The sequence below is a fragment of the Gouania willdenowi genome, chromosome 16 (genome assembly GCF_900634775.1).
Source record: "Gouania willdenowi chromosome 16, fGouWil2.1, whole genome shotgun sequence".
NCBI lineage: Eukaryota > Metazoa > Chordata > Actinopteri > Blenniiformes > Gobiesocidae > Gouania > Gouania willdenowi.
The window spans coordinates 578,132-640,639 of record NC_041059.1 but is presented as its reverse complement, the minus strand read 5'-3'; the positions used below and the strand labels follow the sequence as shown (position 1 = coordinate 640,639).

The window sequence follows — 62,508 nt, the reverse complement described above, 5'->3', positions numbered from 1 at the left end:
AAAAAAACATTTTTAAAAAATCTTGTTTACTGTTATATAATAAACTAAATATTTTACATACCAGAAAAATGTTGATGATTTTAATGAATATGAGATTAAAAAAAATATGGTAAAAATCACTGAACTTGCTGAATTTACAAAAGGCAAAAAATAAACTAAAAAGAAATTCTCTAATTGGGAAAAAAACACAAATAACAAAAGAATTAAAAAATAAATGTGGATTTTAAGAAGGAAAGGGGAAAAAATGAACTAATACAACAATAAAAGAAAATGGTAAAATCCCAAAAATGTTCACTTTACTCTCATAATTTAAGCCTAATCAGCACATTTCTCCAAAATGCTGAATTTTTTATCTAAATAAGAAAACTTTTTTTTTTTCAACGAGTTATTTTCTCTTAATAAAAGAAGTAAACACGAGGATTACACCAAAGATTTGTGGAAATGTAGAAGACATATAGAATAAATTTAAATATTATCAACATAATAAATAATAAATATTCTCACCATTTTACAGTCGTAACGTTTTACGTTAAACTCAACTTTGTCTCTGTATATTAGACATTTTCAAAAAAAATGGCAATTCTTTTCCACACATTAAATAAATAAATAAATAAATAAATAAATAAATGTTGAGACAATAGGGAAAAATGATCTTGTAATGAACATCCCACAGTATCAACTTCAGTCATTGTGAAAGATGAAAAAACCAGAGATGGAAAATTATGTCTGATTACACAATTAGTCACAACGTCCTCCACTTCCTGTTCACCCACTCATTCACCTCACAGTGCCATCCATCCATCAGAGATCTATTTATGACTAATATGTACAGATCTATATTTATCAGACTTTATTTACTAGACTATATTTATTAGACTGTATTTATTAGACTGTGTGTGTGTGTGTGTGTGTGTGTGTGTGTGTGTGTGTGTGTGTGTGTGTGTGTGTGTGTGTGTGTGTGTGTGTGTGTGTGTGTGTGTGTGTGTGTAAACTTCCTGTTTACACACAAACAAAGGGAGTTCAGGGATCGTCCTATGCTGGACCTACAGGCCCTGAACAAGTGCCTCATTAAATACACTTTCACACATTCCTCTCCACTGCTGGTCTGGTGCTAGCGATTGGTTCACGTCTGTCGACCTCAAAGACGTGTATTTCTACGTTCCAATATTTCCTCCTCACAGAAAGTACCTACAGTTTGCTTTATGGGGGGGTCTCAGGGGTTCAGCCTCTCTTTGAGCCCGAGGGTGTTTGTGCACTGCACGGATGCTGCGATTGCTCTGCTGAGGAAGCAGGACATTGGCCTGGCTATGTACGTACTTATGGTTTAACTGATCATCTTACAGAGTTACTAAAGGATTCGTTCACTCAGAATGTACTTATTCAAGAATGTGTCCATACCAGCCTGTGATTGGCTGATCTGGTTAGATGATCTGGTTCGATCTGTGAAGCTAAGCAGGTCTGGTCCTGGTCAGTAGATGATGGAGACCACTGAGAGTTCCAGGGTGGGGGACAGTCACCTCAGTGGTATCTGTCATTGTGTCCTTGGGCAAGGCACTTCACCCACATTGTCTAGTATGAATGTGTGAGTGAGCGTTGGTGGTGGGAGGGGCCTATGGTTCACTATGGCAGCCTCGCTTCCGTCAGTCTGCCCCAGGGCAGCTGTGGCTACAACAGTAGCTTACCCCCACTAAGTGTGGAGTGAAAGAATAATGTCTTCATTCTGTAAAATGACTTTGATTGTCTATGTTAAAGTGCTATATAAAATGGATGCATTATTATTATTATTATTATTATTATTATTATTATTATTATTATTATTATTATTATTATTAATAAGAAATTAACCGCTTTAATTTTGCCCCGGTAAGTTGAGGAAGTGTTCAGCCCCTCCCTCTGCAGCATCTAACTGTAGCGGGGGAGGGGCAGCTGCCTCGACTCTACAGACATTTAAAGGTGCAGTCTGCAACTCTTATAACAGTAAGTTTTTGTCATATTTACTAAAGCTGTCACCATGTAAGGACAGTTTTACATCAAACGAGTATTTTGTGTGAAAAAAACAGACTCACTGAGCCCCGCCCCCTGCTGCTCCTGCAGCCTTTGGCAGATTACCAGAATGCACCGCGTCCGAGCAAAAAGAACCAATCAGAGCCAGGATTGTGTTTGATGGACTGTCTGACAGCTGTTGCTCACAGGCCCCGCCTCTTTCCCGGAACTAGAGCGTCATCTTTTTTACAGTGTATGGTCTGGAGGAGTAGAAGATGGAATTGGTGACTTTTCTGTTGAAAGGTAATTACTGCTGCTACATTATGTTTGATTTGTAATTGTTACACTAGAACTCTGTAGTACATGTGTTCATGTGCGCACAGCAGCCTCCATTTGGCTGCTGTAAGTGACACTTTGTTGTTGCTGCTGTTGCTGAGGTGTGTGCACATAGAGAGAGAGAAGCACTGCAGTAATATGTTCTTAACAGAGCATGTTATTTTACTGTGATGTTGCTGTTGGGCTAACGTTAGCTTGTTAGCTCTTCTGAGGGAGGGACTTTAGAAAGTTTGGAGGCAGGGCAAGACAGTAGCAGGGAGAGAGGGGGAGAAAGGGATCTAAAAGTTGCGGACTGCACCTTTAAAGATGGGGGAGTTGTCGCTTGAAAAGTTCATATTTTTCTCCTTTGAGCGACGAGGTCGCCGTAGGAACTAGTTACCAAAAAAAAGTGCAAGTTGGGTCGTTTGAAACATTGATTTTGAATCTAGTCGCTTCAGTAGCGTTTGATGTGAACACGCCCTAGTTCAGTGTCTTGCCCAAGGACACTTCGACACAGCGACAGCCTGGGATCAAACCCCCAACCTTTCAATCAGAAGACGACTCTGTCTACCTGCTGATCCGCGGTCACACAACACAACACACACATTAAAAAACACTTTCTATCCGTTCTGCTCAGCAGCCTCTGCTATAGAGCACTGATAGTGAACGTACAGTATATAATACACAGACATAGTTGGTGAGGTTGGGGAATTGTAGTTTGACTAGTTTGGTAAAGTTTCAGCACTAAGCTTTAAAAGCATCAGGCTAAGCCTCGTCCACCAGGGATTAATTAGTGTCAGTACTAGAGGACTGCAGCGCTGAGTCGCTGTCTCAGCAACATTAGGACCTGACACCTCATGGTTAGCGTTAGTGTTAATGCTGCTGACCACACAATCTCTAACACACCACACGCCGTTCCTCCGTTTGTGATTAGATGTTTATGGAGAGATGAAATGTGTTTCACCCACTGTGGTTAGTATCAACTCTGAACCACAGTTTCTGTGAGAGGAGGACGATGATCTGACCTGTTTGTGAAGAGGAAGCGACTCATGCACCAAAACTGTGGCTTCCTGTTCTGCAAAATAAACGTCACCTCAGAGTCAGTGATGTCGTCCATAAGAAGTGTTTCTGTTTCTGTTGGAAGAGCTCCATGAAGGATGATTTAGAAAACAATCCATAGAATCAGGAAATAAACCTAAAAGAACTACTGAAAGGAATCCAACAACGGGTCCAAAACCTGCAAAACAAACCAACCAGTCACCAAACAACGAACAAGCAACTATGGCCAAATAAATCAATCAGATCAATTAACTATTGAACACTGACAAACTATAAAAACCATCAATGAAACAACAAATCAACTAAATCAGCAAAGTAACCACAAAAATATCCAATCAGTGAATGAACCAAACGCACCAACCAACCAAAAAAACCAAGAAATCAATGCACTACACAACCAACTAATACACCGTCCAACCAACCATCCAACCCACCAACCAACACACAAACCAATCAATGCACCAACCAACCAACCAACCAACCAACCAACCAACCGACCAACCAACCAACCAACCAACCAACCAACCAACCAACCAACCAACCGACCAACCAACCAACCAACCAACCGACCAACCGACCGACCGACCGACCAACCGACCAACCAACCAACCGACCAACCGACCAACCAACCGACCGACCAACCGACCGACCGACCGACCAACCAACCGACCGACCAACCGACCAACCAACCAACCAACCAACCGACCAACCAACCGACCAACCATCCAACCCACCAACCAACACACAAACCAATCAATGCACCAACCAACCAACCAACCAACCAACCAACCAACCAACCAACCAACCGACCAACCAACCAACCGACCAACCGACCGACCGACCGACCAACCGACCGACCGACCAACCGACCAACCAACCAACCAACCAACCAACTGACCAACCAACCAACCAACCATCCAACCCACCAACCAACACACAAACCAATCAATGCACCAACCAACCAACCGACCAACCATCCAACCCACCAACCAACACACAAACCAATCAATGCACCAACCAACCAACCAACCAACCAACCAACCAACCAACCAACCAACCAACCAACCAACCAACCAACCGACCAACCGACCGACCGACCGACCAACCAACCGACCGACCAACCGACCAACCAACCGTCTAAACCAACAAAATCAAAAAAACCAATGCACTAACCAACCAACCAACAAACCAACCATTGAATAAACGAACCACATAGAATACGTTAACAACCAACCAGTAGAGCAACTAAACAGAATGATCTAACCAGTGAATAAATCAATCAGCTGATCAATCAGACTCACAACCAACCATCACACCATTCAACCGACTAAATAAACAACAATCCAAAAGAACAACCATCAAAAAAGAAAAGATTCAATGTCCTTCAGTCGCTTTCAAAATAAAAGCATTTAATCTTGTGTTTCTCATTCTTTATTTTAATCACACGTGTGTCATTTTTTGTCCACATAAAGCAAAGCATTGATCACATGTACAGAACTTTACCAGACAGGGTTTCCTGGTTAAATAATATGCAGATGATGGCGCCACCGTGTGGTCAAATAGTGAATCTACAGATACCAGAACTGATCTATATTATAACATACCGGGTTTGTTTGTTGTTGTTTTAAATAATTCTGGAAATATTTTAAATCAACAACGCCTTAGGTTGGACACATTGGTCCTTCCTGTTACGTCCATAAATAACCACATCCATCCAAACCAAGGGTTCTCAACCTTGGTGTCATGACCCCATTTGGGTTTGCAAGACACTGTGAGGGGGTCTCAATATGCCTTCAAGAAATTTAGAAAAAAAAAAAAAAAAAAAAAAAAAAAATATATATATATATATATATATATATATATATATATATATATTTAACAATTACAGTTCATGTGTGTTTTCATGTCATTTTCTGTTAGTTTTTTTTTTCAATTGGTATGTTTTTTAAATCCTTTTTGTATTTTGTGCATATTTTCACGTCATTTTGGGTGTTCTCATAGTTATTTTGTAAATTTTTTATGTCCTTTTTCATATTTTTATCTAATTTTGGAAATTTTTGGTCATCTTTTGTATTTCGTGAGTTTTTGTGTCATTTCCTATTTTTCTTGTTATTCTGTATTTTTTCTTGTACATTTGGATTGTTCTGGAGTTTTGTGCACTTCTCTATACGTTCCTGTAATTCCGTGTTATTACTTGTCATTTCCTGTTTTTTGTGGTTGATTTTTTTTTGTATGTATTTTTCTAATCGTTTTGTGTATTTATTTTGGGGGCCACTATCTGTGCTGAAGATGAATGAGAAGCTGATACATTAGTGAATCTTTGTGTCTGTGTGAGTGTGAACGAACACACACACTGTGACCCTCAAAGGAAACAAGTGCTCAGACGTGTGAGCCTCAGGCATTTTTCCTCCAAACTTTCATCATTCGGGAATTTCAACATCACAACAAGGGCGTCAACCACAAACCACCAAGGAATGTACACACACACACACACACACACACACACACACACACACACACACACACACACACACACACACACACACACACACACACACACACACACACACACAAAGAACTACTGTGAACAGTGTTTTCATCACTTCTAACTGATACTCGTTATGTGACATCATGATGTTTCATTATTTCATCTCATACACGCTCTTATTTTGTAGCATAACCTTCACCACAAGCACTAATTAATGATAAACAAAATATTTCACATTGTTTATAAATACACACGTCCATCAATAAAATGGTGAAACACCAGGACAATATAATAAATATAGTCAAACACATATTTAGAGGCCGTCGTGGTGCATTTATAGTCAGTAAAATGATGGTTTATTGTTCTATGAATCTGTAATAACCACATTTATTTATTCATCTGAATAATATCCACTGTTATCCAGGAACATTTATTATTATTATTATAGTCATCTTAAAGATGGAAATCCTGTTTTAATCACTAATAAAATGGTTCAAAATGACCAAAAATGGTGGATAAAAACAGACAGAAAAAGTTATTTTTTTTTAACAAAAAAAGGGTTCAAAGTGTCAATATTGGAATAAATAGTTTAAACTGAGAACCCCTGCTTTAAAGGAATTATCATTAAATCGTTCCTGTTTTAGGTCTTTTGTTACTAATCTAGATAATTATATCCTGGATTAAACTCCGTTAGCGAGACTGTCCTACAAAGGTCGATAACAAAATACTAATTTAAGTGTTTTTAGCCTCAGTACGTGAGCGTTCACATGAAAGGGGTGGAGCTTGCGGCGTCTGACCAATGAATGGAGAACCTGACAGAGTGAGCGTCTTTACAGGAGGAACAGTTTATGATCTTAAATAAATATAATGAATATAAATCTATGATGACAGCGTAGAGCAACAGTGTTAGTGCAGCACACCAGGAGGCGGAGCTGGCAATAAATCAATGACTCTGTTAATGCGTAAAAGTGTGAGATTATTTGTGATATTAATCCATTGGATGATAAACGGACAGTTCAACTTTGTTACCTTTATTATCTCTTGCACATACACTTTGAACTGATATATTTATACATTTATATATTTATATATTTATATATTGATACATTTATACATTTATATATTTATATATGTATACATTTATATATTTATATATTGATACATTTATATATTTATATATTTATATATTTATATATTTATATATTTATACATTTATACATTTATATATTTATATATGTATACATTTATATATTTATATATTGATACATTTATATATTTATACATTTATATATTTATATATGTATACATTTATACATTTATATATTTATACATTTATACATTTATATATGTATACATTTATATATTTATACATTTATATATTTATATATTTATATATGTATACATTTATACATTTATACATTTATATATTTATATATGTATACATTTATACATTTATATATTTATATATGTATACATTGATACATTTATATATTTATATATGTATACATTGATACATTTATATATTTATATATGTATACATTTATACATTTATATATTTATATATGTATACATTTATATATTTATATATTTATATATGTATACATTGATATATTTATATATTTATATATGTATACTGCATCCTTCTCTGTCCTGGTTTGTATCCTTTATATTCTTTTATTCTCGATGCTAATCCAAATGTTTTTGTTGTGACTAAAATGCTGTGTCATCTGGTTCTGAGCGTCTCTGATGTTATGTTGAATGACAATAAAATAATCTAATTATTTACAGAACACATGTTTTTCTGTTCTAGTAAACCTATTGATCACACACACACTGGGATGAGAGCACATTGATTATTAATTTATTAATTATTGATTTCACCCGTCGTATCCGCATACGGACACAGACTTCATCAGCTGACTGTAGATCAGTCCATCAAGTATAAATCTATATCTTTCCTCAATGATGTCATCAGTAAAGGAAAGGATTGATTAATTCATTAATAACCTTCTTCATAAACTCAGCTGTCCGATCTGAACCAACCAGGATCTTCTAACAATGGGCAGGTCGTTTTCTAAGGGATCTGATTGGTCAGAAGGCGGAGCTTCAGGACTCGCTAAAGTCCTAGCCAGAATAAAACCTGCTCCCAACCAGGTTAGCCATTCAGCCTAAGTTACCATGGTGATTCAGCCTAAGTTACCATGGTGATTTAGCCTGAGTTACCATGGTGATTTAGCTCCGTAAGACTTTAGCAAACTTCGTATAGTCCAGCACACACTGATTAAATCCTGGAAGTTAGCGCGATAAGATCTAATCTAGATTAGTAACATAGGGCCTTAAAGTTTAAAGTAATCTTCCACTATAGTTACATTTTTTAGTCTTTATCTTTGACTGTTTTTCATGAATAATTCAAAGTTTCCCTGTTTCATATTTCATTGTTTTCTTCAGCGTTCACTTGGAGAAGCTGCTTTTCTCATCCATCCTGAAAGTCATTTCATGTGGTTTTTACTAAACAACTGAATGTATTTAAGGATTAATAATGAACTAAAGATATAAGAATGTCTGTCTGTGGATTCACAGAATAACCACAGTTACTGCTGAGCCAGCAGGAATTCCAGTGTCGGTGGGAATTCCCGCTGGGATTTTAGAGGTTGGATGTGTGTGTGTGTGTGTGTGTGTGTTTTTTACTCTTTGTCTGAACCACTGCAGCTTCACACAGGTGTAAAAGAGTTTTAATCCCTAAAAGTAGACATTAGGGCCACACACAGCCATGAAATGCACAAAAAGAAGCAAAACACACACAAAATGACAGAAGGATACACTAAGAAATAAAAAAAAATAAAAAAAAGAAATGACAAGAATACACAACCAAACATGACACAAAAAATAAAGTACAACAAAAACACACAAAATAACTTGAATTATACAAAATGACAAGAAAAATACACAAAATAAACAAAAACACACAAAATGAAAGATACATCACGTGATCAAAAACTTACACAGAACTACAAAACATTTAAAATAACAAGAATACATAACAAAACACAACACAAAATAATAAAATAAACACACAAAAAGACTCCAAAAACATAAACAAAACATAAAGCCCATAAAAAGCGAGACAAAAATATACAAAATGACAACAAAATACGTAAAGTCAAGACAAAAAACTCAAACAATAAGTGACAAAAAAACTACACATATTAATGCAAAAACATTCAAAATGAGTACAAAACGACACAAAATTAGAGTAAAATACACAAAATGACAATAATACATAAAACACACACACAAAAATAAAAGACAACAAAAACACAAAATATGTCCAAAACTCAAACAGAACACACAAAATATATAAAAACACACAGTTGAAAAGTATACAAAATAACAAAAACACAGAAAATTAAAGAAAGATTAAAAGAAAAGAAAAAAATCTAAATGAAAACACAAAAATAAAGGACAAATACAGAAACACAACTGAACTGTTCTAATGTTCTGCTAATGTTCTGGTTTTTCTCTGGAAAATGTGAATAAATAATAAATGTAACGGCTATTCCCTTTGTGTCCACTAGAGGTCGGACTGTTTTAACGCAAGCCCAGTTTATTAAATATAACATTTATTTTAAGTGAAGTCAATAAAGACTGTCTTTATTTTTCATAAAAAACATGTGTTTTTTAAAAGTAATAAATAAAGGTTAAATGACATTTTTAAAAAAAATCTAATTAATTACAGACTTCGTAATCATTAATCTCAAATTCAATTAACAATGTTTGACACGAGAAAATAATGTTTTTCCAGTTTAAATGTATGTTGGTTTATGACTGACACATTGACAACAATAAATGATCTTAAACAACTAAATAGTGTTTATTATTTTCATCACTGACTGCTAAAATAATGTGTAATATGAATAAAGATTATGATTGCATTGTTCACAAAACACTAACTTATAATTAACTATATTCATGCTTTTCTGGATTTTTAGTAAACTTTCTAAAACAAATGTATTTTTGTATTAAAATTTAAAAAAAATTGATCCACAAACTTTTTCCCTAATAATTTTCACACAACTGGGTTTTAGTGTTTTTACTTAAACATAAATTAATGCTGACAAAGCACAGCAACGACTTCTCCTCTGGTTCTCCTGTTTTTTGTGTTGTTCTCTGTGCATCAGTATAATGGGTTCACCAGGAACTCATGTAATGAGAAAGGTTCCACGCTAATCGTAATTAATGTGATAAAATTCCAGCCCTAATTTCAAATTTAATTTTTTTACTTTATTATGAGCCTCAATACACAAAATAACACATCAAACAACAAAAGATACACACACAAAATCAACAGAAACACACAAAATAACAAACAATACACATAATGACAGAAAAATACATAAAACTACCGAAAAAGATAAAAACACAAAATGACTCTAGAAATACACAAAAAGACAACAAAAATACACAAACTCACAACATAGTTTTTGTTATTTTTCTGTAATTAATTCATCACAATTAGAGCGATAAAATCCCAGCTGTATTTTAAATATTTATTTTATACAATTATGAAACTCAATACACAAAATGACAATAACAAAAAAATACACATAAAAATGAACAAAAAACAAACAAAAAAAAATCAATAAAAACACACAAAATAAAAAATAATACACATGACAGGAAAATACATAAAACTAAGAAAAATATGATAAAAACACACAAAATAACTCTAGAAACACAGGAAGACAACAAAAATACACAAAATGAAAACATATTTTTGTGTTATTTTTTTTTAATTAATAATCACAATTGAAGTGATAAAATCCCAGCCCTGATTTTAATATTTATTTATTCATACACTCATGAGACTCAATACTTTAAGGCCCTGTTACTAATGTTATTAATCTAGATTAGCTCTTATCGCGTTAACTTCCAGAGTTTAATCAGTGTGTGCTGGACTACGAAGGTGGCTAACGTCTTACGGAGCTAAATCACCATGGTAACTTAGGCTGAACGACTAGCCTGGTGGGGGCCAGGTTTTGCTCTGGCTGGGATCTTAGCGTGTGATAAAGTCCCGCCTTCTGACCAATCAGATCTCTTAGAAAACGAGCTGTCCAATAAAAGGTGATGTGTGAACACGTCATTGACGCTGACAGGAGAGAGAATATTTAAACATCAATGCATCCTTTATTTACTGATGACATCATTTAGGAAACATATAAATTTATATCTGATAGACTGATCTACAGTCAGCTGATGAAGTCTGTCTCCGTATGAGAGGATGGCTGAAGTCATTAATAATTCATTCATTAATTAATTCCTATGCTATAGTGAGGCTGACATCATCAGGAACATACTACAGTAAACAATGTGATACATAGAACTACCTGAATAGAAACACGGGGACACAATGACAGATACCACTGCAGTGACTGTCCCCCACTGTGACCCCTGGAATTCTCAGTGGTCTCCATCATCTACTGACCAGGACCAGACCTGCTTAGCTTCACAGATCTAACCAGATCATATGACAGGTTGCTATGGACACTAACACTGTTGCTCTACGCTGTCATCATAGATTTATATTCATTATATTTATTTAAGATTAAGGTTCTCCATTGATTGGTCAAACGCTGCAAGCTCCACCCTTTTTATGTGAACGCACACACGTACTGAGGCTGAAAACACTTGTTTTAAAATAGCATGTTGTTATCAACCTTTGTATGACAGCTTCTCTCTGACAGGGAATGTTTGGTTAGTTGAATCCTGCTAACAGAGATTAATCCAGGATATACTGTAATTATCTAGATTCATAAATTAGAGCCTAAATGGCAACAAAAACACACCAAACAACAAAAAGATACACAATGACCGAAAAATACATAAAACTATCAATAAAGAATAAAACGCCCAAAAGAGAACAAAAATACACAAAATGAAAGCGTTGAATGTAACCAATAAAGTAACTTGTAATGTAACTTTAGAATCAAGTAATCCGTAAAGTGACAAAGTAACCTTTTAAATAAGTAATCAGATTACTTTTCCAAACAAACACCAATAATGACGGACACACCCACTAACCTAAATCAGAAGGTTTATTCTCTTTGGGCTGATACAGAAAACATCTGTAAAACAATGTTTAAAACGAGGAGCAGCTTAAAGTTCTCAGACTGAAGCTGAACTTTAACAAAGTCATAAAACGTCCACGTGGCTCCGACTCAGAACCAGAGACGTGAATAATATTCTTATTTTAACTCTTAAATACCCACAAAAACCAGGAGCCCAGATTGAGAGGAACATCTAAAGATCACAGCGTGTGTTTGACGGCCGTCAGCGGCTGATGTTTGTTCTGCTGCAGCTCGTGGATCAACTGGTCACGTTGCTCAGCGTCCAATAGGATCTGCTGCAGGAAGGACAGGAAACAGGTTCAAAGTTTACCTTTCAGTAGAAAAGTCACAGCCATGTCATTTCAACTTATTTACAAGTTACACAAAAAAATACACAAAAAGATTTAAAGAAACAAACAAAATTAACGGAAAAAAACACTAAAAGACAATAAAAATAACTCAAAAATATATCAAATGTGCAACTTTCGGTTAATTTTGTGCATTTCTGTTCACAAGATGACTAGAAATACACAAAAATAAGAGAAATGTATGAATAAAATATACAAAATGAATTAGATAAAAAATATGTATATTTTCACCTTTGCCTGTACAGCACTATATACAGTATGTATAAAGGACGTGTCCTTATTGTTCTTCCATGTTCATCTTACAATATCTCAGGAACTCCATCACATAGGAAACATAAATATGGTATAGAAACACCTTCTTATGCAATGTTTTTATATTTGTTAATGTTAATAATGAAAAACCAATAAATAAAACAAAGAATTACTTCAGAAAAACATTTACCGGTTTATAACATTAATTATGGACAAATTTCTCATGTTCTACATTTCCTACAATTTATATTTTTTATGTTATTAGTGAAAAATAATAAATGATTATCAGACTCAGAACTAAGCTACAATAACTTCATATAAAAGATTAAAAATATTCACCAGTGGTGAAATAATCCAACGTTTGGGTCCAAAATAAAAATAAAGAATTCACATAAAAACAGTTTAATATCACAATAAATAGTAACATTAATACTATAAAATAAAACAGATCAGATTATTTATTACATTCTCACATGTAGTTATGAACCAATGAAAATAGTAAATAAAGTATATGTTCATATTTCCAGTGTGTGAGTCTAGAACCAATGTATATCTGTGACTAATCATTAGTGATGTGAACAGTCTATGTTCATAGCTCTAAGCTGATCACATTACAGGGAGCTGAGACATATGCTAAGTAGTTTACTGAACATGTTCCAGACCCAAACACACACTGACTTAGTGACTATTTAGAGGAGCTGACATGTCCACCAGATATATAGGATGTATAGCAGATCTATTTCTGTAGGAGGAGCTTATTACCATATTTACCTTTATATGTGATGGAGGTACAGACATATTGGAAGAACAATAAGGACACACCCCCTCACTATATTATACATATCTATAAAGTATTGATCAGATCAAACTAAACATTTACAGTGTGAACATTGAATAATTAAGGAACAATTGGTAAAAATGTCATAATTTCGTGATAACAAAGTGCGTGTGATAATTGTGAAATGACTGTCTATCCTAGAGTTTGCAGGTTCTCCCTGTGATAAAACAAAGAATCCCATATTTACCTCTATGAGTTTGTCTCTGTTCCTCAAGCTCTCCCTCAGACGTCCCTCCTCCCTCCTCCGCTCCTCCCTTTCCTCCTGCAGCTCCCTGTGAGCCTCCTTCTTCTGCTTCTCCTTCTCCATCAGCTGCTGTCGGACCTCCTGGAGCTGCTGGTTCAGAGCACAGACCGTACGGCTGTGGCTCTGCTGCTGAGTCTGAGGGAGAAAGAAAACCCATCAGAGGATTTTACAGGCTCCTCACTGTGGGCGGAGACAATTCACCCTGTTACTGCTCCTCACTATGGGCGGAGTCAAACTATCATGTTTAATAGAGTCAACATCAGCTCATTTACTCTCAGCTCGTTATTTAACTGCTTTTATTTGGACCCTGTGTCATATTTAAAATAGTAAACATGAGAATAGGTAGCTAGTTTTACAAAGTCCAAAATAATTATTTCAGAATTTATTCTTTAACATTTAACATATTTATTACTTTTGTTGAACTTTTTCACATTTTTTTTCATAAAAATACCATAAATTACAGTAAAAAAATGATTTAATTTAGCAAAATATTTTGACTAATTTATTGCACCTTTAAGTTACTTCTTGTGTCCAAAGGTGTTCCACAGGGGTCGGTCCTCAGACCATTATTGTTCACTATTTATAACTATAATCAAGATGAAAGTAAGTAAATTTAATTTATATAGCACTTTTCAAAAACAAATGGTCACAAATTACTTCACAAAAATGAGACACATTAAAGTACAAAGTATATGAGAAAATACAATCAATATAAATATCCACTGTATATACACACTACAGCTTCTCTTATTTATCTGTTTTAAAAACATTTATTATTTTGACACTGTAACTTGTTTTATGTACTGTTTAATAATCTCAATGTGGTTAGATTATTTTGCATGATTATTGTTATTTGTGTTTAGTACTACATTCAATTAGGTTGTACCATGTCCTGGTCTCATACCTGTAGTAAATACATGACAGCCTTACGACATAGTCGATCTACATACTACTCCTCACTAATTGAAGAAAATAAAAATAATCCGAGGTACCTTTTCAGCACTGTAGCCAGGCTAACACAAAGTCAGAGCTCTATTGAGCCCATGATTCCTCTAGCCCTCAGCTGTGAGGACTTTATAACATTTTTTAACGATAAAATTCACAAGATTAGAGATAAAATTAGCCACTCCCTGCCTTCACCTGGGCCTGCTGTACCATTAAATGTAAATAGGCCTAACCTAAACTGTTTCACACATATAGGACTTCAGGAACTTAACTCTATTATTTCATCCTCCAAACCATCGACCTGCCTTTCAGATCCGATCCCAACTAAGCTGTTTAAAGAAGTTGTTCCCCTGGTCTGCCCATCTTTGTTGGAGACAATAAATATATCCCTATCAATAGGCTACGTGCCACAGTCCTTTAAAGTAGCTGTAATCAAACCCCTTCTCAAAAAACCTACTCTTGATTCCAGCACTTTAGCAAACTACAGGCCTATATCTAATCTTCCTTTTATTTCAAAGATTCTTGAGAAAGTTGTGGCGGCTCAGCTCTGTGACTTCCTTCAAAACAACAGCCTGTTCGAGGACTTCCAGTCAGGTTTTAGAGCTCAACACAGCACAGAGACTGCTTTAGTTAAAGTAACTAATGATCTACTCTGGGCTTCAGATGAAGGACGACTCTCAGTGCTGGTTTTATTAGATCTTAGTGCAGCTTTTGACACTATAGATCACTATATTCTACTAGAGAGATTAGAGAAATTACTTGGAATCACAGGGACTGCCCTAAACTGGTTTAAGTCCTACCTATCTGATAGGTACCAGTTTGTACACGTGAATAATAAGTCTTCTGTGTACACTAAAGTAAGCTACGGGGTTCCTCAGGGCTCTGTGCTAGGTCCAATCCTCTTCTGTATCTATATGCTCCCCCTTGGTAATGTTATGAGAAAATACTCTGTTAACTTCCACTGCTATGCTGATGATACCCAACTGTATGTATCAATGAAGTCAGGTGAGACAAATCAGCTATCTAAACTTGAGGCCTGTCTAAAGGACATTAGGGCCTGGATGGACCAAAATTTTCTTCTTCTCAACTCAGACAAGACTGAGGTCATTGTACTGGGCCCGCGACACCTTAGAGAAACCTTTGCTAGCCTAACTGCCCTAGATGGCATTACTCTGGCACAAAGCACAACTGTTAGAAACCTTGGGGTTCTATTTGATCAGGATTTATCCTTCAACTCTCACATAAAACAAACTTCAAGAACTGCCTTCTTTCATCTCCGTAACATTGCTAAAATCAGATCTATCCTGTCTCAGGGCGACGCCGAAAAACTAGTCCATGCTTTTGTTACCTCTAGACTGGATTATTGTAATTCTCTTTTAGCAGGCTGCCCGAGCAAGTCGCTTAAGACACTTCAGCTGGTTCAAAATGCTGCAGCACGTGTACTGACTAAAACTAGGAGAAGAGATCACATTACTCCTGTATTAGCCTCTCTGCATTGGCTTCCCATAAAATATAGAATAGAATTCAAGATTCTTCTTCTCACTTATAAAGCCCTAAATGGACAGGCACCAGTCTATCTCAAGGAGCTTGTAGTGCCATACAATCCCCCCAGAACACTACGCTCTCAAAATGCTGGACTACTCGTTGTTCCATTTGTCTCTAAAAGTAGTATAGGAGGAAGAGCTTTCAGTTATCAGGCCCCACTTCTCTGGAACCATCTACCAACCACGGTTCGGGGGGCAGACACCCTCTCTACCTTTAAGGTTAGGCTCAAAACATTCCTCTTTGATAAAGCTTTTAGTTAGGAACCAGCTCATAGCTCATAGTTAAGATGCAATAGGCATAGACTGCCGGGGGGGGGGTCTGGCATGCTCGGTTGGAGAGAGGTTGGAGAGGGCGTTAAGAGAGAGGTCATTTAGGTTAGAGAGGGACCGGAGAGGGTCCCATTCCTCTTTCAAACACTCCCTCTATGTCTGCTTCTTCCCTTGTGTGTTTGCTCCTGTTCTCCTTCTGGCTTTTGTCTTGCAGGTCCGTGGGATCCTCAGTGTGGAGTTACAGAGTCTCAACAACTCTGTCTCCACCCTTTCCTCTGCACACACCCAACACAGCATAACGTGGATGGCTGTTCATCATAGGAATGGGATCCACACAAGGTTCCTGCTGCTTAACAGAAGGTTTTCCTTGCCGCCATGATGAATTCATGTTGGGTGTGGGATACATATGTATGTGTATATACGTATATATGCATATGTGTGTATCCATAAAATGAAGAGTCCGTCCTTAAGACTGCTCTACTGTAAAGTGTCTTGAGATACCATTGGTTATGATTTGGCGCTATACAAATAAAGATTGATTGATTGATTGATTGATAGTGTTGTGATCAAGACCACACTATCTGAGACCAAGTCTAGTCCGAGACCAGAATGCATCGAGACCAAGACCATAAACTTTTTTTTTTCAATTTAAAAAAATATATAAATAAATAAAATTATGACAAGGTTCCACAGTTAAATACCATTCTCTCTTTAATTTTAGTTTATTTTAAAGACATTTGACGGACAAAGAAGGTGCCTCCAAGAAATTAACTAAAATATTAAAACTACTGATAAATTCACAATTATTCTACATATTTGAAAACAAGCCTTTTGAACAGGTGCTTTTTGTGTGTTTTAATATGTAACAGGTTTTTTGTGTGTTTTAATATTGTAACTGGTACTGTCATTGTTGTTATTGACTTGTACATGTATTGTCATGCTTGTATTTTATTGCCTTTTTACATCTTGGCCAGGGGACGACAGATGAAAAATAACCTTCTGGCTAATTCTGGCTTTTTTTAACCATGTTTGTTCGTAGGTTATATGAAATTGCACTGTCCCCTTTCAAATAAACCAATACAACAACAACAACAAGATTTTTATGTCAGCTGAATGTACAGCAAGTGTTTAAAAGTATTTCTGCCAAGAAATAACGATTGTGATTCTGATTCTTTCAGTTGTTCAGGTCAACAGGTCACAGATTTCACAAGATCATTTTTTAGTTTTAATAAAAATGGCCTGTGTAAAGGCTTTTTCATTCACTTAGTTGATATAGTTTAATTTGGTTGCTGTAATATAACTAGGATATTCAATAACAAAGGTTTCCAAATGTAACTGTAAAAGTGAAACTTTCTGAAATAAAACTACAAACAAGTTGTCATCAGTGTAAAAAACATAGAGCTACAGGTAGATGTGAAACTAAATAAAACAAACCCTGGAACAGTCATGTGACAAATCAATCAATAGTTCTTGTTGAGAATTATTATTATTATTCTGGATACAGTGGAAACAGAAACTATAAAAATAATTATATTGTGAATCTGTTTATATTGTAGGGAACATATTATATACATACGTAGGGTAGTGGTGGCCTAGTAATCAGAGGATTCCCGGTTCTGCTGCCAACTGTTCCCCAGGGATGGTTAGTGAATTTCTCCATTGTGAGATCAATAAAGTATATAAAATTTAAAAAAAATAAATAAATTAAATGTAACTGGAGTCTAAAGACACAAAAAAACATCACTTCTTCACAGGCTAAGGAAGGTTGTGGTCATTATAACAGGGTGGATTAAATAATGAATAAAGGATTGTTTTATCCTGTTCTTCTCCTTGTTATTATCACATTATAAAAAAGTTTAAAAATAGCAGGAATTAGTGCTGGTCTCTAACGGTCTTGAAGGAAAATCTCGAGTCCGAGACGAGACCGAGTCAAAATGCTTCAGAGTCCGAGACGAGACCGAGACCTTTAAAATTTGGTCTGAAGACAAAGACCGGTCTGGACTACTACATCACTACATACCTGTACCATGTCCTGGTATTCCTGCAGCTCTGCAGTAAGTTTGGTGACCTCCAGACACAAGAGGGCGCTCTCTGCCTCTCGATCCTTCTGCCAGGCTGTGGCTTCAGCCCCGCCCACTGCCGACTGCTGACCAATGGCAGAGCTAGAGACCACCTGCAATAAATAAATAGCAATAAATACCATATTTTGTGTGAATCAAGCCACATCCCCATTATTCAACAACAACAATAGTTATAATGTGTGGTTCATCTAGGTGCAAAGTAGTAAAATTGTCTTTAAAAAAATGCTGTAATCAGAATCAAACTTTAACTAGAAAAATGTGCATTGCCAGGACAATACAAGTGGTAATGTGAAAAAGGATTGCCAACTCCTTTGGCTGCATGTATTTATTGTCAATGAACACAAGTTTGTACACAGAACCAAAAGCGTAGATATTTGTAGGCAGTACAGATAACTCACAGACAACTACCAGCATTACTTTCACTTATTTAGCTGTCACTGACTAATTAACAAACATTAATTTAGAGTCAAATTTTGAGACATTGTAGAGGACAAGATTCAAACCAGGTTCCACTTGATGAGCTAAAGCTGCCAACAGAAGTCTGAGGGTAAAAGTTCTACTTATGGGAGGAATTAATGCTCAGTGTGTGCCGTCTGCACCATCTCCAGTGGCTCACTGTATGGACGGGCCGGGCTCACACCAGACAAGCCTCCTACATGGACTGGTGTGCCGTTACGTTGATTGGACGCTCTGACCTTTCCCTCATTTTTCCATGAACATCTGGGACCTTCGTCATGGCTAACAAACTCTTGAGCTCATCTCTATGGAAACGCCGTCCCACGTCATTGGCATTGAAGACAAACTGTGAGAAACTGCAGCAGAGTCTCAGAAAACAGGCATATGCTCACATGATCACTCCCACACTTTCACACACAACTCGTTTTTTTACCGTCTCCTCCGGCCCCAACCCCTCCTCCTTCCCTGCAGATGGCAGCAGGAGGCGAAGCGCCGTAATGGCAGCTATGCGCCACCCTGTGGCTGACCTGCGAACTACCCATCCCCCTGGTGCTAACGTGCTGTTGTATTGAATTGAATGTTGTTTTGTTTTGGTGCATGTATATTGTATCCTACCCAAGAGGGAACCCTGCCTTTACCCCTCCCCTCTCCTCCTGTTGTTCTCATCTAAAACACGGGACCTATCCACCCATGTTATATGTGTTCAATGTGATTGCCTTTTCATGTTTTCTTGGTCAGGATGAAACTGAAATTAAATTTTGTTTCTCTGTTGCTCAGTAATATATACAATGACAAGTAAAGATTCTGATTCAAAGCTATAATGGTGCACGGGGCCTCCAATACATAAAGCTGCAAACAACAGAGAATGACGTCCATTCACTTGTGGATAACACATTTATGCAGATTAGTTTGGACTTAACTTTCTTTTTTTTTTTAAACGGAGGGTAAATATACGTTTCTAATAATACCCAGCTACATGTGGACAAGGCCTAAGGCTTGCAAAAGCAGCCTAATTTGTATAAAACCTTAAGTAAGCATTTTATAAATTTGATATTGTCACTAAGCAACAGAATGCTTTGATCTTTAAATGGTGTAAATGGGTTAAGATTGACAGGCAGCATGTTAAACAGAGCCACTTTAAAATGTATATAAATGTGTTTAGTCAGAGGACAACCTCTACAAGGTACATAGAATTGTAGATTAGAACGTGCACCACATTATAGTGCTAGATCTTTGAGTTCAATATTGACAGAGATAAAAACAGAGATATATCAGTTTACAGTAAAAGCATAAAACCTAATATTACATTACAAGTAAAAGTCAAATATATTTCCCACACTTAAAGGAGAGAGAAACCTGACCTCCAGCTGATCTCTGTAGTGTCGTATCAGCGTCTCCTTCTCCTGGAGGACAGCGTTCAGAGCTCCATCTCTCCTCCTCCACAGCTCCCTCTCCTTCTCCACCTCCTTCAGCTGCGTCTCCTTCTCCAGCAGAGCTTCTCTCAGATCCTGGAGCAGGAACACCTCCATCTTTAACGTGTTAACATGTTATCTTCTAAAACAGGGGTGCCCGTCCTTTTTCAAGTTGGGAACTACTTTTACTGTGGAAAACTCTTAGCAATCTACTTTGTTGGGGGCTTATAATTATAAATAATCAGATTTTCTTCAAACAGCTGCTCACTTCATAAAGACCCAGGTTGAATAATTGAATCTTTGCACTGAGTCAGAACTCACTAATGACTCGTCTGTATTAACATAAATCTTGTGAGTTCTCTGAGAGGCTGATATTCATACAATGTAGAAGTAAAGTCAGGAAACATAAACAAAGAAAAACACGGCGGAATCAAACCCATGATGGTGATGGACTACATTATTACGGGTTAAAGAGCAGGTGAGTGTGTGGGTAATGAAACCATAATAACAGCCACATGTAGCGTTCCCAGTCAGTAGCACACTTGTTCCATGGCTTCCACACACACAGGTTGTCTGAAGATGCTGCTGGACCCGTTCAGGTCGGAATGAGCAGGTGTCACTACCCAATCCTTTCGTGTGCCTGATCCTTTCAGATCCTTCAACGCATGCGTGAAACGCGTCTAAATCCAGTCGGCCTATTTCACGGCAGTTTGTGTATTATTTAAAAGGTTGAAACCCTGTTATTTAAAAAGAATTACATTTATGCTTTAAGTGAAATCCAATTTATTTTGGTTTTTATTTTATTTTCTGTTGTCAATATTGTGTTTTTATCCGTTTTTGTACATATCTTGCAGTGGTTTTTTTCATTTTTGTCTTTTTTTTAAATTACCAATTAAAAACACCATAAAACAGTCACATATTTACATGTGTACTATTAAAATATCTAACAAACGCTGTATAGTCAGTTTACATTCAAATATCACGTCCCAGCAGCTCTGTCGTAAGGATTACGAGTGAAGGAAGTGACGTGGTCTACGCACATGGTTTGAAAGGATCTGAAACTATCAGGTCAGTGAAAGGATTGGGCACTGACAGCTTTGGGCTGAAGGAACGTCTTCTTCTACTTATTATTAGAGGTTGTAAATGAACAAATTAGTGCGCTAGCGCCCCCTCACATTGAAGTCAGACACTGAACTGTTAGGGTTTCATTTCTGAGTCTCTTACGTTGATGACGTCCTGGTTGCACAGCAGCACCAGGTTCAGAGTGTCTAGGTCTCTCCGTTGGTCCCTCCCAGTCCTCCTCAGAGCCTCCACCTCTTCCTCCAGCCTGTGCTCCTTCTCCTTCAGCTCAGACCTCAGAGCCTGCAGAGCAGCCTGCAGAGAACACAAAAACACACATTTACCAACCGTTGGTACGTTCAGGCAGGTTTTCATTGGTTCCTACAGCTTTGGTCAAATTCAATTCAAGACTTTTTAAGACTTTTTATTGCCATTAAAAATGCAATTCAAGACCAACTTCACAGTAAACATAATTGGGGGAAGGAAAGACTTTTGATACATTGATTTAAGACATTTTGTTGACAATTGAGGCCTTATTTTTAAATTCATGAATATAAAGCCTTTTACGACTTTAAGGATCAGTGGAAACCCTGTTTCCAGCCTTGGGGCGGTGACCACACAGTTCCCAGACTTTTTTATCAATGATTTTTCAAAACTTTTCCAAAATATTTTACCAATTTTCCATGACTTAGTTTTGAAGCACTAAGATCTATTCTACAAAAACATGAGTTCCTTTCTAGTGTAACAGAGGTGTGACAGCGTTCCACGGTGAGTAGCAACAATGTGGTACAGGGAATCCATCACTTATCTATCATAGCATCAGCTATTGAATGTAACATTAAACAACAACTAAGTGGTACAATGTTTAATTATAAGATTACAATTTCAATTTGCAGACTTTTATGAAAAGCGATGCACCACACAGGGCGTTAAAGTTAAGGGACTTGCTTAATGTTAAGTAATAGTGAAGGATGCATTTTAAACATTAAAATAAATTAGGCTAAATTTCCAAAACAGTTAAATTATTCCATGACTTCTCAAGACTGAAAAATCAGTTTTACAAATTCCATAACTTTTCCAGGAATGTCATGACTGTGGGAACCCTGGACCATGGAATGTCTAGTAATTGATTAAAAAAAAAAAACTGATTAAAATTGTATTTTTGTAATTTTTTATTCTTTCACTCTCTCAAACATAAATCTAGTTTAAAAAAATGACCTTATAATATTTAAATATGTAACTAACTTAAATTATATATTTGTAATAATAAAAAAAAACATATTTTTTCTAAATTAAAACACCACACAAATTCAAACTGTATAATAAAAAATAAAAAAAAATCACAAAAAACAGTTGCATGAGTGCTGCATTGGTTTGGTGAAGGTTAAAGATGCTTGAAAAATATGTTTAATAAACAATATATCATATATATATAATATAAATAATAATCTAACAATATTCAATTCAACTTTATTTGTATAGCGCAAATTACAACAAAGTTATCACAATATAAAATTCATAATTAATATTTTTTTAACAACGTCTTCACTCGTCCAACTATCATATCTGTTTATTGTCTTACAGGAGCAGATTGTGTGTTACACAACACTCTCAGTTTTAATCTTTAAGGTCATTAAAGTACATAAAATAAACCTTCAGTCGTTATGTTTTTAGAACTTCATCTTCGTAGGATAAAAGTGCTGAGTCAGCTGACTGACAGTGAGCAGGTGAACTTTGAACTTCAAACCTTGTTGTCAGAAAGGATTTCCTGCAGGTTGGCGGTCACTTCCTGGGTCAGCTTGTTGGCCTGCTGGGGCCCCGCTCCATCCTTCAGATAGAGCCCCCCAACCAGCGTCAGACACTCCTGGAACCCCAAAAATATACTTAATATACAGTGGAAGTCATTAAACAATAAACATCAGATCTGACCCTTTGGACTGTTTGGAAACGTATGAAAACATTCATCATATAAATGATATAAAACAGGTTCACAAAAAAAACACTTTTAGTTGCTGAGCAATTTTCTGGAGGTTTAAAGAATTTTATTTTGAAGTGGATTTACTAATAATGGGTAGTCATTTTTAAATCATTTTTCTTTAAAGGACATTTTGCAATATCGACAACTTGTACACTTTCTTTTTAAAAAAAAAACAAAATTGTACCAATTGTGTGGATTAAAACTAATATTTACTTTTTGTGTCTAAGATAAATGTAATGAATTAGATTGTGTTTTTGGTCATATTTTGTTATTACTGCAGGATTTTAACTATAAAACCAAATTTGTTTATCAGGTATTGATGCTAGAGTGGAAAATGAATCTCAGTATTTAATAACTGAAGAAGTTTTTATCCAAAAGTTGAAAAACTTTACCTAAAAAAAGGCATTTTAAAGGATGAATCTATTAAAATTCATACCTTATGACCATCAACATAAAAGAAGTGCAATTTTATTTTATTTGTAACCATCACTGACTCCTTTAAACTTATTCATTCACACAACATTCAAGATGTTTGGCTAATTTTCAAAGGTTATATTTGCATAGTCAGCACTTTGCTTGCATAAATGTATAAATTTCAAAATAAAAGCCCTACATAACTTTTTTTAGTGGGTGCAAGAAAATGTTTGCATTCCACTAAAAATGTGTTACAGAGTTAAATAAGGACCTAATGACTGATATTTGATTATTTTATCACTCACTGCAGAAGCTTTGATCTGTTCAATCACTCAATAGCTGTGTGGAAATGCGCAAAACCTAAATATCGCAATAAAACTGGTATTGGGAACACCTGAATTTTGAAAAAACACAAATATTTTAAAAACGTTTGTACGCTTTCATGAGGAGGAATTTCAGACGTTTCGATTTTGAAATGTGATGCAAAAGCGCCATGGAAACGAGTTTTCTGCAAATACACGTCACAGGACGTGACATACCTGGTCACATGACCACTTCTCTCTGAGAAAACATGGTGCGGTGTATGTGTGGTAAGGCTGTAGTCAACCAAGGAAACTAATGGTCGACCAAGACTACGGCACACGTAGCGATTAGTCGTCCAAAATAAAAGAAAAAGAAGAAAAAAAATGTTGAATTAATGATCAGATGCAGAGGACGACGAGGAAAACGAAAAAGAGAGATAAATATTTAGTTTTGGTGTTTTGTGGAGCTGATTTGCTTTTAAACTCAGATCATTTATAATATGAACCTTATTCAAGCTTTGACCAGAACCTGACAAAGCTAAAGTGAAACCTACAGGTCTGACAGACATTATATATTTATATCAGAGCCTGACCTGAAACTGACAGTTAAAACCTATTGTTTCCTCATACAAATGACATATTTACATTAGTTTTAGTGGTAAACCTGCTTTTATTAATAAACTGTTAAAGTCAACATCAAATCAACACACGGGGAAACAAATGCACATCAAACACAGGTGCACAGTGTGCCCGCGGCGTCAGAGACAGTGGATCTATTTACATAATACACGTATCAAATATAAGGATAATCCATGTTCTTGTACAGAAAAAGGATTGATTTAATAGTGGATGCTTGTGCTTCAAGCCTGTCTTACTTTGTCCCCTCTCTGCTCTGAGAACAGCACACTGCACTGACAGCTGAAAGACTTTTTTTTTTCTTGCAGCGCAGCACGCATTCACACACAGCTGTTGCTGGACATAGAATCATGTTTAGGGATTAAATACATTATATGTGATATTTAATCTTTATCACCTATATAAGTGCATTGCAGTTTTTTTTTTTTTTTTTAAATGGTATTAAAACCAATGAAAATCTTGGGTCAACCACGATGTCATCGACCAATTAGTCGACTAAACAACCAAAGTTGTCAGCCCTAACGTGTGGACAGTAGAGGAGACCCAGACATTTCTTATCATTAGACTTAAAATGATGCCACATTAGATGTGAAACAATAACATAATGCAGTGTTCTAAGGATGTTTGGAACGTCCATCTTCCATCACGGGACTTACGAGGCTCCTCTCCAAAACACGTTCAAAGAGCGTTTATACTTTGTCAACATTTAGAAATATCGGTTATATTTTTCTGTAATGGAAACCCATCTAGTGATGATGTGAAAGGAGTCATGGTCAGTGAGCACTGTCACTTCTCAGACAAACAACATTCCTTTAGGCTTTGAGCCTGGCTTTCCCACAGCCTCCCCCCCCCCTCACCCACCTGGATCAGACGCTCCCGGCTGTGCAGTGAGTGACCCAGGCCCAGCAGCACTGAGCTGCCTCCCTCCTCCTGGACCAGCTGTAGAACACACACAGGATTACGTACACATCAGTAAAATATAACTTTATTGTCTCTTCTCCTAATATCTTAATGGTAATATAATGGCAGAAACCCCTCCCTCCCCATGGTAACAAAACTGTATTTTTTCAAAGTATGAGATATAAGAAGTGTGGTCTCTGGCTTGTGTTTTTGAGGATTAGCGTTCTGTTGATAAATGCTGTGGAAGATTTTTGCGATTATTTAAAAAAAAACATTTACAGTATGTCATATTTGGTACCAAAATGTCGACAATGATGAGACACATCTTCAATAAAACTATTTGGGTCACTTCTTCATTTATGTTGGCCATCAGATGACAAAAAGTGACAAAATAACAGTCGGAAATATTTTGACTTTCGGAATAAATTTGCGCAAGTTTGTCCATAACATCGCTACAGAAACTGTGCTAGCCTGAATCAAAAACAAATCGTTTATCATCACCATTGGCCTCCCCCACACGCCACCTCAAGACTGTGTCTCCTATTTCACCACAGATTTGAAGCTCCGCCCCCCTCCATCACCCCATCACCACCTGGACCTTCTGTCTTCTGAACCAGACCTACCAAGGTCATCACACATCATCTGACTGTATCAGAAGGAAAGCAAAGGGTTTATTTTGTCTACACCTCCATATACAAATTCACTCCAGAAACACACAAAATTACAACAAAACCGACAAATCAACTGTAAATATGCACAAAAACACTCCAAACAAACATACATTACAGAAAAATACACCAAACGACAACAAAAATATGAAAATGAGTAAAAAAACTAAATATTTATACAAAAAATACACAAAATGACTCCAGAATCACTACAATGGCAACAAAAAACAATAATTATACAAAAAAACACAATGACTCAAAGCAGACCCTAACCCTAACCTAAGCAGCTGACCTCATACATGGAACATGATATTTATGATAAATATTAATCTGGTTTTAGATCAATCCACTGAAACTGATCTTCTGAACGTTTCTAGTGACGTGATGATGTCACTGACTCTGGTCGTTACACAGTTTTAGTTTGACTTGATCTGATGCTGCCTTTGATACAGTAGATCATAGTATACTGGTTGATCCACTTACATCTGAGATGTGTTTTCTGGTGCTGTTCTCCAATGGTTTACCTCTTATATTAATAGAAGAACCTTTAATGTTACTATTAATGATGTAATGTCTAATATGTCCAACCTGTCATGTGGAGTAGCCCAGGGCTCTGTTCTGGTTCCTGTTTAGTTTTTATTGTATCTGATGCCTCTTGGTCGGTTGATCCATGGTTTTAAAAATGTGTCTAATCATTTTTATGCTGATGATATCCAGTTGTTCTGCTCCTTTAATGACTCAGCGTTTCACTTTTTATCAGAGATCTTAGATTGTATATCCTGTATCAAAAACTGTCTGTCATCAAATGATCTCCAGATAAATTCTAATAAAACATAAACTCTGATCCTGTGATTAAAAGTCTCTTGGTGATCTGGGCTCATCTGTTAAACCTTGTGTTTGATCAGTTCATGTCTTTGGAGGGTCACTGTCATCTACTGACTAAAAACTGTTTTATCATCTGACAAATATCTCTAAAGTCAGACATTTATTATTAAAATCAGATCTAGAACTGGTCATACACACATTTATATCATCACACATTAACTATTGTAATTTGAATGTTTTAATAAGTCGACCCTAAACAGACTCCAGATCGTACAGACGCTGCTGTCAGACTTTTAACTGGTGCTTCTAGAACATCCCACATTACCACCATTCTTTCTACTCTGCACTGGTTCTAGTGAAGTTTAGAATAAACTATAAATATTAATTATTACATTACATGAGCGTTACATGGTCAGACCCCTCAATATATCTCAGACTTGTTGTACCCCTACACTTCAGGGTGAAGTCTTCAGTCTTCAGACCAGGGTCTCCTAAAGACCCTAAAACTAAATGTAAAACCAGAGGAGACCTGGTGTTCCAGGCTGTAGCCCCCAGACTCTGTGTGGTCACTTTTTAAAAAACTGTTGAAAAGCTTTTAGTTAACTGGATTTAAATTATTGTTTTATCCTTTAATGATGATGTTCTTATGATGTATATGTACCCATGTTTTAGCTCTGTGTAGCACTTTGTGATTTTATCTGTGAAAATCACTTTATAAATAAATTACTTACAAAAAAATACATTATAGAAAAATACACCAAACGACAAAAATATAAAAATGAGTAAAAAAAAAAAAACAACACATTCATCATGTCCCATAGAATTAAACCAGGGAAATTGCACACACTTAAGCTCCTCCCACTATATGAATAGATAATTGTGACGGGTACTGCACTAGTGTTGATAAATACAGAAACAAAGTGAAGAAAACAAGACTCAAAGTGTCATTAATGTTTAGCTCTGACCACAAGGACAACAAACAGCTGATATAGAACATCAGAGACAGAGAGGAGAGGATTCCTCCTTTATGTGTGTGTGTGTGTGTGTGTGTGTGTGTGTGTGTGTAATGAGGTGAGGACACACCCTCTGTGCACACACACACACATAAAGGATCCACCCTACACATTTCTTTCCATAAAGTCTGTCTGGACACTTTGGAACAAACTGCTTTTACTGAGTTAAAAAAAGCTCAGACATTTATCATAGTTACATCTCTCTGGTCCGGGTGGGAATTTTGTTTCTGCTCTTGTGAAAAAGTGATCTTAATGTCAAACAGAATAATAACCTGGTGGTTAAATAGAACGTATAATATAAAAAAAAACCTTTAAATAACCAAATAAAATGTAATAATAATCATCATCTGTCAAAAAAGCTTTTCCCAAACTTCTTTAAAGCAGTGGTTCTAAACCTTTTCTAACACACGACCCCCATAATAAAGGTCCCAGAGAGCAGGGACCCTCCAAAATAAAGGTCTCAGAGAGCAGGGACCCTCCAAAATAAAGGTCCCAGAGAGCAGGGACCCTCACTGTAGCTGAAGGTGGTTGAACACAGACATGAACATTGAAGAACAGTCATGTGGAGACAGGACCATCTATAAGGGGGAATAAAGGAGAGATTTTTGGGGTCCATCCATAAAGTCAGTAAAATGATGGTCCATTGTTCTATGAATCTGTGATAACCACATTTATTTATTCATCTGAATAATATCCACTGTTATCCAGGAACGTTTATTATTATTATTATTATAGTCATCTTAAAGATGGAAATCCTGGTTTTAATCACTAATAAAATAGTTCAAAGTGACCAAAAATGGTGGAAAAGGAGGTGAAATGGGATTTTAAAAACCACAGAAATTGGTTAGAAGTTGGAAATTGTAATGGAATATAAAAATGTAGGGAAAATTAGTTTAAACTGGCAAATGATGAGCTTTACAAATGTAAATGTGGTTAAATTGGCAAAAAGTAATTATGAAATCTGGTGACAATAATGGGTCAATATATGTGACATTAGGTGTAAAAGTGGTTTATAAGTTTATAAAAATGTGCATCAAAGTCATTGAAATGTGATGTAGAAGTTTCAGAAATGGGAGAAATGTAACAAAAATACATTAAAAGGAGCAAAAATAGGTTAAAATATGGTGAGTTTGGTGTAGTTGCAAAAACAGGGTAAAAATAAGCAAAAATGGGCTGAAATTGTTAAAAAAAACATTCTTACTTTCTTCTGGTGACCCCTCCCAGTGTCTGTGAATGAATGAATGAATGACAGATTAAACTGGAAGCTTACGTTGGTCGACTCCTCTGATCCGTTGACCTCTGGTGGTTTGCTCTGCCCCTGTTGTAGCTCCGCCTCCAGGGTCCGGATGCGGGCCTGGGCCTGGTCCAGCTGTCCTCTCAGATGCCTGATTGCCTGGTGAACTCGGCCTGACGCGTTCTGAAACCATAAAACGCCTCAGTGAAGCTCTGCGATCACACTGAGTCAATATTGACCCCAGCAGCACATTCCTCTGCTCCAGCAGGAAGGAAGGACAGTTTATTTTAAAAAAGCAGCTTATGGTCTAAAATACATGTAAGAAATATACTTTATGAACATTCAGAAATGCTGCCTAAAGTTCTGCCGTTCCTTGCTACGTATAGCAGCTCTGAAAAACAATGGGTTTATGGTATTGATAATAATGTTTTTTATTTTAATGTCTTTAATCTGACTATGATTATCTGATCTCTCAGTTGAAAGATGAAAATCTAACACACCCAGAGTTCAACAACCACAGGACCTGTTGAACCAGATTGTGAAAATACCTGTTTAAGGCGTTTTAAACCTCGTTGTGAGGTGATTTAATCCTCTTCAAACCAGGATCAACCCTTTTAACTAACGCAGCATTTTCAACCTCATAGCAGCACAATGACATATTTGCAGAGAATAATTAATTGGCCCAACTGACCATTTCTCGCGGCACACAAGTGTGCCATGGCCCAGTGGTTGAAAAACCCTGAACTAAGGATCCAGTTTAGAAAACCAATGGTGAACATGTCAACCTTCAACAGTGAGGTCACCTGTGAGTCAAATGAAGAAAACTCTTATTCTGAAAAAGTCCAATTTACACCTTGTAGAGGATCTAATTTTACCTTGTAAAATGTATCCAGTTTAACCATTTCATCACCTTTCCATTATCAGATGATGTCATTACTGGTTATTATTAAACAACCTATTAATAACCATACTGGACAAACATGGAATGTATTTCATTAGTATTTTCAGAGTAATTGACAATGAAAAAAAAATGAAGTGAATTTACCTGTATTAGACCAGGGGTCACCAACCTTTAAACCTACCAGTTTAAAAAGCACTTCTTAAATACCAAATGTTCACAGTTTCACTATAATTAGAGGCCAAGATAATAACGAAAGATATCAGTTTCATCATGAAACACTTTGTTTTTTCTAATTTATTCAATTGTATCATTTTCATTACAATTCATAGAAAATTATCTTCTTCCTATTTTTTACTAAAACAACTTTTTACTGATCGTATATCATGTTACATTTGTAAAATATCATATTTTACGGAAATCCGCCTTGTGTCTTTTAAATATATATGTTATACAGCATATCATATTATTTAGAACATACTAATGACCATAGACCAAATCTGCAACACTTAAAAGCAGTTGTTACAATATTTCAGTGAAAAAAAACATTTACAGACGCTTAATTTAACACATTTGTCTTATGTATTTATCTTTGTTGGTTTAAATCATGTAAAGTAAATCAGATTATAGATGGAGCTCATTGCTGACTAGAGCTGCTGAGGGCCCCTCACATAGCCCATGTGGGCTACCTGGAGCCCGCGGGCCCCGTGTTGGTGACCCCTGGGTGAGAGACTCACCTCTTTTTTTTTAATTCTTTTCTATGGATAGATCAGAGAGTCACCTCTCATTTTTATTTATTGGTTTGTTTTAGCTATAGAATAGAGACTGACCTCTTGATGAAGCGACATGAACTCGTCCCTCAGCTCCGTCAGAACATCTCCGTCCTCTCCACCAGTCAGATCGTCTCCGTTCTCCACGTCTCCAAAGCTGAGCGTCCGACTCACCACCGGCGACAAGGACACAGACTCTCCTGCGTCATCGGCGTACCGCCGATCCCTTCGGCCCAGAACGGGGATCCTGCTCCCTAACGGTGAGCTCACCGGCTTTCCTTCGATACCTCTGAGTTCCCTCAGCATGAGGTCGACTGATGGGTCGTACAGGAAGTCGAATGGGTCACTGCCATCCAGGGAGTCCAAAGACTGAACGGACTGCTTGCGTGAGGAAGGTCGTAGAGATAAAGTGGAGGAGGCCAATGACGCCGGGCTGGAGCTGACAGAGGGGATTCTGTGCCAGTGGAGCGGCATGCTTCTGGATTTGTCCCTGGACAGCGTGGTGTAGACCTGCAAGGGCAGGTGGCGAGGAACCCCGCAGACCGACTCATAATCAGAGTCTGACACACGTAGAGAATCGCAGCCTTCGCATCCTTTACCCTTCGTGCAGCGTTTACCGGTTCTGATGAAGTACGGACACGTGTCCCACTTCTCCGACCAGCATTCGTACTCTGACAGAGCCATGTTGTCTCTCAGGATCTCACGGTACGCGTCTTTCTCCTCGTCACAGTCGTCCTCGCTGGTGCTGCCGTGGACCCGGGCTGTGTGCGGGTCCCTCTGCTGGTAGTTCTGTCGGACCCACCGTCGGATCTTATCTCTCTCCTGGGTGAGTTTCTGTAGCCGCTCGTACGACAACACCCGGACCCGTTCTAGCACCGAGTCAAACTTGAACACCCGCTCCAGGAGGCTCACACATTTACCACATATGAACTCGCCCAGTTGGTCTCCTCGAGGCACGGGCTGTCCCAGGATGTGGGTCAGCACGGCCAGTGGGTCCACGCCTTTAGACGAGGACGTCAAAGACTGCTGAGACTTGGAGAGAGACCCAGAGGAATGCAGGGACAGAGTACTGCCTGTGAAGATATGACACATCAATCATTTTATTTCTAAAGCTGTGATTGGTTGACCACCTCTACACTCACCCCAGGGACTGCTCTGTAACGACCGAGGTAAACTTCCAGCTCTGCGTGAAGTCGCCGTCCTTCGACTCTGGCTCCCAAACAACCATCGTCGTTGGTTTCCCTGCAAAGCTCCGCCACAGATACGACACAGGTCGGTTTTACGCTTAGGGGACATGTTGGTGTCTGATCTCCTCCTTCAGAGATGAGAAAGATTCAATCAGAGAAATATCAAAACGTACCCCAAGACGATGTTTATAATGTGTGCGTTAGTAGTTTTGTAAAATGAGACGGCTGTTATTATAAAGCTGGACTACAGCTACTATGAGACCCTCTGTATGATAAATCTCATAAATTAATGTATCAAATGAGAAAGTCTGGATGATAAAACTGGACAAGAGCTGCTACAGTATGTGAGAGTCTGTATTATAAAAAAAAACACTAATTAAACAGTCTTCTCTGTATCATAAAACTCTTAAATGAGACAGTATGAATGATATAAATAAAACAGTATGAATGACATAAATAAAACAGTATAAATGATATAAATAAAACAGTATAAATGACATAAATAAAACAGTATAAATGATATAAATGAAACAGTATAAATGATATAAATAAAACAGTATAAATGATATAAATAAAACAGTATAAATGATATAAATGAAACAGTATAAATGATGTAAATAAAACAGTATAAATGATGTAAATGAAACAGTATAAATGATATAAATGAGACAGTATAAATGATATAAATGAGACAGTAAAGATGATATAAATAAAACAGTATAAATGACATAAATAAAACAGTATAAATGATATAAATAAAACAGTATAAATGATATAAATAAAACAGTATAAATGATATAAATAAAACAGTATGAATGATAAAACTATTAAATAAAACAGTATAAATGATATAAATGAGACAGTATAAATGATATAAATGAGACAGTATAAATGATATAAATGACACAGTATAAATGATATAAATAAAACAGTATAAATGATATAAATAAAACAGTATAAATGATATAAATAAAACAGTATAAATGATATAAATAAAACAGTATAAATGACATAAATAACACAGTATAAATGATATAAATAAAACAGTATAAATGACATAAATAACACAGTATAAATGATATAAATAAAACAGTATAAATGATATAAATGAGACAGTAAAGATGATATAAATAAAACAGTATAAATGATATAAATGAGACAGTACAAATGATATAAATGAGACAGTATAAATGATATAAATGAGATAGTATAAATGATATAAATAAAACAGTATAAATGATATAAATGAGACAGTATAAATGATATAAATAAAACAGTATAAATGCTATAAATGAAACAGTATAAATGATATAAATAAAACAGTATAAATGATATAAATGAAACAGTATAAATGATATAAATGAGATAGTATAAATGATATAAATAAAACAGTATAAATGATATAAATGAGACAGTATAAATGATATAAATGAGACAGTATAAATGATATAAATAAAACAGTATAAATGATATAAATGAGACAGTATAAATGATATAAATAAAACAGTATAAATGATATAAATGAGACAGTATAAATGATATAAATTAAACAGTATAAATGATATAAATAAAACAGTATAAATGATATAAATGAAACAGTATAAATGATATAAATGAGACAGTATAAATGATATAAATGAGACAGTATAAATGATATAAATAAAACAGTATAAATGATATAAATGAGACAGTATAAATGATATAAATGAAACAGTATAAATGATATAAATAAAACAGTATAAATGATATAAATAAAACAGTATAAATGATATAAATAAAACAGTATAAATGATATAAATGAGACAGTAAAGATGATATAAATGAGAAATGAGCAGCTCTATATGTGTGTTTACAGGAGTTTCTTTGACACGTCACTGACATTAAAGTGAAGCCACGCACTCCATGAATGAGACTCTGGTTCTACTTTATTCTCCTCAGAGTTAAAAACAAGCTTTAAACTAAAGCTTTTTTTTTCCCGAACACGTTTAGATTCACGGTAAAAATGAGACTCGGAACAAACACGAACCCATGAGTTCAGTCGGTAAATCTCGGCTGTTTTCAGGCTAAACTTGCTTTAAATCGCTGAGTCATGTTAAAGCGGAGCAGCAACTTACTGTGAAAGCTTTAAAAGCCGATGTGAGAACCTAAAACCACCGCTTCATGCTCCAGGAAACACGGAGAAGATCCAGGATGTGAAATAGCAGACAGTGAACTATGAACACCAAGCTGACCCGGAGCAGACAGGTGGGTGGCACCTCTGTGACGTCATCACGCATACCTGTTCACTGCCGCCACGGATGTGACGTACAAATAATGATTTATAATGTAAAACATAAACGTAGCTATTTAAACTACTTTAATAATAACAGATTAAGTGCCTACATCGATGCTAATAATAATAATTATACATATATGTATATATATTAAAATAATTCCTTAATAAATAAATAAAAACCTGTATACACTATAGTTTTTAACACATAAATGCAAAATAAAATAATATTAACACACTACTCATACAAGCCTTAGTTTTAACCACCTGATGAATCTTTGATTTATATTTAGTTTTTTATTTTAATCAGCAGAATTATTTTTAGTTTAAATATAGACAGACCAACTCGTTTACTACCTGATAATTATTTTAATTCAATCTAATCTAAAAACAAACTGATTATCATGATTTCAACAAACATAACAAACACAAAAGATGATGTAAATATTCTGCTTACACAAGGTGATAAGGATGAATAAAAGAGGAACAAAATGATAATATTAGTATATTATCGATTTAAAGTCAGCGGAACATTGTGGAACTATTTAGGCAAAAAATGTCATTTTAGTTTTGCTCCTAAATTAAATTCCACTGAATGCAATATGATTATTATATTATTAAACAATCAACTATAACCTACTAATGTACTTAAAAATTACATTTATACCAATTATTTAAAAGTAGTTCAAATAAAATCCAAAAGAGAAGGTTTAAGGTTTGGCTCTTAAAAATAGAGTGCTTTTATTCTGAAAGGGATTTATTTTTAACACTGGAGTAAACTGTGTGTGTGTGTGTGTGTGTGTGTGTGTGTGTGTGTGTGTGTGTGTGTGTGTGTGTGTGTGTGTGTGTGTGTGTGTGTGTGTGTGTGTGTGTGTGTGTGTGTGTGTGTGTGTGTGTGTGTGTGTGTGTGTGTGCGTGTGTGACCCTTGTATTCTTCATGATTACATCAAACTGGCTCACAAACAATCAATTGATAGCATCTATTGATCTTTAACACAAAGTCACTCCTGATTGGTCAATGCTTTGATACCTTTAAAACCTATTAATTACTATTAACAGGTGAAAAAAAAAAAGTCCTTTCAAATTTGTAACTACAGAACATAAATGTCAGAATTTCCCTATTTTTTCATTATTTATGAATTGGTGAGAAGGTTTTTTTTTTAAAAAAAAAAAAGTCTATTTATTAATCTCTGTATTGTTTGTTAAACTATTTAAATAACAGTAGTTGTTTTTATCATTAGTTCATGTCAATGAACTTATATTTTGGTACTTCCGGTGAATTTGCATATTAACTAAATATTTTGTTACATCCGTGACATTTACATTTATATATAACATTTAGCTTTAATATCTAGATTTTAACTCAATTCAATTCAACTTTATTTATATAAATTACAAAGTCATCTGAATGCACTTATCAAAATATAAAATTCATAATAACAAAGAAAAAACCAACAAGATCCACATGAACAAACATTTAGTGACAGTGGGAAGAAACGACTCCCTTTGAACAGGAATAAATCTCTGTTAGAACCAGGTTCAGAGGTGGCAGCCATCTGCGTGGACTGGTTGTGGTTAGTGGACAGAAGGACCAACAGAACAGGATAGAGAGATAGAACATCAGAGTGTTCCAGACTAGAACCACAGATCAGGAAGTGACATCATCAGCTTCACGACACCTGAAACAGAGCAGAGAGAGAAGAACGAGGAGAAGACACTGACTGCAGAAAAACATGATACATTATTATCAAGTCAGCCCTCATGGTTTTGGGCTTCTTTCCTCGTGGTTAGGTTAACGTCAAGCGTCTTGCTGTGTCTGCCATGGTTTGAAATGTTACCACTGCAGACGAGACATCGTCTTGTACTGGGCGCACGGAAGTTAGTTAGTGGGCGGGATAACACTACAGTCAGGATGACATCACCAGAGACGATAAAGAAATTTTTTTTTGAGGAAAAACAACATCTTTTAAAAGATGGAGACCAACACCTGAGCTACCAGACCTTCATCAAAGGTAAGGTCAGAACATTGTTGGTTCTTTCTACAGTGAATGGAACAAAAGGAAGGATTGACTTTGTGGATGCTCCGCACTGAGGATGTTCTGAGTTGTTGTTGTTGTCATTTTCTCCATGTTTCTGTGTTTCCAACACAAACAACAGATGTGCTGCCATGTCATGAGATATATGTTGTTGGTAGAGTATGGAGGCTATAGTAAATAATGTTTATGTTTCTTTAATGGTATTTATGATGTTGATTTTGATAGATTAACACTTGTCAGCAGAAACATATGAAATTATCATTGGTGGTCTGGATTTGTAACGTGCCTACCCAACCCTAGTGGTCACTTCATTGTTTTCTGTTATGTTTGTAGTTTTAATGTTGATGATATATTTATGGTGAACTCCTCTACTGTGGGTTTTAGTTTGCACTGCATGTTGCTCTGAACTGCTCAGCGCAGTGTTTACAGTGGTTTATTCTCAGCTAGTCATACACATGTAGAGTAAGGAATTTGATCCAGGCGGTGGTGGAGGTGTTTTCCTGTTATTTTCAGTCGGCTTAATGGGACTGAGTTTGTCTCCACTTTCATATGAAAGGGCTTCAAAGTGATTATGGAGGATAGGCGGAGGAAGAACGCCATTTTCCTGAACCCGGATTCCCCATTGTTACACAGAGTACTATGGAGGAAGGGTGACAGCGCTATTGACTGTTGTACTTGGTGAGTAGTTCATCTTTGTTTTTTTAGCTCGTTAGGAAGGCGACAAATCTCTTCCCGTAGTTTGGTCGTTTCTTTGTTGGCGTCTTGTAGTAAGATGACTTTCTCTGACGGAAGGGTTAGGGTTAGGGTAGGGTTAGGGTTAGGGTTAGGGTTAGGGTTAGGGTTAGGGTTAGGTTAGGGTTATTAAAAATAGCACGGGCTCAGGATATCCTTTCGGCCCCCAATTAAAAAAATCCCATTTTGTTATTTTAATATTGGCTTTAGGTGGGGTTTTCCTTTAATCATTAAATTAAAAGTAATCATAAAAATAATAAAAAGAATAAAAGATAAAATGTAAAACAATTCAAACGATCAGACACCCGTAAAAGGGACATAAAAAGAGGCGTTGGTCCCCATGGGAATTTGGAAAACCAGGGGGCGTGGTCCCCGCGCAGCAACCTGATGTTCAAAAAAGGGGGGTTAATACAACAGTGAAAACCTCTAAAAACATGTTTAAAAAATTCATAAATAATTAATAAATAATTAGGGTTAGGGTTAGGGTCTGTACATGTGGCCATCTTGGATGGTGTGTGGTTTTTTTAAAGAAGAACATTTGGAGCAAAAATGGAACAAAAAGCGTGCAGATTTGTATGTGTTTATTCTTTGTATTAAACATGGAAAGGTGGATTTTTAATAATTATAAGTAAATCTACATAGAAATATGGTTTTAAAAAGCAGGAGTAGTTCAGGTGGACCTCCAGGAATCATCAGGTACAGCTTCACCTTCATCAGGTGAGCCATTTGTGGATGCAGAGGGAGAAGACGGAGGCGTTGGAGTGCCAGTGGATGTGTTTCACACCAGGCTGAACACACACCGACACGTCGCCTCGAGCCTCCAGAGTCTTCAGTCCAAACGTATCGTTTCTGTAAAACTTTAAAAAAACAGAAGAAAACACTCAAATCAAAGGAGAAGAGATGAAAGAATGTTTAAAAAATCTATATGACCAATGGGTTATTCCAGGTCATTTCAACACATCTTTAATACATCCCACACACTATTATCACACTGTAAATTTAGGTATGTGTAGATTTTGATTTTATTAAAATTATTCCATAAATGTTTCCCAAATTGAATCAAAAATAGTCACAAACTCAAGGAAATTCAAAGATTGGATATTGTCTGTAACTCCCATTACTTTTACATATATTTACTGTAAATAGCAGAATAATTAAAACAACATTACAATTGCTTGTTTTCCTGCCTTAAATTTGCAGCCCACTTGAGATCAAACTGGTCCATATTTGGCCCTTGAACTAAAATATGTTTGACACTGCTTTATACTATAAATTACTATAAACAGATTTTTTCTTACAGTACATAATAATAATAATAATAATAATAATAATAATAATAATAATAATAATAATAATAATAATAATAATAATAATGCATTGGATTTTATATAGAACTTTCTCATAGACACTTAAAGTCATTTTACAGAATTAAAGCATTATTCTTTCACTCCACACTTAGTGGTGGTAAGCTACTATCGTAGCCACAGCTGCCCTGGGGCAGACTGACGGAAGCAAGGCTGCCATAGTTAACCATAGGCCCCTCCCACCACCACCACCACTCACACACTACATTCATACTAGACAATGTGGGTGAAGTGCCTTGCCCAAGGACACAATGACAGATACCACAGCAGTGACTGTCCCTCACTGTGGCCCCTGGAACTCTCAGTGGTCTCCATCATCTACTGACCAGGACCAGACCTGCTGATCTAACCAGATCATCTAACCAGATCATCTAACCAGATCATCTAACCAGATCATCTAACCAGATGATAGCTGAGGCATATGCTAACTTGTTTATCTACAGTTTCCCAAACATACTGTACATGTTCCAACAGTAAAAAAAATTATCTCAACTCAGAAAAAACTAAAAATATTTCCTATAAAAACATTTTACTTATTTATTAGTTTTTATCTCATTCATTCAGAAAATCTTTCTTTACTGAAAAAAAAAAAAACTTTCAGTTTTTCTGAGTTGATGGTTTTCTATAAAAACTTATTTTTATCTCATTCAATCAGAAAAATCAAAACCTTTGTGACTATTTAGAGGAGCTGACATGTCCACCAGATGTTTTTCTATATTCCGAGAGAGTAGGTGGAGCTTATTACTATACCATATTTACCATATTTACCTTTCTATGTGATGGAGTTCCTGACATATTGGAAGATGAACATGGAAGAAAAACACTACATTATCCATATCTATAAAAGTACTGATCAGATCAAACTAAACATTTACAGTGTGAATATTAAATATAAACATCCCACATACAGAATACTGTATGTGGGATGTTTGCTGGTACTTTAGCTCTCCTTATTTTAAATACAGAAGTGTGAAAAGCTGCTTCCTCCTGAACGTGTTCATAATGAGAAAGTGTCCAGATGGTCAGGTGACCTTCTTACCTCCTGTTTCCTCATTTCAACCACAGTATCATTGTTGTTGTAGAAACCAAAGAAGCTGCAGAGGAAACAGTCACCACACACACATGCACATACTGTAAATACATATTCAAATAAAAATATATGAATAAAACAAAATGTAATCAGTCCTTCCTTTACAGTGATGATGTCATCAGTCCTACCTTACAGTGATGATGTCATCAGTCCTACCTCTACAGTGATGATGTCATCAGTCCTACCTTACAGTGATGATGTCATCAGTCCTACCTCTACAGTGATGATGTCATCAGTCCTACCTCTACAGTGATGATGTCAGAATTCTACAGAATGTTATAGCTGTACATGAAACTTGTATTAACCCCCTATTGAGTCATTTTGCCATTCACATGTGCAATTTCCCCAAAATATCAATTTTCACCATATGCGTTCAAATTTTCATTAGTTATTGAACATCTTTAGTCTCTTAAAAATGTAATCACGTTTTTGTAATAATAATAATAATGAAAACGAGGCGCATTATAAAAGGGTCCGACGCACCATTGTTGCTCAGGCTCTAATGATGATAACAATAATAACAACAACAACAACAACAATAATAATAATAATAATAATAATAATAATAATAATAATAATAATAATAATAATAATAATAATAACCTGGACTCCCATGGAGTGATGACTCCATCATCTGGACCTCCGATTAGAACCAACTTTTTGATTCTCAGAAAGTTCTCTCTCCATTCTGATGAGATGAAACCACTACAGTTAGATACTGTATATACACGTGTGTGTGTGTGTGTGTGTGTGTGTGTGTGTGTGTGTGTGTGTGTGTGTGTGTGTGTGTGTGTGTGTGTGTGTGTGTGTGTGTGTGTATTCAGTATATACATATACATGCAGAACATGTGGACAGATGTTACCTTTCATGTGCTCGTGCTGCCGTTCACCGTTGAGCAAAGGCAGGAAGTTGTTGTTCTTCAGGTATTTTTCTCTGTGGTGAGGATCTACAGGATAAACATCATCATCAAAAACACAAAGAAAACTTTATTTAAACAGCATCCAATAACGATAAGGAATATAAGGTAGATGGACGCACATCAAACAATGCTATGTGCAGCATTTAAAGTCCATCAATGATAAATTAAACTTCCTAAATGGTGCTTTTCATCATTAGGTCCATCTTAACATCAAAACTAACAATAAAACAACAATAATACACCAAACAACCCCCAAAACCACACAAACCTTTGTTCTTTCCTGTATTAATGCTCTGCTAACACATTATTCTCAATATTAACATTAATCTTGATAATGTGTCCCTCAGAACAGATGATAAAGTCTAGAACATCTCAGGTGAACACACTAGCTCCTCCTTCTCTCACCGTTCCAATAATCACAGATGGAAATCTTCTGGCCAAACCTTGAGTAACAGAAGTGAAATATTTCCTTTATGACGACGACTGGAATGACTTTTCTCAGGTATTCTGTGTCTGTAGATGACAACCAGGAGGTGGTCAGAGGGCGTCAATGTATATATCAATATGTTTAATATCAGAAATCAAGTGTTGGAAAATATCAACAAAAAACATTTTGTCAAGTTATTAAAGTGATCCTCCACTATTTTAATAAATGTGTCCTAAAACCTTCTAAATGTTCTTATTAGTAGATTTATGTCTAATAAAACACATTATTATTGACCATATTAGTTTTATTAACTTTTATAAATAGGACTACTTTACAGTTCTAGAGCCTGTGTTCCTCCATCTTGAAATCATGTGATTGATGATGTCACACATGCCCCACTGCCTGTAAACATCTCATTGTTTTCTATTGGAGTGAAACATTCAGCCTGATTTATAGATTATTTAATAAATATTTTGGTCTAAATAACAACTTATGCTGATTATAGTTGCTCTAAATAATCAGGAAACGTTAAAGATGTCAATGTAACGCTCAGACTTCAATTTACTCTCTAACTTCAGCCATCAGAGCGTGTCAGTGCACTGTTTAAGGGAGAGCTCTTCTTCTCTGCCTCATTGTCTACTACCAAACCTCAGAGTTGGAACTGTCGCCCCCTGTTTTTATCCTCGTTCTGTAAACAACAGGTTTACATCGACATCTTTAACTTTTCCTGGTTTTTAGAGCAACTAAAATTAGCACAAGTTGTTATTTTAACTAATAATTAGTTATTTTGAAAAAGCTGCTAAATGATCTAAAAAGCTACAATAGGATGTTTACAGGCAGTGGGGCCGTGTGACATCATCAATCACATGATTTCAAGATGGAGGAACACAGGCTCTAAAACTGTAACATAGTCCTGTTTTAAAAAGTTAATAATATTAATAAAACAAATATGTTGCATAATAATGTGTTGTTAGACATAAACGTGCCTATTGTCTGTTTTAAAATTCATACATTTATTTAAATGTTTATGCAACTGCACCAAATAAATAAATAAATAAATGAAATGAAATGAACCTCCGTACTGTCCAGCCAGTGGAGACGACAGTGAGATGAAGGTGTGCACGTTGTGGTTTGGGCTCATGGAAAGAAGAGCTCGACAGATCAGACCTCCTTCAAAATAAAACACAAACACAATCAAAGAGAGAGAAAAACAATCTAAATAAAAGCACAATACAATAGTTGTCTAAGGCAAAATCTCTCAATCCACTAAATCTGGTCCGTGATCCACTTTTAGGCCCTGACCCATGCGTTGAGAAGCTCGTCTTTAAAGAGATTTTTATGTTCTGGTATTTGTTGTTTTACAGTTTGGCTTCGTCAATGTTGGTGTGAAATATTATTATTCATTGTTTATTTAAGACGTATTCAATATCCTTTCTAAACGTTTAGCTTTACACTTGGTGACCAATTTAACATTTAGATTTACATTGACATTTATTTTAGCATTTAACATTTAGTTGAGCATTTAACATTTAGATTTACATTAACATTTAGATTTACATTAACATTTAGATTTACATTAACATTTATTTTAGCATTTAACATTTAGAATTACATTCACATTTAGTTTAGCATTTAACATTTAGATTGAACATTTAGATTTAACAATTACATTTAAAATTTACATTTACAATTAACATTGAGTTTAGCATTTAACATTTAGATTAGCATTTACATTTAACATTTAGCTTTACACTTGGTGACCAATTGCACATTTAGATTTGCATTTAACGTTTACATTTACATTTAACGTTTAGATTAGCATTTAAAAATTTCGATTTACATTTCACATTTAAGTTAGTATTTAACATTCAAATTTACATTAACATTTAGTTTAGCATTTAGCATTTATATTTAACATTAACATTTAGACTTACATTGAACATTTAGATTTACATTTAACACTTTGATTAACATTTAGATTTACATTTCATATTTAAATTAGTATTGAACATTTAGATTTACATTTAACATTTAGATTAGCTTTCAACATCTAAATTTACACTTTAATTAACATTTAGATTTAAATTTCATGTGTACACATTTTTAACAATGATATAGAACATGCTGTCTCAAATGAAAGAAAAATTATCGATATGTTCAAAATATGTCGGCTATAAAACAGTCTATACATTTGACACCTCATGCATTATTTATTGCCCTTGTTGTAAATTCTCTGAATTTTCCGAGTTGCATTGAACGCAACGTCAGTGTTGCAGAAAAACACTGAAACAGAAATGAAGAAAAACTTGTTGTAACTGTTTCATTCACGCCTTTATTTTCATGCAGAAACATGGTCCAAAACTGACAAAAAAAGAGCGAAAAGTTACTGAAATGGGCCAAAAGTAGTGAATAGTGGCAAAAAATGGGCAAATAAAGAAGAAACAGGGAATGTAATAGTGAAAGGAAGTTTAAATGAGCAAAATGTGGAAAAAAAAAAAAAAAGAAACAGTATTTATTGGAAATGAAAGGTGTTTATTGTAGCTGGATGAAAAGTGGCAAAAAAAAAAATATATATAGAGAAAAAAAAGGATTATTGGCTAAAGGAGCTGAAAAAAAGACACAAATGGGACAAAGGAAGTTGTAAAATGGCCAATTGGTGAAAAGTTTCCCCCATTTAAGGTTTTCAGGAAGAATAATAATTAAAATGAAGACATAAAGAGCCACATGTTGAGAATCACTGACTTAGTAACAGTTTCAGTTTCATTGTGGTTTTGGTAAATCCACCTGGACCTGTGTGTGTGTGTGTGTGTGTGTGTGTGTGTGTGTGTGTGTGTGTGTGTGTGTGTGTGTGTGTGTGTGTGTGTGTGTGTGACCTTGTGAGAAACACAGTAGATGAATTCCATCAGCTGATTTCTCCTCCAGGATGTTGAGGGCCTTATTGAACGCTTTCACCTGCTTCCACATGGGCTCCAGACTGAACTGGTGATTGAACAGGTCGATGACGCTCACCTCAGTGTCTGGGTTCACCTGGACATAAACCAGTAAACCATAAAAACCATAAACACCAACAAGATCAGCAGCAGTTTTTATACAATATTTAGCCACAGTCGCCTTCAAAATAAAATCTATAACTTTTTCCTTGTTTTTTCTGATCAATTCTTGGACTAAACATGTTTTTGCTTAACACTAAACTTCTGATCTTGATAGAGTTCAGCAGTAAAGTAACTTTATTGATCCCCAGTGGGGTCATTACAGCTCAGATAAAGTACAAAAAAACACAACAATCACAGAATACACAAAAAATACTGAAAAATAGTTAAATAAAGCAGATCAAATAAACAATACAATAATAGACACTTTATATAAATAGAAAACATATGTAAATGTATCAATAATAGAAATATGTACAGATACTGGAAATATACATCAAGGTTGGGGTCAATTATAATTGTAATTGCAAAATTGATAATTAATTACAATTACATCATAATTATAATAGTAATTTTAAATATGAATGTAATGTCTCACCTCTGTGATGAACTGGACCAGTTTATTAAACTGCTTTGGACCATCAAACAAACCATGGACGATGACAACAGGACGGTGTCCTTCAGCCTTCATCATCATCATCATCATCATCAGAGTAGCTCTGCAGGACATCATCTCAACCCTGGACACACTGTGTGTGTGTGTGTGTGTGTGAGAAAGAGGAAGAGCACCTGACAAATTTTTTGTCACAGTTTCACTTTCAGTTTTTCAGTATTTTGTCTCTATCACAGATCAACCTCATTACATTAAATTCAATTACATTACATTATTGCAGAGGTTTCCAACATTTTTCAGTCAGTAAATCCAAACATTTTTTTTTACTTTTTCCTCCATATTAAATTGTCTTCACTCTGCATTGAGCTGGTTTAGGGCCGAGAGTTTAACAACTGAGTCATATTTGACACAAATCAGAGTTTGAATGTGCAAATGGGAGCTTTTTAAAATTTTTTATATTTTGTCGTTTTTGCCCAAAATTCTTGGCTCCGCCCTGCAAACACTGTAAAAGTTATGAAAAATCCATGGATCACTTTTGATGTTCCACTTCTGTGTTAAAAACAATGTGAGCAAAAACAGCAATGTTGTCATTTTCAATTTTTAATTAAAAATTCTGGACTTCCTGTGTATTTTTGGACCTGGTCATAATACATTTATTTTTTACTTGTCTTGTCATGGTCTACTTCCGTGTCAATTTTCATGATTCTACGATGAATTTATTTATCTGGTAATTCCTCTCATAATGCATTTTTAAAATCAGAAATAACCAGAAATTAGAGAAGCACGTGATTGAATTTTGTAGAAAGAACCTTTAATAAATAACCTTATTAAACATAACCTTCCTCATGCGTTAGCTTTCTGTTAGCATCTCTAATGCTAACGGGTCAGTTTGACCCATATCTATAATCAGCTGTAAAATACATGAATAAATATGATCTATCATCTAATTAGTTTATCATCATAGAAACAGTAAAATTATCCTGTAGAAAACTGACAGGTTGAGGGAAAAGTTGTGAAACATATTTTAATAATTATTAACTACATATTTGTCAGACATAGAACTTTGTTTCATGGGTTTGAGTTTAATTACATTGTAATTGAACATTTTTAATAGAATTTTCATGCAAATTCTAATTCTAAAGTTCATTATCTGAACTCAATTACAAATTAATTACGATTACAACAGCAACAGTTTTTCAATTACAAAAAATACTTCATAAATGTAATTAATTTTCAATCACAGAATTACAATTATAATTGACCTGAACTCTGGTGTAAAATGATGTTAAATCCATGTGATTTATTGATTCATTAGCAAAGCCTTAAGTTTTTTTCTCATCTGTAAATAATAATAATGTTCCTCCACTATGTGAAATATTACTCAGTACTTACTGTAACACCACACTTACTACTTATTTATATATTTTCTGTACTGTTATCCTGACCAGTATCTATTATTTACAGTATTTTTTCATTATATTGATCTTTGGCTGCTGTAGCGTGTGATTTTATCCACTGAGATAAAATAAAGGAAAATCTAATCCTGGTGTTGAACCACAGACGTGCTGAGAATGAGACGCTGGGACAGCAGAAGAATTGTTGTGTTTTTATATCTGATCATTGGTTTACAATCACATCTCTACACTTCATTCATTCATTCATTCATTCATTCATTCATCCCTCTCTCCAAACCAAACCTCACAATAAATACATATAGATATAGATCTCCCTTTGAATGTGATCAGCTCGGCCACGCCCAGCAGGACCTGCATGCTAACGCAGCCGAGAGGAGAGAGAGGAAGAGGAGGAGGAAGAGGAAGAGTGAGAAAACGTGATGGAAACGAGAGAAAAAAAAAAAACAACTGAATAAAAACAGACGAGTTGGAAAAAGAAATGATTCCCTTTTTCTGTTTTTTCTCCTGCCAGGATCATAAAGTTCAACATGGTCGTGTTATCAACCTGTGGGACGCAGACCTTCATCATCGTTACAGAAACTCACGTAATGAACATCTGTCAGGACTATATAACCACACACACACCTTTATCTGCTACATTAAAAAGTACTAGAATCACTATTTTCATTTATTGCTGTGATCACTTCCTGTCTACTTCCTGTTGGTCCAATCAGAGCCAGATCAGGTGAGACCATGTGACCAGGTCAGGCCTCCAGAGCAGGATGTGACATCAGAGCCAGAATTCTCAGGGGTGGGGGGGAATACTGTAATGGTGTCAGAGGCAGCAAACTCAGTTTTTTTCAGTCAGGGAACAGGAAGTGACCTCTGCTCCCAGGAAGTAGCTCCCCTTGAGTTTGTGCAGGTGTGTAATCATTGTTCTATTATTTTAACTTCACATTCTGCTCATTATTTAACATTTGTGTAGAAAAAAAAACAGTAAAAGCGTTTGATCTAAACTCTGCTCACTACGTTTAGAAATCCACGAGGCATTCAGGAACCTGCGTTATTTTCTGTTTCCTCCACTATATACGAGGTGTTTAAGGAACTTAATAAATGTTTGTTTGTTCCTGAGAAGTTCTTTGAAGGTGTGAAATGAATCTCAGACCAGACAGACTTCCATCATCTTCATGTTTTACCTAAAGTTCTTCAAACTTCACGTCGTGTTGAAATGTGTTTGGGACAAAGACAAAGATCCAGCGCTCCCAGTTTCCTGTTTCCAGTGAAGGAGACGGAGACACACACACACACACACACACACACACACACACACACACACACACACACACACACACGCACACACACACACACGCACACACACACACACACACACACACACACACACACACACACACACAGGCCACCAGCAGCCTTTTCCCTCCATGCGCTCACACATGCATGCACGCACGCACCCACACACACACACACAAGCTGCTCTTGAACGCCTCGTCAGCAGGGTTCCACTGGTTCCACTGGTTCCACTGGTCCAGGTGAGGAGGAATGAACTCAGGTGTCACTCAGAGACTCTGAGATGGTTCCTGGTTCCACTGGTTCCACTGGGACATCTGGGACCAGGATGCCCTGATGGAGCTTCTCTAACGACTGCTTCATCTGTGGAGAACCAATAGAAAGAGCCTTGATGATGATGAAGATGAAAATGATGATGAAGAGAAATAATAAATCTCTTTCCTGTCCAGTAATTTAAATTGTGAATATTTTCAAAATCTTTATTGTTGCTGCGTTGCTTTTATTCTTTATTTAATTAAAGTTGTATTGGGTGTGTTTTGTGTCATTTTCTTTTTTTTTACTTTGTCTGCACATGATGTCACTACATGAAGTGTAATCTTTTATAGACAGTAACGTATGTTTTGTTATTGCAATTAAATAAATGAATTTATTTTATTGCATAATTGTGACCATCACCAGCCTCCATAAGGAAGTGTAATAAATACTTTATTATAGAAAGAGAGAGCAGTGTTACACCTGGGGGGGGGGGGGGGGGCTCAAGGTAATAAATGTAAAGGTTGGAGAAGAGTTGGTTATTGTAAAGTGAGATGTGTAGTTATAGTTGTGTATATTGTGTTGTGTAATCAGTGACCAGTGTGTAGCTTAGGTCTAATGGTGGTGGGCGTGGTCAGAGGGAAGGAGTGAGAGATAAAACCTAAAACTGGTATTTAGGATCAACGTGTCTAAAGTTAAGCCCAGTTTTATCTACAGTCTAAGACATGTCAGTGTATCATAGACCAGTGTATGTGTAAGAACCACTACTGTAAACTGGACCTGATGATGTAGCCAGGCTAGCAGAGAGAGGGGGGGCCAGACAACCCCCCCACGACCAAGCAGCCCTCCTGACGCCCCTAAGACACCAAGCCGAGAGGCAGCCACCGCCCCCCCACACACACACACCCAAGAAAGCACCAAGGAGCCGAGGACCAGCGCACCCCGTCACCGACCCCAACCCCAAGGCCCCCCACAGTTTGGTGTGTCCAGTGGACTGTCACCTTAAATGGACTATTCCTGTAATCACTAGAACAGATGATGTCATTTGAAGTGTTTGAACTCCTGCTGCTGCTGTAGTTCTATAGACATATAACAAACAGTGTTTGTCTGACTCACAATCACAATAGCCTCTTAAATATCCATGTGTTTTACTGGTGACATAACGAAGCTGTAATGATTCACTCAATCAACCATTTCATTTCAATCACAACTAAAAAATAAATTAAAAACTCAAATCAAAGATTGGGATGTAATGATGCACTTTAACTAAATATAGAATAAATATAGATCATATTTTGGAAAAAAAAACTTTATTTTTATACTAGTATTTTTAAAACTAATATATTTACTTCTTACAAACCAAAATAAACTAAACATTTCTACATTTATCACCAGGAAAAGATGAACATCTGAAACAAAAAGTTTGCTGATGTTCCTGGTTTGGAATTTACATATTGACATACAGTAGGTGTGTGTGTGTGTGTGTGTGTGTGTGTTGGACCAACAGTGTGACGTTGAAACAGTTCCAGCGCCCAGGGGTGTCCTAGGGGTGTCCTAAGGGTGTCCTAAGGGTGTCCTAGGGTGTCCTAAGGGTGTCCTAAGGGTGTCCTAGGGGTGTCCTAGGGGTGTCCTAGGGTGTCCTAGGGGTGTCCTATGGGTGTCCTATGGGTGTCCTAGGGTGTCCTATGGGTGTCCTAGGGGTGTCCTAGGGTGTCCTATGGGTGTCCTAGGGGTGTCCTAGGGTGTCCTAAGGGTGTCCTAGGGGTGTCCTATGGGTGTCCTAGGGTGTCCTAGGGGTGTCCTAGGGGTGTCCTAGGGTGTCCTATGGGTGTCCTAGGGGTGTCCTAGGGGTGTCCTAGGGTGTCCTAGGGTGTCCTAGGGGTGTCCTATGGGTGTCCTAGGGGTGTCCTAGGGGTGTCCTAGGGGTGTCCTAAGGGTGTCCTAAGGGTGTCCTAGGGGTGTCCTAGGGGTGTCCTAGGGTGTCCTAGGGTGTCCTAGGGGTGTCCTAAGGGTGTCCTAGGGTGTCCTAGGGGTGTCCTAAGGGTGTCCTAAGGGTGTCCTAGGGGTGTCCTAGGGGTGTCCTAGGGTGTCCTAGGGTGTCCTAGGGGTGTCCTAAGGGTGTCCTAAGGGTGTCCTAGGGGTGTCCTAGGGTGTCCCAATCCAACACTGACACAGGAAATCAGAGAGAAAATAATGAAATGGTTCTGAATCTAAAACCTGTGATAGAACCTGTCTCTGACATTATTTATTTTTTATGTAATCAATTGTAGAATGTTCTTATGTTCAGGTTAAAATGTGTGAAACCCATTGGTTAATAATAAACGGGTCAGTTTCATATAGAAGGCTGACATTATTATGATATTAACAGCTGTTATTAATAATTAATAATTTATAGAATATCACGTCATGGTCTATCCTTCTATCCTATTCTGTTCACTAACCAACCAGTAGAACCAGATGTTCTCCACCTCTGAACCTGGTTCTAACAGAGATTTATTCCTATAAATACTAAACGTTTGTTCATGTAAATCTTGTTGGTTTTTTTCTTATAATAGACTTTATATTTTGTTAAAATACACTGAGATGACTTTGTTGTAATTTGCGCTATACTATATAAATAAACTGAGAGGTGATAACACCTTATGCATGCTAATGACAGCGTACAATCAGCCTTATGTAGAAAAGCTCAAGTAAAGTGTTCCCACTTTGCCTCATATTTACTATTACAGACTATTGTTTGTCTCAGTAACATATTATTATATGAGTTATTAATATGGATTAGAAGTCAAAGTGTGGTACCTGGTCCAGCAGAGAGACGGAGGACTGGAGGATGTGCTGCCACTTGCTGAGCTGAGCCTGATGAAACTGTCTCTGTAGCTGTAGAACCTGAGCCCATTCACTGGACGTCTGAGGAAGAGGACTGAGCCAGAGAAAACGCTGAGTCACTACTCAGGAGTTATTAGTATTATCAGTGGAACAGCAGCTTTAAACTAAGAATCTAACACAAAAATAAAAAGATTAAAAATGAGAAATGCTGTGAAAAACTAAAAGGTCAGATATTAAAATAGGATTATTTTATTTAACAGTATCCTGTTTGGGAAAGGAAATATTTTATTCATTTTATCGTATATAACAAAATATTTTCTTAATAAATTTGTTCAGTCGGTGGATTTATATTCATCTCATTGTGCGTATGTCACATAATAATAATAATAATAACAATAATAATAATAACAATAATAATAATAATAATAACAATAATAATAATAACAATAATAATAATAATAACAATAATAATAATAATAATAACAGAGAGAGTGATGTGTGTATTGTGATGTGTGTATAGTGATGTGTGTATAGTGATGTGTGTATTGTGATGTGTGTATTGTGATGTGTGTATAGTGATGTGTGTATAGTGATGTGTGTATAGTGATGTGTGTATTGTGATGTGTATAGTGATGTGTGTATAGTGATGTGTGTATTGTGATGTGTGTATTGTGATGTGTGTATTGTGATGTGTGTATTGTGATGTGTGTAGTGATGTGTGTATAGTGATGTGTGTATAGTGATGTGTGTATTGTGATGTGTGTATAGTGATGTGTGTATAGTGATGTGTGTATTGTGATGTGTGTATTGTGATGTGTGTATAGTGATGTGTGTATAGTGATGTGTGTATAGTGATGTGTGTATTGTGATGTGTATAGTGATGTGTGTATAGTGATGTGTGTATTGTGATGTGTGTATTGTGATGTGTGTAGTGATGTGTATAGTGATGTGTGTAGTGATGTTTGTATAGTGATGTGTGTATTGTGATGTGTGTATTGTGATGTGTGTAGTGATGTGTGTAGTGATGTGTGTATTGTGATGTGTGTATAGTGATGTGTGTATAGTGATGTGTGTATAGTGATGTGTGTATAGTGATGTGTGTATAGTGATGTGTGTGTAGTGTCCCACAGAGACACCTTTCTCCATCAAAGAGACAGATGTAAATAGACTTTTCAGGAGACAAAACCCCCATAAGGCTTGTGGACCGGACTCTGTCTCTCCTTCCACCTTAAAGCACTGTGCTGATCAGCTGTCTCCAGTGTTCACAGACATTTTTAACACCTCACTGGAGACATGCACCGTACCAGCCTGTTTTAAGGCCTCCACCATCGTTCCTGTCCCTAAAAAGCTGAGGATCACAGGACTTAATGACTACAGACCCATCGCTCTGACATCTGTGGTCATGAAGTCCTTTGAACGCCTCATGCTCTCCCACATCAAGGACATCACCGACCCCCACCTGGACCCCCTGCAGTTTGCCTATAGATCCAACAGGTCTATAGACGATGCTGTAAACCTGGCTCTCCACTTCATCCTCCAGCACCTGGACTCCCCAGGCTCCTACGCCAGGATCCTGTTTGTGGACTTCAGCTCTGCTTTCAACACTATAATCCCAGCTCTCCTTCAGGACAAGCTTTCCCAGCTGAACGTGCCAGACTCCACCTGCAAGTGGATCACAGACTTCCTGTCTGACAGGAAGCAGCACGTGAAGCTGGGAAAAACAATCTCTGCTCCAGGACCATCAGCACTGGATCTCCTCAGGGCTGTGTTCTTTCTCCTCTGATCTTCTCCCTGTACACCAACAGCTGCACCTCCTCTCACCAGTCAGTCAAACTCCTGAAGTTTGCAGACGACACGACCATCATCGTCTCATCTCTGATGGAGACGAGTCTGACTACAGGTGGAGACAGACCGGCTGGTGTCCTGGTGCAGCCAGAACAACCTGGAGCTCAAAGCTTTAAAGACAGTGGAGATGATAGCAGACTTCAGGAAGAACCCAGCCCCCCTCACCCCCCTCACCCCCCTCACCCTGGGAGACTCTACAGTGAGCTCTGTGGAGTACTTCTGCTTCCTGGGGACCATCATCACTCAGGACCTCAAGTGGGAGCTGAACATCAGCTCCATCATCAAAAAAGCTCAGCAGAGGATGTACTTCCTGTGGCAGCTGAAGAAGTTCAGTCTGCCAACAAAGATGATGGTGAACTTCTACAGCTCCATCATCCAGTCCATCCTCTGCTCCTCCATCACCATCTGGTACCTGCAGCTACGGCCAAGGACAAGGCCAGACTGCAGCGTATCATCCACTCTGCAGAGGTCATCGGCTGCAATCTGCCCTCCCTCCAGGACCTGAACCCCTCCAGGATTTTGAGGCGTGCAGGAAAGATTGTGGCCGACTCCTCCCACCCCGGTCATAAACTGTTTCAATCTCTCCCTTCTGGAAGAAGGTTTAGGTCCATCAGGACCAGAACCTCCAGACACAAAAACAGCTTCTTTCCCTCTGCCACCATCCACATGAACACACCCCAAGTCACCCACTGAATCCCCCCCGATCACCACCTCCATGATGACATTATCTGCTGCACTGTATATATATATATTTATATTTATCCTATATTCTCTATCTATCCTTTATTTATCCCTCATCCTTTATATTTATCATTATTATTATTATTGTTGCTGGGTTGTTCTTTGTTTTTTTTTTTTGTTTTGTGCACCAACTACCAAGACAAATTCTTTGTACTGTCCTTAAAACTGTACATGACCATTAAAAACATTTCTGATTCTGATAGTGATGTGTGTGTGTAGTGATGTGTGTATTGTGATGTGTGTGTAGTGGTGTGTGTATAGTGGTGTGTGTATAGTGGTGTGTGTATAGTGATGTGTGTATAGTGATGTGTGTGTAGTGGTGTGTGTATAGTGGTGTGTGTATAGTGGTGTGTGTATAGTGATGTGTGTATAGTGATGTGTGTGTAGTGGTGTGTGTGTAGTGGTGTGTATAGTGGTGTGTGTATTGTGATGTGTGTATTGTGATGGGTGTGTGTGTAGTGATGTGTGTGTGTAGTGATGTGTGTGTATAGTGGTGTGTGTATAGTGGTGTGTGTATAGTGATGTGTGTGTAGTGGTGTGTGTAGTAGTGTGTATAGTGGTGTGTGTATTGTGATGTGTGTATTGTGATGGGTGTGTGTGTAGTGATGTGTGTGTAGTGATGTGTGTATAGTGGTGTGTGTATAGTGATGTGTGTATTGTGATGTGTGTGTAGTGGTGTGTGTAGTAGTGTGTGTAGTGGTGTGTGTAGTTGTGTGTATAGTGGTGTGTATAGTGGTGTGTGTGTATAGTGATGTGTGTGTATAGTGATGTGTGTGTAGTGATGTGTGTGTGTAGTGATGTGTGTGTATAGTGATGTGTGTGTATAGTGATGTGTGTGTATAGTGATGTGTGTGTATAGTGATGTGTGTATTGTGATGTGTGTGTATTGTGATGTGTGTATTGTGATGTGTGTGTGTAGTGGTGTGTGTAGTAGTGTGTATAGTGGTGTGTGTAGTTGTGTGTATAGTGGTGTGTGTGTAGTGGTGTGTGTGTATAGTGATGTGTGTGTAGTGATGTGTGTGTATTGTGATGTGTGTGTATAGTGATGTGTGTATTGTGATGTGTGTGTATTGTGATGTGTGTGTATTGTGATGTGTGTATTGTGATGTGTGTATTGTGATGTGTGTAGTAGTGTGTATAGTGGTGTGTGTATAGTGATGTGTGTATAGTGGTGTGTGTATAGTGATGTGTGTGTGTGTAGTGATGTGTGTGTAGTGATGTGTGTGTGTATAGTGATGTGTGTATAGTGATGTGTGTGTGTGTAGTGATGTGTGTAGTGATGTGTGTAGTGGTGTGTGTGTGTAGTGATGTGTGTAGTGGTGTGTGTGTGTGTGTAGTGATGTGTGTAGTGGTGTGTGTGTGTAGTGATGTGTGTGTAGTGATGTGTGTGTATTGTGATGTGTGTGTGTGTAGTGATGTGTGTATAGTGATGTGTGTGTGTGTAGTGATGTGTGTAGTGGTGTGTGTGTGTAGTGATGTGTGTAGTGGTGTGTGTGTGTGTGTGTGTAGTGGTGTGTGTGTGTAGTGATGTGTGTAGCGGTGTGTGTGTGTGTGTACCTGTCAGTGACGGAGTAGGAGTGCCACGTCTCCAGTGTGTGAGCCGCTCTCTCCAGAGCGTAAAGTTTATAGAAGAGCAACATGTTGAGAGCCACCAGCACCACCAGACTGATGTACACACAGAGGTAACAAACAAATAAATAAACAAATCAATCAATCAATCGATCAATAAAGGACAGAATGAACTCGGGCTTCACGTCACGTCACAAAACTGAACAAACACACACCCACTCCAGGAAAAATCCACCATGGGGTTATCAACCATGTGTACTATGAGTTCAGATCACAGATGTTTCTACTTCCTGCAGCCATTGTTTTTTCCTACAAATGAGCAAAAAAATTCAACTGTAGGAGCTGGAAATCAATAAAAGGAACAAGGTCATCAATAAACTCTGCACTTTCACTGGAAATATTAATATCTGGGCTGGGACTCACGTTTATTGGGATTGATTAATTTATATTTATTGATAGTAACCGTGTTCCTAATAAAGATGTTTTTTTTCTTGTTTGAGTTGAACGTGTAACGTTACCATGGTAACCCCTGCTTCAATAACACCATGCAGTAAAAAAACAATGCCTAGAGTTGATGTGAGGGATCATTAGTCCCACAGTGGATTCTTCCTGTTAATAAAAACATTAAATATTAATAACCAACCTGATACAGATCCTACACAGGAAGATTAGCAGAAAAATAAGAGAATCATAGAGGAAGAGAAACGGGAAGAAAAGGAGTGTGAACGTTAGTATGAAGAAGAAAACAGACAGGAAACAGGCTGGAAACGGACAGGAAGTCAGCAGAAAATGGAGAAGAAGAAGGCAGAAAATGGGCAGAAAACGGATAGGAAACAAGCAGGAAACAAACAGGAAGCAGGCAGAAAACGGGCAGGAAATTGATAGGAAACAAGCAGGAAGCAGTCAGAAAACAGAGGAAACAGACAGGAAATGGACAGGAAGCAGGCAGAAAACAGAAAACAGAAAACAGAGGAAACAGACAGGAAACGGACGGGAAACAGGCTGGAAGCAGACAAGAAACAGACCGGAAACGGACGAGAAACGGACAGGAAACAGGCGGGAAAAGGGTGGGAAACGGACAGGAAAGAGGCTAGAAAAAGACAAGAAACGGACGGGAAACAGGCTGGAAACGGACGGGAAATGGACAGGAAACAGACAGGAAACAGGCTAGAAACAGGTGGGAAAAGGGTGGGAAACGAACAGGAAAGAGGCTAGAAAAAGACAAGAAAGGGACGGGAAACAGGCTGGAAACGGACAGGAAACAGGCTGGAAACGGACAGGAAACAGGTTGGAAACAGGCTGGAAACAGACAGGAAACAGGCTGGAAACGGTCAGGAAACAGGCTGGAAACGGTCAGGAAACGGACAGGAAACGGACAGGAAACAGGTTGGAAACGGACAGGAACCAGGTTGGAAACAGGCTATAAACGCACAAGAAACAGGCGGGAAACGGACAGGAAACAGGCTGGAAACAGACAGGAAACAGGCTAGAAATAGGTGGGAAAAGGGTGGCAAATGGACAGGAAACGGACCGGACACCAGCTAGAAATGAAAAAAAAAAACGGACAGGAAACAGGCTAGAAACGGACAGGAAACAGGCTAAAAACAGAGAGAAAAAGAAACAGGAAACAGGCAGGAAATAGACAAAAAACGGACAGGAAACAGGCTAGAAACAGACAGGAAACAAGTTGGAAAGAGGTGGGAAACTTGGGGTAAACTAGGGGGGAAATAGGTGGGAAACTAGGGGAAACCGGATAGAAACGGAGAGAGAACGGGATGCTGAGGAGGAAGAGGAACAAGCTGTGCAGCAAGCAGTGAGAATGCTGAGTCATAGTGGGTCTTACATGAAGCTGACGATGAGGAGGATGGTGGAGATGCTGCCATGTCCTCTGCTGCGTGAACGCTCACCCAGTTTCAAGAACTGAGCTCCTGAGGATGAAACATGACGTCATGGTTTCTTCTTATCTTCATCATATGAAACCATAACTTCACACACACTCACCAGTTTCCCGTCTCTCCCTCTCCTCTCCCACTCCTCGTTCTCCTCTGTCTCCGCCTGCAGCCCCAATCCCCTCTCTCTCTCTGTCTCGTTCGCCCTGTCGTCTGGAACACGCCCGTTTCCTGCGCCGCAGTGACGGCAGCGTCTTGTCGGTGCCCTCCTCGGTGGTGACCACAGACACCTCGGTCTGCAGCAGCGTCTCCAGTTTACAAACCTCGCTCTCTGATCACAGACACGGACAGATCAGATCAATAACATGTTAATTAATGATTAATAACAATTAAAAGCATGTTCATAGTGTAAGTTTAAGAAAGTAAATAAGGGCGTGACGAGACTAAAATCAACGAGATTTCTCGTGGAATTAAAAATCTGTTTCTCGAGATTTTTATTTTATTTTATTTATTTTTTTGTGAACTATCTAAACTTTTATTTGTGACCTGTGGGGGCAGTCATGCACCTTTGCTACATCTAGCCTGACAGAACCTAAAGCAGGAGAATAAAAAAGAAGAAGAAGAGTAAATATTAGTCTCATTTTGTAGAAGAAGAAGTTTATTAACAGTTAAAGAACATGTGTGTAGTTACAGTATGTTGTTAATGACATACTTGGTCAGGCTCTGTTTGCATTATTTACACTCTGTATTGACAGAGTAGAACTTTGATTTGGTTTTGCACATAATATTATTTTCACTTGAAAAAAGAAAGAAAAATATTATTTTATTTTGACTTCTATAAATGTTAGTTTTAGTTTCAATTTGAGGAAGAAGAAGTTAATTAAAAGCTCATGCTTACATCATGCATGTAAAGAGTTATAACATTTCAAAATACATGTGCAACTCAGTCAAATAAAAGTCTGTTGGTCACATATTGTGTTATTCTAGTTTTCTTAAAATCTGGTCTCGTTGTCGTGAGCTGAGTGTATCGTCACAGCTCTAAAAGTAAACATTGTAAACTGTGATCAGCCTGTGATGATGGTGAGACTCACCCATGTGTCTGTAATACTCCTCTATCCCGCTCCATGTGTTCTTCTCTATCAGAGCCTTCACTAAACTCCACGGCTGCTTCCTGTAGCAGATGTCTGAGGAAACCCTGCAGAACCAGACCAGGTCTAACATCACACACAGTCCACGAACAACACCAAGAAAATCTGATGCTGGTTTGAAGGGAAAACCATAAATACACCATTATTTATTCACTAAATAATCCTTGGTTTACCCTTTTAATGCTTTAGTTAAGATTTCATTTATTTAATGCAGATTCTGCCTGAGGTGATTTACTGTTTGTCTTTTAATTTAAAACCAACATTTTCATCTGACGAACACAAAGCAGGAAAACCCAGGTTTAATCATTCAATAATTACATTTTAAAAGTAAACATTCCTAGTGTTTAATATAAAGATAAAGAACATAAATACATGTTCTGATAACTTTATCAATACCTATATGTTGAAAAACATTCTGCTGATATAGATTGATTGAATCAGCTTTTTTCAACCTTGGGGTCGGGACCCCATGTGGGGTGGCCTGAAATGTCAAGTAATTGATAAAAATGTAAATTTATTTTGGAATCTTTTAAATAATTATTCTTCACAAATTAAAACACACAATCTTAAACAACTGTCTTCTATGTTTTCACTTTATCAATTATTATTATTATTATTATACAGTTTAAAAATATCTGAGCTGGCACAACTTGTTGCTAACACCAGCTACTCTGTATTTGAAAATGTAATTCAGTGTAACAAACTTCTTTAAAAAATTGTTGATATTAAAATGGGGTCACGATCCAAAAAAAGGTGGAAGCTGTGCTGTGTGTGTGTGTGTGTGTACCTGAGCCTGCTCTTGTGTTTGTTGATGGAGGTGAGGCAGTATCTGTGCACGGTGTAGAAGTAGTCCTGGTAGGGGATCCCTGAGGTGATGACCTCTGAGTCCACCACGAAACACTCACCACGACTGCTGCTCTTATGGAGCGTCTGTGGAACGACTCGTTCATCAGTTCATCACAGGACAGAAACAGGGTTAACGTTCCTAGCACTGACCTGCGTCTCTACGACCGGGGCCGTCTTTGGTCCCAGGGGGTTGTTGAGGGCGATGGTGTAGCTCAGCACACGGGTGGTGGTTCCACTGGTGGAGTCCTGCTGCCACTCACCAACAGACAGGTCTGAGAGAGAGACCGACACAAGGTCACTAAGCTGCGGTCACACTGCAGGTAAATGTGGCCCAAATCATATTTTTTCTAATCAGATGTAGACCACTTTCATATGTGGTCCTGAATCAGATACAGATCTTTTTCAATGAGACCTCAGTGTGAACGGCCAAGGTGGATTTAATGAGTGTTTGATATGTTGACGTCATGACATTATTAACTCACTCACTGCCATTGACCTAAATATACGTCTATTGTGTTTTTCAATGGGGGTTGCTAGGAGACACTGTGGCCAAGTTCTCTTATGAATATCAGGCTGTACTATGATGTAATGACCAACTGGTACCATGTAGGTGGCAGCAGAGCACCTTTGGATGAGAAATTAGCCGTGATGAGCAGAGCTCAGAGGGAAAGGAAAAGAGTTGATCAAGGAGACAATGGTGCTACGTGAGAAGATGGTGAAGCTAACAGTAGCTCACACTCAAGCACACGAGCAGAGCATGTGTTGATCTCAGTGGACTACTGAGAATGTGGCAATCGTGAGAGAAACAAACCAGGCCAAACGAGTCAACTCAGCATGTCGGGAGGACGAGGAAGTTGTGTGTGTGGGAACTGGGGCGGGGTTCTGAAAATGACTGTCAGTGAATGAGTGAACAGCTGCTACAGACTATGTTCTATCCTCTGATCACCATGGAGCAGACAGGATCAAGTTTTAAACATCCACTGTTTAATAATCATTTTTCTGCATAACAACATGGATTATCCTTATATTTGATACATGGATTATGTAAATAGATCCACTGTCTTGTGCACACACTGCTTGACCTGTTTGTATGTGACGTGCACTGATCTGTTCTGTTGACATTAACAACTGTCTGTTAATAAAAGAAATGTTTACCACTAAAACAAGCGTAAATATGTCATTTGTAAAAGTGAAAAAATAGGTTTTAACTGTTGGTTATAAATACTTTATTATAGAAAGTCTGGACTGAATAAAAACACCAACATTATTAAAGTCATCAGAGAACGACTGCAGTGACTCGTCTCCACTTCATTCATTCATTCTTTTTTTTTCACTAAATTTAATTTAAACTAGGGCTGGGACTTAAACATGTTAATTGCGATTATTTAATTCCAGAAAAACCCCTGTGTGTAACCCTGTGGAGTGTGTGTGTGTTGGGGTCAATGAAAATTGTAACTGCGTAATTGATAATGAATTACAATTATGGCGTAATTAGAAATGTAATTTTAAAAATCTGTTGCTGCTGTGAACGTAATTAAATTGTAATTGAGCTCAGATAATTGTCAATTATAATTGAACGCTAAACTGGGGAACCATGTTACAGTTCTACATGTTTATTAAAATATTATTAAAATATGTTTCATATCAAACTTTTCCACATTTTACCATTTAAAAATATATATAAATCTATAAATATACTGACACAAAAAAGGCTCAGACGCCCACACCATAAATATTAAAATCTATATTTTCATTGATTAGATAGACTAACGAGGTAATCAATAGACGATAGATATTAGTTATTAGTGTATTTTACAGCTGATTTCAGACCCGTTAGCATTAGAGATGCTAACAGAAAGCTAACACAAGAGGAAGGTCAACTTTTATTTATTTCAGGCTCAGTAATTGTGATTAATTGTAATTTAACTTTAGTAATTGAGAATGTAATTGTAATTTACTTTATGAGGATAAAAAATGTAATTTAATTGCAATAGAGCAAGGATAAATTAAAACGTAATTGTAACTGAAAAATGTAATTGAGCCCATCTATTCTATTATAGTATTTATTATCATTTAATTTCACTTTCCCACATTTTACTTTATTTAAAAATTGAAATCAATTAGTATACTGACATAAAAATGACTCTCACTGAACTTTAGTAATTGAAAATATAATTGTAATTGACTTTCAGACGATAAAAATAATTGTAATTTTAATCAAAATTTGGAAAAATGTTGGTCACTGTACTCAGAATGTATTTGAAATTAAACATGGGTAATTGAAACTGAAAAATGTAATTGAGCCCAACCCTGGTGTGTGTGTGTCTCACCAGTGAAGTGTCTCTGTGAGAACAGGTGTTTAATAAAGTTGGTATCTGCAGAGAAGAGCAGGTCGTGCAGCTTGTCCACGCTCATCCGTACGGGGGTGTTGATGTGTAACCTCCCACTGAGGTTAGAGCAGATAGACTCCACCTCACCTGGAGGAGGAACAGCATCATCGACAGCTGTGGGAGGAGCTACAACACTAACACTTGACAAACTCATTCATATCAAAAGCAGAGATGACAAGTAAAAATACTTTGTTACTGTACTTAAAAAGTTTTTTTTGGTATCTGTACTTTACTTGAGTAATTATTTTTACTTTTAAACAAATATCTGTACTTTCTACTCCTTACATAAAAATATTGTTTTTTTCTGACAGGTAGGTCCTTAGTTTAATGATTCGTATTTTCAAGTTTTTAAAAATGTTAAACTCAAAGCTGCTCTAGGTTTTATTGAGCATTTGTCTTTTTTTTTTCTAGACACATTTTATTTATTATGACAGTGATGTGTTCAAAGGTAACAGATTTAATGTATTTCCATGTACCAGTACTCTACAAGTTCTTTAAAAAACCCTGTCTTATTATTGAAGGAACATTTGTTTTACTTTTTTACTCAAGTACATTTAGTAGCATGTACTTTTTTACTTTTACACTAGTAAGGGAGCAACTTCAATACTTTTACCAGTCATTTTCTATTCAGGTATCTATACTTTTACTTGAGTACTGAAACGAGTACTTTTGTCACCTCTGATCAAAAGAGCAAAGAGAACAAAGTCGACCATGTGGCAGGTGTACCACTAGAGGGCAGTGTTCACTAACATTCTACCCACACATTAATGTTCCCTGTTTAAATAAGACAACATTAAAGAAAGAATTAATAAAGATGGAATGTTTTCATGTATTTTTGCTACATTTCTCCCATTTCTGACACTTCTACATCACATTTCAAGTGGTTAATGAAGCTGGCTTGTAATCAGAGGGTCAGTGGTTTGAATCCCTCCTACCACTACTGCTCTTGTATTAACATGACTTTAGATAAAAGCCTCTGAAAAATGAAATGTTATTGTATCCAACCCTACAGTTTATAATCTGATAATGCTTCTTCTTCTGTTTTACCGTGGCTGGCACAACATCCCGCAAAAATATGTAGCGCCACTGTAAACAGGAAGTACACTGCAACTAGCAAAGTAACGGACAAACGCACCACATTGTAACGGTAACTGCGTTATTTCTTTTAAAAATATTGCATTAGAGTATTAGTTACTGTCAAAAGTAATGTTGGGGCAGTAATGCTGCATTTTAATGTCTTTTCTACACATTTATTCCACTTTCTAGACATGTTCAGTGCTTATAAACTCTTTCCTCCACTTTTACACCTAATGTCACATATATTGACCCATTATTGTTACTTTTAACCTCTTTTCACCAGATTTCATGATTATTTTTACCACTTTAACCACATTCACTATATGTCATGTCCATTATTTACCAGTTTAAACTAATTGTTCCAATTTGAACCCTTTTTACCACTTTTTCTGACTGTTTTTATCCACTTTAATTTGCAACTTTAAACAATTTCTGTGGTTTTTAAAATCCCATTTCACCACCTTTTCCACCATTTTTGGTCACTTTGAACCATTTTATTTGTGATTAAAACCAGGATATCCATCTTTAAAAGATGACTATAATAATAGTAAACTTCCTGGGTAAGAGACGCTTACAAAGTATTTTCTTATGTTTTTAAA

The 62,508-nt window shown here is 36.9% G+C and overlaps 3 protein-coding genes across 12 annotated transcripts in view; all 3 read right to left on the bottom strand.

Annotated features, from left to right (window-relative positions):
• Positions 1-11,009: 11,009 nt before the first annotated feature.
• LOC114478549 (golgin subfamily A member 5) lies at positions 11,010-34,501 on the bottom strand. 2 transcript variants are annotated; one of them, XM_028471675.1, is made up of 11 exons: positions 34,358-34,501; positions 32,199-32,371; positions 31,117-32,129; positions 29,425-29,571; positions 25,610-25,687; positions 23,166-23,282; positions 21,584-21,733; positions 20,309-20,455; positions 18,431-18,583; positions 13,595-13,786; positions 11,010-12,245 (listed from the first exon to the last, which is right to left on the bottom strand). In XM_028471675.1, the coding sequence occupies exons 2-11, from the start codon at positions 32,350-32,352 to the stop codon at positions 12,150-12,152; spliced, it is 2,247 nt and encodes a 748-aa protein (XP_028327476.1). In that variant the 5' UTR covers positions 32,353-32,371; positions 34,358-34,501; the 3' UTR covers positions 11,010-12,149. The 2 variants fall into 2 exon arrangements, with proteins under 2 accessions (XP_028327476.1, XP_028327477.1); XM_028471676.1 differs by having other exon boundaries at positions 32,199-32,374; positions 34,358-34,479.
• Positions 34,502-37,849: 3,348 nt separating this feature from the next.
• On the bottom strand, positions 37,850-44,833 carry LOC114478153 (lysosomal thioesterase PPT2-A-like). 3 transcript variants are annotated; one of them, XM_028471011.1, is made up of 8 exons: positions 44,613-44,833; positions 43,958-44,111; positions 42,159-42,254; positions 41,063-41,170; positions 40,601-40,684; positions 40,341-40,425; positions 39,687-39,741; positions 37,850-38,140 (listed from the first exon to the last, which is right to left on the bottom strand). In XM_028471011.1, the coding sequence occupies exons 1-8, from the start codon at positions 44,745-44,747 to the stop codon at positions 37,997-37,999; spliced, it is 861 nt and encodes a 286-aa protein (XP_028326812.1). In that variant the 5' UTR covers positions 44,748-44,833; the 3' UTR covers positions 37,850-37,996. The 3 variants fall into 3 exon arrangements, with proteins under 3 accessions (XP_028326812.1, XP_028326809.1, XP_028326810.1); XM_028471008.1 differs by lacking the exons at positions 37,850-38,140; positions 39,687-39,741 and having other exon boundaries at positions 39,955-40,425; XM_028471009.1 differs by lacking the exons at positions 37,850-38,140; positions 39,687-39,741; positions 41,063-41,170 and having other exon boundaries at positions 39,955-40,425.
• A 2,576-nt stretch (positions 44,834-47,409) lies between these two features.
• Positions 47,410-62,508, bottom strand: part of gramd1a (GRAM domain containing 1A) — a 61,908-nt gene continuing 46,809 nt past the window's right edge. For 6 of the 7 annotated variants that reach the window (XM_028470579.1, XM_028470578.1, XM_028470583.1 and 3 more), the window contains 10 exons: positions 60,773-60,919; positions 58,593-58,714; positions 58,384-58,526; positions 57,540-57,643; positions 56,561-56,779; positions 56,403-56,487; positions 55,203-55,214; positions 54,548-54,655; positions 50,378-50,498; positions 47,410-47,689 (listed from right to left, as the gene is read on the bottom strand). In XM_028470579.1, coding sequence (XP_028326380.1) covers positions 47,585-47,689; positions 50,378-50,498; positions 54,548-54,655; positions 55,203-55,214; positions 56,403-56,487; positions 56,561-56,779; positions 57,540-57,643; positions 58,384-58,526; positions 58,593-58,714; positions 60,773-60,919 — 1,166 coding nt within the window. In that variant the 3' untranslated portion in view covers positions 47,410-47,584. The remainder of the gene's footprint in view (positions 47,690-50,377; positions 50,499-54,547; positions 54,656-55,202; positions 55,215-56,402; positions 56,488-56,560; positions 56,780-57,539; positions 57,644-58,383; positions 58,527-58,592; positions 58,715-60,772; positions 60,920-62,508) is intronic. The other variant, XM_028470582.1, reaches the window with a different exon arrangement.

Excerpts from the sequence above, each read along its gene's own strand:
- LOC114478549 (XM_028471675.1), bottom strand. The coding sequence starts at position 32,352 with ATGTCCCCTAAGCGTAAAACCGACCTGTGTCGTATCTGTGGCGGAGCT. Across the intron at positions 23,283-25,609 it reads GCCGGGAGCGTCTGATCCAG|GAGTGTCTGACGCTGGTTGG; the intron begins GTGGGTGAGGGG and ends TTGGGGTTCCAG. Across the intron at positions 18,584-20,308 it reads ACTACAGAGATCAGCTGGAG|GTGGTCTCTAGCTCTGCCAT; the intron begins GTCAGGTTTCTC and ends TATTTATTGCAG.
- LOC114478153 (XM_028471008.1), bottom strand. The coding sequence starts at position 44,747 with ATGATGTCCTGCAGAGCTACTCTGATGATGATGATGATGATGATGAAG. Across the intron at positions 44,112-44,612 it reads TGGTCCAGTTCATCACAGAG|GTGAACCCAGACACTGAGGT; the intron begins GTGAGACATTAC and ends GTTTATGTCCAG. Across the intron at positions 41,171-42,158 it reads ACTGGCTGGACAGTACGGAG|ACACAGAATACCTGAGAAAA; the intron begins GTTCATTTCATT and ends TGTCATCTACAG.